We start from the raw sequence: 61,670 nt of genomic DNA, 5'->3' as shown, positions 1-61,670 counted from the left end.
CGGTGGCAGCACCTGCCGTGGTGACACCATCCACTTCCTTTGTTTATCTTGGGAGCCCTGGACGCGGGCGCCCGGGGAGGTGGGCTGACCCCGCCCCGCCTTCCCATTGGGCCTCGGTTTTGCTATTTGATCTTGTCCAGCTCCTGCCTTTAGGTGCGCGGCTGACCGCCCCAGCTCAAGCGCCGGGAAAGACGTGTGTTTACCGAGCGAAGCCATGTGCAAATACAAAGTCATTTTTAAGCTGCTTCACTGAATGGTAAAGGGAACAATGGCACCTTTGCAGTCTGTGCATTGAAGGCGAGGGGACAAAATAGAAACAGGGTTAGAGAATGAGCCCACACACTGGGAGGCGGTGATGTCACAGCGTGCTAGCGAACAGGAAATTGAAATGTTTAAAATATCGAAAATGCTCATTGCTGCCACTAGGTAATGGAGCATTTTCCTTCTTGTGTGTCACAGGAATATAACATTTTAGAAGATGTCTATGGGCAGAATTTAAGTTCGTTAGAAGGATGATAACAGGAAAAAAAATGATGGAGGAAGTGAGAAGATGGTTGTGTTTGTGTTTTAAAGACTGCTTGCTATTCCTTATCTGTTCCTCGGGTGGAAATGGCATTGAAAGAGACCACAGAGGAGTGGTATTATTCGGTGCCATATCTGAAACATTCCAAGCAGCCATAGATTATAAGGTTTTAAAATGTGACCCTATATTTACAGGTGAGAGAACAGATATTTGAGTTTGCATCATGGCATGCAAGCAAAGTGTTCATCATCATTAGACCTTTAAAGTTCACAGCTTTCATCTTGTCCCTGTATAACTTCCTTTGGATATGGGTGCAGTGACTGCAGCTTGCAGGCAGTAAAATGATCTCGCCGAGGTCACACTGCTCGTCAGCCCAGGAGTCAGTCTTACAATCGCTCTGGCACGGCCTGTGTTCATTCTGCGGAGCCATGTGGCATTTAGGTGTCTTTCCGGGTAAAGTAAGAAGTGGCAGCCCCACTTCAGAACCAAACTGTTTTAAAGACAAAAAAAGAAGGAACTATTGGTAGGAGATACAATGAGATCTTTTCATTTTTGCTGTCATCTACAGTCAAGATTAGTTATTATGTTGTATATCTGTTTTATAGGCAAAAGGAATATACTTTTTATTTCCAGAGAGGAAAAATTACTTTATTTTTAATATATTTTTATTGATTTCTGAGAGGAAGGGAGAGGGAGAGAGAGAAATCATTGATCGGCTATCTCCTGTTCAACCCACACGGGGGTTCGAGCCCACATCCTGGGCATGTGCCCTGACCTGGAATCATCCTGGTTCATAGGTTGCCGCTCAACCACTGATCCACACCGGCTGGGCTTACTTTACTTTGGAAAACAAAATGTAGTGCTGCTTCTGCTTGGAGATTAAAGACAACTGTACAGCAGATTGTGAGATGAAAGAGGCACTTTGGGCTGAAGTAGCACCCTGGCGTTTCTCTGGATGTGTCTGGTTTGGGGTTTCAGCACTGAGGTTTAGAAGGGTGACTGGTTCTGTAAAATGAACACTATGCTGGGAGTCAGGGCGTCCTGGCCTCGTAGCTCCCCGACCTCCAGCAAATCCAAATTGCTGATTTTTTCTGTACCTTATTTCTTCCTGAGAAGTTTAGACCTGGCGGGAATCCTTAGAGACCATCTACTCCATCCCTCTTAAATTTACAGATGAGTAAACTGAAACCCAGAAAGGTTAGTTGACTTTAGCATACTTACAGCTAATTTGGTGCTATCAGGAAAACCAGAGCTGGACAATAGTTAAAGCGGTAAAACCAGATTTTATTCAGCAAAGCTGTTGCAGGAGGGAAAAAGAGATCTCAGTATAGAACTAGGCTCGATTCTGAATACAACAGGGAAAAGTGGGAATTTATAGGCGAGGAGCAGAGTGGGGGTCGGTGGATGGGAATTGACTACATAGCGGTGAAGGGGGGTCTCTGGCTAAACCAAACAGGATTCTTGCTAAAATCAGACAGTGCAGAGACAAAATCAGTATGTCAGGTGTTTCAGAGCGTCTAAGTGTGTAAGATTTCCCTCGGGGTGTACTCACCAACTACGGTCTTCTCCATTTTAAGACGGTCCTTCCAGGTGCGGGACTGAGTGCGCGGTCATGGACCTGTGACTCTGACTTCAGATCCGGTTAGATAGCGGGAGGGCCTTCCCATGTTCCAGATGCTGCAGGTCATGCTCATCACCAGTTCTTTCCGTGCACTGAGATTATTCATAGCGAAAATTCCCAAACTGGGTGTCATTTCCCATTTTCAGATCCAAGGGAACCAAAGTAAAACCTTTGTGTAAAGAAATGGCTTGCAGCAGTCTGCAGGACTAATTAAGCACAATAACTTTCCATTACATCTCCGTAGGCCCTTCTGTTAAAAAGCTGCTCTAGAGTGACGGCCATGATGCAGGAGTGAGGTCCACTCACGTGGACCACAAGGTTAAAGCTCTCTTCCAATACAGCCGTGCTGAGGACCCCCAAGCGAGGCATGTAGACAGATGTCCTGTCATCTTGTCTCCAATTTTTTTCACCTTTGAGGCCTTCAGATATATTTTAATGAAATATGTTTTAATGAAAAATTCCTCCATTTAAATTAAAATGGACATCTAATAACTTTATTACTTGGCCATTTTTTTTCACGTTTATTGGGATAATGTGTGGGAGTGAATTCTTTCCGTAGATAACATTAATTTCTAGTGGTGATAATTCTAGTTGATGGCTATACTTCACATTTAGAACACTTTTTTAAGTGAGTGAAAGTACTACCCAGACATCTAAAATAGTTTTGAGATATTTATCTATTCCAATTCTTTTCCTGAAATTTTAAAAAAACTTAGTATTTAACAAAGGACCCTTCTTCCTTAAAAACTCATCTGAAATTAGTCTTTGACACAATATTATTTATGGGCTCCTCCTCTGTAGTAGTTTGCTTGTTATACATTGTGTGTTCCAGAGTTTTATTTGTCCTTTATTTGCTTTTTGGCACTAAATAATATAAACTATTTGTCAGATTAGTGTATTTTTTGGCAAAATAATATAATCAAATGTATATCAATTAAACCTTTTGGTTCTTTCATAGTTTGGAACTTTTTTTAAAACACTCAAATTAATAGGGAATAGCTATTTTCCAAAGTGATGTCTAAAAAGTTGGAATTATTACTTGATTTTTGACCACTGTTCTGATTTTGTTCTGTTCATGGTTTTGTATACATGGCTAGACGTTTTAATTCTTGAATGAACTGGTTTTATCAGATGGTACTTCTTCAAAAAGTAGAATTATGAAAATACTAGCACTCGTGTTTACACTATTTCCAACGGTGAGTAAAGCAAGTAGAATGAGGGAGAGAACAATATATTTTCCTGTTGGTCTGAGTGGTCCCATCCCCGGAACATCTCCTTGAGTAACAGGATGTTGTGTTGCAAATTCAGGGATGGGTTGTGGAGATTCGGGGGAGAGGGGGCGTGTTATGTTAGGGTGATATTGGCCAGCTCTGACCAATTCAGGTTTTGGTGACAGATGGCTGGCTGATGCATGGAGTTTTGGCACCTCCTGCTGATGGGTAGGGTGATATTGGCCAGCTCTGACCAGTTCAGGTTTTGGTGACAGATGGCTGGCTGACGTATGGAGTTTTGGCACCTGCTGTTGATGGAATCCTGTGGTGACAATGATGAAACACTAAGGAGTATCCTTCGTGATTCTTGTTGGAATAAGCAGGCCTTTGGAACAGGAAGAAGAAACTTTGGAGAGTTAGAGGTTAGGGAAGAATAAGTCCAGAGATGTTTTAGCTACTTGTGAAGACTTGTGAAACAATACTGCCTCGCCCGCCTCGTCCCCAGCACTTTTATTTCTTGAATTTTCATATTTTGGCGGAGGTTTCTTCCTGATGTTCACCATCCTTTTCATATGCTGCGATGATGAACGTGCCTGGCTTTGGAGGGCTGCGATATTAACATGTAGAGAGTGGAATAGTTGTCATTTAGGCCTTGGCATCGCAGCTAAGCAGCGTGGGTGTCAACCTGAATAATGGAAATTTAGAAATAGCAGGAGGATGCTTTTGTCCTCTTATAATCCTCCCCAGTGGCTGGAAAGTGCCTACATTTCTTTCTTTGGCTTAAGTCTTCATCTCTAGTGAGATGCTTATGCATCAGGGGTAATTCTTTCATATTATTGTGATTCAGACCCTTTGCTGAGCTCAGCCTTTGCTAGAAGATAAGGGAGGGCTGCAGAAGGCTGGTCTAGGGATGGGCACCACAAGAGGGAGACAGATGGACAGGGAAGGGAGTGGGGAGGATCCTCCATTCCTTCCTCCTGTTCTACCAAAGAACCTAAACATCTATTGACCCCAACACACCGATACAGCTCCTCTGCTGTTACAAAAATTGGTATTTTAAAACAATTTTTAAGTCATATTCCAGCTGTTTTTAAAAAGTAACATTTCTTATCGTAAGTAATATATATTCACTGTAAATAGAAAAGTGAGAAAATATAGAGAAGAAAAAAAGAAAACTAGCACTTAAAGTCCTGGAGAAATCTGCTCTTCACAACTTGGTGAATATCCTTCCCGCTTTGTTGGGTTTTGCTTCTGAGAGCACTTTGTTAAAGCGGGGACAGTGGGGCAAGGAAGGGCTGAGGGCAGAAGCAGCGACAGGAGAGAGTCTAGGCGGGGCTGCTCTGGCTCTAGCCATGGAATGGGCTGTCACTCACTGGAGAGTCAGAGAACAGGGGGCCTGGGACAGGCTCAGGGGCTTAACCTGGGACAAGCTGTCACTGCCCATTGCTCCCCTGTTTGCCAGTCTCGTGGGGTCCCTTAGAGTTTAGGAGATACACACCTGTGGGGAAAAAGAGGGGAGGGGTAAGGGTGGGTAAGCTCCCAGGAGGGGGGACACACGCCAGTTATTTTTTATGAATAGGCATAACTTTTTCCAAAAAATATTTTATACTATAATGAAGTTTTATGATTTGCCTTTTTATGTAACAATATACCATTAATATCTTTTCATATTAAGAAATACTGAATTATAACATTATAATACTTTTGTTTTTAAATATATTTTTATTGATTTTTTTTTTTTGAGAGAGAGAGAGAGAAGAAGGGAGAGAGATAGAAACATCAAGAGAAACATTGTTTGCCTTCCTCCTGCACGCCCCCTACAGGGGATTGAGTCCAGCCTGCAACCTGGGCATGTGCCCTAACTGGAATTGAACCAGTGACCCCAACTGAGCCACACTGGCCAGGCTGAATTATAACATTTTAAAATAGCTAACGAGTATTTTATTCTGCCCTCCTCTCCAAAACTCTCATTGGATTAACAAGAAGAATTAGAAGCTGAGAGAAAATGCTAATAAGCCTGGGGATGCCAGCACCTGGGGGCACATATTAAACACTTTGTTCTTGCCCTGGCTGGTTTGGCTCAGGGGATAGAGCGTCAACCTGTGGACTGAAGGGTCCCAGGTTCCATTCCAGTCGAGAACACATGCCTGGGTTGCTGGCTTGGTCCCCAGTGGAAGACGTGTAGGAGGCAGCCGATCAATGATTCTCTTTCATCATTGATGTTTCTATCTCTCTCTCCTTCTCCCTTCCTCTCTCTGAAATCAATACAAATATATATTTTAAAAAAACTTTGTTCTTTCTATAAGACACAGTGTTGAAGAGACTTCATTGAACTTTCATTGGTCAATTCTCAATCTTAAAAAATAATAATAAATCTGAAATGTTGCTTAACGCCTCCTCACGCCGCACCAATCCCCCATCAAAACCATAAACTTGAAGGTCTAAGTATTGGGAACAAAGGGGCCAATGGATGGGAAGCAAACCTAGATCTTGGCTCACTTCTCAGGCTTCTTTGTTGGACATCCTCCTCCACTCTGTTCAACAGGATGTTGGGTTTCCTCAGGGCTCCATGGGGGCAGTTACCACCTATCTGCTGACAGCTCCCAAATGTACATCTCAGCCCACTCACTACCACCACCGCCCTCCTATGCACATTAAGATGTGGCAGCCTGTTAAATCAGAAAGAGGGAGAGGCGTACAAGTCCTTTTACTCCTTGTTTCTTCCTTCCCTCCCCCTCCCGCTCTATCCCATAGGTCTGCTGATAATGTCACATGACATCAGCAAGTGTGGCTTGCCCTTACTCCTGTTCTTCAGCGTCTAAAAGCATTTCTGCCTTTCAAGATAAAATTCTCCCTTTGATCAACAACCTTTGGCTAACAACATTCCTCTCCATTTCAGGTGGAATTCTCTTACCCGCCCCTGATTCCAGGAGATGGACACGACAGCCCCACCATACCTGAGGAATGGAAGTACCTGCCCTTCCTGGCCTTACCAGATGGCGCACACAACTACCAGGAAGGTACGTGAACAGGCGGTGGGGCAGTTAGTGTCATTTTTTAATGTGACAAGACATCTTAGATGCTAAGTACTTTGTAAATGAAATGCCTTTGGCCCTAGCCGGTTGGGCTCAGTGGATAGAGCATCGACCCACGGACTGAAGGGTCTCGGGTTCCATTCCAGTCAAGGGCACGTACCTCCGCTGCAGGCTTGATCCCTGGTCTGCCCCAGTCACCCCTGTCAGGACACATTTGGGAGGCAACCAATCAGTGTGTCTATGTGTCTCTCTCACATTGATGTTTCTCTCTCTCTCCCCTCCCTTCCACTCTCTCTAAAAAGCAATGAAAAATATCCTCAGGCGAGGATTAACAAACAAATAAATACATGAATGAATGAGAGGACAGTTGATTGTGCTTAATTATAAAATGTTTAAAATCTGGTTGGAGCTGACTCATGCTCTAAATCAGCGGTTCTCAACCTGTGGGTCGCGACCCCTTTGGGGGTCAAACGACCCTTTCACAGGGGTCGCCTAAGACCATCGAAAAACACATATATAATTACATATTGTTTTTGTGATTAATCACTATGCTTTAATTATGTTCAATTTGTAACAATGAAAATACATCCTGCATATCAGATATTTACATTACGATTCATAACAGTAGCAAAATTACAGTTATGAAGTAGCAACGAAAATAATTTTATGGTTGGGGGTCACCACAACATGAGGAACTGTATTAAAGGGTCGCGGCATTAGGAAGGTTGAGAACCACTGCTCTAAAGGATCCAGAGGATCTCCAGCTGAGCGCCAGGCTTGCCTTGTAACGGTTGGTGAACCTTGGCTTCTCTTGCCAGGAACCTGGCCAAAGTAAGTGATTAGCTAGATTAGGATGTTCACTGCTGGTAGCACTTCCTGCATTTATACTTCAGACTCCTCTCAGGCAAACGTAAGGCCTCACCTGCACCAGCAGACTGCAAACTTACAAGGTCGTGCCCCAGGGCCCACCCGGAAACAGCCACACTGCTTCTCCACCCCGGGGCCACTGTCATCACAGCGCCCTGCCTGAGAGCCTGCCTGCATGTGCAGACCAGCAACACCCCAAAGAGCACTGCTGCAGGCTCAGCACTGCCTCCTGCCGCCCGTAATGAGTGCTTTGGCAGGCTTCGTGAAGAACGACATTTTATCATGTACGAGAAGCTCTACCAAAAGACTAGGTTGAACTTGGTTGGGTTACCTGCTTAATTTTCGATGAAATGGAGCAAATGTTACTATGCAGGTTAATAAACTTTAAATATCGTATTTTAACCTTGCAGATGTTTTTATCCCAATGTTTTGACTTATGAACACTTTTAAACATACAGAAAAGTTGAAAGACTAGTATAGTGAATATTCCACAGTGTTCTTTGTATTTGTGTTTGTGTACAGTTTTGCCTGTACTATTTGAAAGTCGGTTGTAAATATCATGACACCTTAGCTCTTATTACTTCAGCATGCATCTCCAAGAATAAGGTCATTCCCAGGATAATCAATATCAGTATCACAGCCACGAGATTTGTCAGGAAGTCCATAATGCCACCTAATACCCAGGCTGTGTTCAGATTTCCCCAGTCGTTCAGGAGCTTCTGGTCAAGAATCATGCATTGCTTTTAGTCTCTCAATTCTCCGTTTTGTTTTAATCTGGAAGAATCCTGTATAGATCCAAGTATTTTCTGAGATAAGTGATCGTCGTCCCAGTGAGACCTGTTCTGATTCAGCCTGCTGTGCTTTGGTGATGGGTGTGTCCTGTAAGGCCGTGAGAGGAGTTCTCACAGCCGGTGGTAGTGACGCTGGGAGGAAGTGCGCACGGGTTCGTTACAGTCTTGTTTGTAATGACTGCATTATAATAACTTCAGTGTCATTATTCACTCATAAGGGTAATCACTTTAGTATCTACTTTTTTCTGTGTATCTCTTAGATACTGTGTTTTTTCACTTGCCACCCAGAAATGGAAATGGAGCCACCGTATATGGTATCTCTTGCTATCGGCAGATTGAAGCCAAGGTACGACAGTTACAGTGAACAACAAAAAAAACCTTGAAAATTCTTTCTTAGCTATAGCCCACCTAAAATGTAAAATTTGGGGACATGCATATGTGGGATCTGTGATATTGTTTTTAAATTTTTATAAACAGTTTGTAGCTGTTTGCCCAGTAGTAACAATTTATTCACATAAATGTCTTTGTGAGTTGATATGGGTGAGTATAATTATATTTGTATCGTGTAATATTTTGCACATTGTTTTCAGATAGTGATACCAAACTTAGTCATTTGTCTGCAAAATACTGTATTTAAATTTCATGGTGTCCTTGAACTTCCTATTTCTCGTGTTTGGTGTATAACTTAGAAAAATGGAGTGGTAATGGGTGTCTTTTGTTTTTTGTAAGCAGCATTTTAGAAGTAGTAGAAAGTACTTAGAGTAGCTCCAAGCTACTTGCCCGTTATCTTAATTATCTATGGCTAAGATTGTGATCATTCTTAAACTACTTGCCAGCTTAATAGCTCTAATTAATAAATTCACATGCACCACGGTGGGCAGCTTCCCCTTTTATGGTTTGCTTCTGAGCAGCCTGGGGTTTTGCGGGAGGGATTCTGTATGGTAGCTTTGTGCATTTGATTTCTTCACAGACTGTTACCCTTACACGCTTTTCTATGAAATGAATTGAGCTACTGTCCTTTCTTGGGAGCCCGTTCCTTTACTCCCTTTTCTCCCCTACAGTTTCATCAGCAGTTCCCATGCTCTGCGTAACCTTGAGGTGGCAGTTCATACTGCCTGTCTCCCTCCCCCGGGTCTGACCCACTCCCGAGTATATTGGGGCTGCCCTTTCCTCCAAGTTTTTCTAGCCTCTTCTGATGACCAGACAGATAAGCCAGCTATCAGAGGGGCCCAGAGCCTAAGAGAAGGACTTGAATTCCCTTTGAAGGAGGTGGGATCTGATGAATGAACCCAAGCAAGGTAGAGAGGGAGAAACAGACTGAGGGAAGGCTCCACTCCCGGCTTCATGCGACCACTAGTCCTCAGCCAGTGGAAGGCAGGGAAGCTCCTTGGTCCTCAGGACAGATCCCGGGAGCTGCCAGGCAGTGCACAGGGAGGGAAGTCATTCTCACTTCCCTCACAGCCTCGCCTGCGGCCGATCTCATCAGGTTGTTTTCTGTGAGCGGAGAGCAGGAGAGAGCTCACACGGTCACCCTCGGGATCCTGGAGGCATGCGTCCCGGCTCAGAGCTGGCTGCAATACCAGCCTCCAGAACAGACTCCAGGTGCCGAGGACAGACATCTTCACAAAGCTGTTTTGTCGTCTCTTAAACTATCTCCTTCTCACCAGAAACAGTGGTTCCGAAAGGGCAGCCCATTTTACAACCAGAGCAAGGATGGTTGATTTGCATTGAGTGTGGCAACTTGCACATAAAGTATTCTCCGTCAGACTGTAAATCCCGTCATAATACAGACTGTCTCTCACTGTTCCCTTCGCCTGCCATATTCCAGCACGTAGTGCCCTGGCCGACGGACACTTATTCATCCAATAAATATTTTCTGAGTTTCTCAATAAATGCTTTTTGAATGTAATTAACCAAATGCAAGAAATGTTTCTTCTATCTACTTGCTATTTTTATGTTGAAGAATGATTATTTTTAAGTATTTCTGATAATGACTATTTGTAATAGGCGTTGAAAGTCCGGCATGCAGATGTCACCAGAGAGACCGTGCAGAAAAGCGTCTGTGTTCTAAGCAAGCTGGTAAGAGACCAGATCGCTCCCTGTTAACGTGTTTGTTAAACTCTCATGACAGATTCCCACTCGAGGATCAGCACTGTTAGTCTAAGGACAGATCCAGAAAATATATTCAGATTCTCCAGTGGCTCGATATTTAGGCTCTCGCAGCTCCTCTTTCTCTTTGCCCTTCAGCAGTTTCATGCTCATTTGCCCTCCACCCAAAAGGAGGCCAGAGAAGATCTCATAGATTGGTTGTGGGGAAGGAGGTGGCACTTGATCGAAATGTACATTTCATTTATACATTTTTGTTTTGTTCCCAAGACTTTGAATAAATAACATTTTACTAACATTCAAAGTACTATAATCATATTCAGATTTTATTGACGATACTAGAAGTGCATGACTCTTTTATGATGAAATTGTAGCCTTAACCTGCTCTTTAAAAACTGAAAATGTTTGAGGAAGGGAAGTACATAATGAAATGCACTATAACAGTGCTTTAAATTGCTTCTTCTGTGTACAAGTTGATCAGATGCAAGTGTATCATCATTTTAACTTTATTTTTTTAAAGGAATATATAACATTTACTTTTTTATATCTCTCTTCATTAAATCACGGAAAAAAGTGTGATGTTCCACTTTTATTACTAATGGGATAATAACACCTTTACCAATAACACCAGATACCTAAGCCTACATGTAATATATAATACCCAAACTTCCTTTGTGGGGAAAATCCAGATCTCTATCATGTTAATTACCTTAGATCTATATGATTACTGAATACTGACAGTCCTCGGGTTACATCGGACTAGACGTATGTCGTTTCGTTGTTGTGTCGCCATCTCCCATTTATTTATATAAAAAAAAATTCCGTCATTTCGACATATGTACATATGTGCTTTATGTTTTTTATTATTTATTTACCACAAGTAAAGGTCAGGAATTGTTATCTTTCTTTTAAATTTTTTTGCTGTTTCACTTCATTACTGCTGTGTATGTGCTCCATGTGAGTGACGTAGGTGCTTATGTAGGTGGGTTCCAACTTACGGTGAAAATTGCATTACGTTGCACCGTAGGAATAGATCTCTGACGTAATCCGAGGACCTATTGTATAGATGTTTCTGCCATTAACCTAAACCAAAGATGAGAATATTTTACTAGCTTAGTCACCAAATGTGTGTAGATTTTGTTCAATTATCTCTCCTGCAACTATCCAATTTCTTATATCCACAGACAATTTAAATGTAGTTTGTTTAATATAAGTTGAGTTTTGCAGGAGATAATTTATCTTGGTTTTTATTACTAAGTTTAAAAACAAAGAAAATATCTGAATAATAATAATAATTTAACACTTACTGGCCTTAACAATAAGATTTTGAAGATCAGAATATTTCTTCCTAGACAGTAATTTTAAGTATAGGGCAAGAATAGTCAAGGAAAGGAATGATTATAAATATCAGGAAAGTGGTAGATTGCTAACCTGATCCATGTACAGTTTCTAGAAGGGTGGCCTGAAATATAGACATCAGTGAAATCCTTTTTTTATATTGTGTCAGATGACCAACAAAAAGAAAGCATAGGAGTACTAGGTATTAAAGCAAATGCAAGGTGTTGAAAAGCTTACTCAGTAATCATTCTTCAAAGAACAGTTATAATGAAAATAAATGTCATTTATCTAGTGACTATGTATCAGGTATTAATTCTATATCAGACACTTTTTAGATATAATTGTCATTTTAGATATAATCCTTGTACCAACTGTGAGATATAAGTATTACTGTTCTCATTTTACAAATAACGATACATTTCAGAGAAAACTGTCTCTCGTAGACATATAACTACTAAGTGGTAAAATTGGGCTGAAAACCCGTCCTGTCTGTCTCTAGACAGGCATGGGGAGTGGGGAGAGCCAGCTCACACTGAGGTGGTCGGTGGCTCATGGTGCATGGTAGTCTATGGATTAAAATATGCTGACTTTATACGCAGATGGTAATGATGATTATAGTAGCAGGAATACTGGGAGTAGTGGGGGAACTGGTCCAGTATTACCTGTCTTAATTAATTAAAAAATATATGCAGCATTGGTCTCTGCATCCTAAAAAGGACACCGAAATCAGAAAACATCTAGAAAAGAACATTAAGAATAAAAGTATGGAAATGGTAAGAGAGGGTCTTAAATAGGAGAATTAAGAACTAAGGAATAACTTTGTCCAAGTATATAGAAAAGTATCATGAGAGAGGACACAGACTAGAGATAAGCCTCCACAGAGGACAGAAAACGGAAGTTTAATTGTGGATGTTCAACTAGCTGTAAGAACTGGCTGCTTCCAGGATGGTTAAATGTCTCCACAAGCCAGCAGAACCGTGTGCAGAACTAGACTATGATTCGAATCATGAGAATAATAGCTAACATCTACGTCCTCCTGGGTGCCCAATACTCTACTAAGTGCTTCCCCCTGGTTGTTTGATTCTGAAAGCAGCTCCTTAAGGTGTTGTCTTTTCAGATACCCTTGTTCGCAGCAACAAGCAGGTATGCAGGGGTGACGTGCCCAGTTGTGCGGCTGAGTGACGGGGAGACCCAGGAGGTTGGTGCCCACACTCAACCTCTGCCCTCTGAGTGGGTCCGGCACCTCAGCGCAGCCAGGCAGCCGGCAGGAGTGAGGTCAGGGCTCTCAGTGGTGAATAATAGGATCCTGACGTTGGGAGTTACTAACTTCCTTCTTCCTGTTCTCTTCAAGTTGAAAGGCTGTGGGGTGTTGGTTTTTAACTCTTATCATACTAATGGCAGTTTTCTTTGTTTTTTCTTTAAGCCTCTCTATGGCTTGCTCCAAGCAAAACTTCAGCTCATTACACATGCATATTTTGAAGAGAAGGATTTTTCCCAAATTTCCATTCTAAAGGTAAATTTGTACCCCTCTGCAGACCTGTTTGGCTGAAGACAGATGGATGAATCGAGTAAATCCTGTCAGTAATATTGTGAAAGATAATCACTTATTACCTTAAGAAAGACATTCTTCTTTGAAAATAACATTGAAGGGATAGGGATTGGCCCAAAATGTACAGTTCATACCTATTACATGCAACCAAACTGCCTTTTATTAGGAAATAATGCAAATGACTGCAACTGACATAAATGTTTTATTAATAAAAGCCCTTTTGCTATGGCATTGCTTCTCCAAATCTGCTTGTCTTATTAATACCCTGCTCAGGATGCTTATGTATCCGGCTTCTGGCTCCTAACCCCATTGCAAAACCCTGGAAAACTCCATGACTGTTTCATTGAAATGGAGAGCATGTTTTTCTCACGGCTGCCATGAATAGGCAGAACATGGGTCTCTCATGGATTCTCGTGAGACTAGGACAGTTAGGTATTTATCAGGGAAGTAGGGGCAATTTATCCAGGAGTCCTTAGCACCATGTGAATGAATCAAGGTCTAAAATGTAGAGGCAGGGATGGAAAGAGCAAGGCAAGTCTTCAGAGAGACCTTGATTGTTTCTAAATTTAGGGCCTGTCCCTAGCCAGTTTGGCTCTGTGGATAGAGCATCGGTCTGCGGACTGAAGGGCCCAGGTTCTATTGCAGTCAAGGGCATATTCCCGGTTGCAGGCTCGATCCTCAGTAGGGGGCATGCCGGAGGCAGCTGATCAATGATTCTCTGTCATCATTGATGTTTCTATCTCTCTCTCCCGCTCCCTTCCTCTCTAAAATCAATAAAAATATATTTAAAAATAAAAAGAAATACATTTAGGGCCTGGCAAAACAAACGGCCTCAACTAAAGAACCAGTTTCTTCCTGATCATCATAGTTCTAATTCAGTGCCCAAAATGTCTAAACGGAATCTGTGTTTTGTAGGAACTCTATGAACATATGAACAGCTCCTTGGGAGGAACGTCATTGGAGGGGTCCCAAGTGTATCTTGGTGAGTAGCTTTTGACAAGTGGGAAGAAATGTCCGCACTTCTTTTCGTTTGGCGCACCGAGTTAGTTGCATGTGAAACTTCATGATCAGAATTACATTTCTGTATGGATCTAAACTCTTCAACGTTTGATGCTGCTGCTTCCTTACACATCTTCTTAGCCAGTATTTATATTGGCAAAGGTTATAACCGGATTTTTTTTTTTTTTTTTTACTTTTTTAAAATTGTTGACACTATTTCAGCTGTCCCCATTTTCCCCACCTTTCCCCACCTCATCCACCCCACCCCCTTCCCTCTGGCCATCGCCACACTGTTGTCTGTGTCCAGGGGCTATGCATGTATGTTCTTTGGCTAATCCCTTCCCCTTCTTTCATCCAGTCCCTCATTCCCCCTCCCCTCTGACAGCTGTCAGTCTGTTCCAGGTATCCATGCCTCTGGATCTATTTTATTCATCAGTTTATTTTGTTCATTAGTATAACATACCTGTACCAATATTCGCAACTATTATTGTTTAAGGAAATTTCTGCTTTTCAGAATAACAATGGAAGTTTTTTTCTTTTCCTTACATTACTGCTGACCAGGTCAATTCCATGGTGTAACAGAGAGGGAGGGCAAGAGAGAGATCTGCTTAGCACTTTTCTATTTTAAGGTTTTCCAACTTGGGGGTTTGTGTAATTTGCACTATTTGACAACCCAGAATCTGCATTAGTGTCCATGGTACTCAGGGGGCACTCAGTAAATATCCTTTTCATGATTAAAACAAAAGTGATTTATGCCCACTCAGTTCCTACTTCAGCATGAAGTCGCCAAACAGGTAGTTCAGTTTTGTAATCCTGTGCTACAAAAGCTGGTTACAAAATTCCTATTCTGAGAACATATTTCTCTCTAAATTATTTTCTCTTGTCCTCTGACAAATGATCAGAGAAGACTGTGACTCAGAAATAATAGCCTATGGAGTGTAGTGAGCAAAAAAGCACGTTTAAATGATTGATTCCACCTTAGTACCAGCTTCATGCTCTCTAAGCTTGTGTCATTTGTAAGACGTTTGTTTATAGAATGGGAGAAAGTGTTAGAGCTACACTGTCCATAGCAGTGGCCACTAGTGACGTGACTATTTACATTTAACTTCTTTTTTTTTAAAATTGATTTGAGAGAGACAGCGAGAGAAACATTGATTTGTTGTTCCAATTATTTATGTATTCATTAGTTGGTTCTTGTATGTGCCCTGACTGGGGATCATACCTGAGCATCCGGCCAGGGCATGACGTGTTAGAGCTACACTGTCCATAGCAGTGGCCACTAGTGACGTGACTATTTACATTTAACTTCTTTTTTTTTAAAATTGATTTGAGAGAGACAGCGAGAGAAACATTGATTTGTTGTTCCAATTATTTATGTATTCATTGGTTGGTTCTTGTATGTGCCCTGACTGGGGATCATATCTGAGCATCCGGCCAGGGCATGACTAGTATTTACATTTATATTAGACTTAATACAAATTAAATAAAATTAAAAGGTTAGTTTGTCAGTCCCACTTGGCACATTTCAAGGGCTCCGTGGCCACTGGATTGGGCAACCCAGATTTAGGATACTGCCATCACTGCAGACAGTTCTGCCTTTTCATCATTGCAGTGCTGTGTTTGACTGTTAGTAATGTGATAAATTCTGAGTACATGTATACGTGATCAAATACTGTATAATATTTTAATACTTGCATATTCCTACTTTCTTTTTTCACCTGACTTTCCTTTGAGGAGAAAAAAAACTTTTTCAACAAACACAGCAGGGTGTAGTTACAGGTTCCTTTTCTGTTAACTTTGTAGGTCTGTCTCCTCGGGATCTTGTGCTTCATTTTCGACACAAGGTATGTATTTAACTTCTGTCCTAAAAGTGTGTTCATTTAACTGGGCAGATTCCATGTGCTACACGGTCAAATGCAGATTGTGGCATAACCACGTCTCAGCTCTTCTAAGACATCTCTCGTGATGACACAGAGCCAAAAGTGCTGGTAGTGCTTGTATGAGAGAAATTTCTAAATGTATACAAATACTGTCAGTGATATAGGATAGAGTACTTTTTACCATTGTCTTTGTAATTTCAGGTACCACGAAGTTAGAGTGGGAAGACACATGTTTTAATCTTGCAGAATATTTTATTTGTTGCCTTACGAGTGAAACATTTTCCAGTAGAATATCTATATGTATTACTTCTGATCTTAGTACTGAAACATGTGTTGACTAGGGCCTGCACACGTTGATTATTTAACAAGCATTTACTTAGTATCTGTTGGGTGAATGCTCTGGACATATTTATAATAATAAAAAGGTAATATGCTAATTAGACCGGATGTCTTCCGGACATCATTCCAGGTGTCCTTCCCGACGAAGCCGGGGTCCCGGGAGCCTGCTGGTGGCCAGAGGAGGGAAGCCTGGGTTGGGTCCCAGGTGCCATAGGGAAGCTGGTGCTGGCAGCCAGAGGAAAGGAAGGCCTACTCTTTTTTTTTTTGAAATATATTTTATTGACTTTTTACAGAGAGGAAGGGAGAGGAATAGAGAGTTAGAAACATCGATGAGAGAGAAACATCCATCAGCTGCCTCCTGCACACCCCCCACTGGGGATGTGCCCGCAACCAAGGTACATGCCCTTGACCGGAATCGAACCTGGGACCCTAAGAAGGCCTACTCTTGCACAAATTTTTGTGCATCGGGCCTCTAGTTCAGAAATAAATGAGTAGTTTCCACCCTTTTAGGAGCTTGCAATATTTCAAGCAAAAATGGCACAACTCCTTCAAAAACACAATTTGTTAGAGATTTAAGTGGTTTTCACACTTTTTAGAGGACACAGATAATATTTAATTTCTTAGTATAAATTCATGATTTTCAATGTAATTTTTAAAGCACTGTAATTATTTTAATATTATTAATTAAATGATATATGATATCTTTGCAGACAGGAAAAGGCAAATAAATAATAGGCTTGCATTCCTTATTTTAAAGCAGTATTTCTTTTTTTGTTTAGGTCTTAATTCTGTTTAAATTAATTCTTCTTGAAAAAAAGGTGAGATTTGGCGGGATGGAATATTTAACATTTATTGACATTTCTTAAATACTATCTACAATTAAAACTAATAATAAAGTATAAACTAATGTTTTTGCCTATCAAATTATGATGAGCTGAAGCCCACATTCTTTTTTATTTTATTTTATTTATTTATTCTCAACATCTTCATCAATACTTGTCATTTTCTGGGTTTTGATAGTAACCATCCTAGTAGGTGAGGCAGGATCTCCTGGTTTTGAGTTGCGTTCCCAAATGATTAGTGAGATGGAGCACCTGTTCAGGTGCTTGTCAGCCATTTGTATATTTTTCTTGGAGAAATGTCCGTTCAAGTCCATAGCCTCTTTTTTAATCAGGTTGTTTATTTTTTGTTGTCGAGTTACAGGTTTCAGACTTTTTTATTGCAACCCATAATAAAAAAAAATGTTTTTTACATGGCAACCTGGAGCACACATGGATATATGTATCTGAAACAAAAGTTTTGCAAAATAATAGCCTAGTTACATGCAATGGCATTTATGATAAGATAAACTTTATCTAATGTGGCAAATCACCCCTACATTCTTTATATCAATTTAATAGAATAAGGACATCCTTTTTAATGCAAGATTTACTTTCTTGCTTGCAAGCTACTCCTTAAAGAAGACCAGTGTGTAAGGAGAACACAATTGTGCGTGCTATGCTTTGTGAAATAGCACTTTAGTGTCACTAAATGATGTAACTGTTTAAAAAGAAAAAACTCACCTAAGCAAATCTTTACTTGTTTTTTTTTCAACTAATTTAATTATTACCAGTGTTTCAATGCAATAGCTAACTGAATCCTGTTTCAGATTTTTTTCTCAATTTTTATTCTAAAAAACGTCAAGCCTACAGAAAAGTTGATAGAATAATAATATAGTGAACACTTTTACACTCTTCATCTGTATCTACCAGTTGTTAACATTTTGTCACTTTTGCATTATTGCTTTATATATGTTCGTTTCCCCCCAAATCATAATAATTTTAAAGTCATTTGTAGATATCATGATACTTTATCCCTGAATACTTGAGGATATATCTCTTAAGATTTAAGGGTATATACCTACATAACCAAAATATCATTTTTAAGTTGAAGAAATTTAACACTAATACAATCAACGATACCTAATATCGAAGTCCTTTTTTAAATTTCCACATATGTCATAATAATGTCCTATAAACTGGTTTTTAAAAAAATATATTTTATTGATTTTTTTACAGAGAGAAAGGGAGAGGGATAGAGAGCCTTGACTGGAATCGAACCTGGGCCCCTTCAGTCCACAGACTGACGCTCTATCCACTAAGCCAAACTGGTCAGGGCTGGGGTTTTTTTTTTTAATCTGAGGACCAAAGTGGTGGTGTATCTTCAGGGTACCACTTCAAGGGGCCCATAACTGTACTATTTAAATCTTGATTGTTGAAAGTATTACATATGTTTCCTTTTTTTCCCCATTGACCCCTTCTAGCCCACCCCCGCTCCCACCCTAGGCCTTCACCACACTATTGTCTGTGTCCATGGGTTATGCATATGTGCATACAAGGCCTTTGGTTGATCTCTTCCCACCCACCTCCTGTACTATTATTGATGATGTGAAGTTTGATTGTTTGATTAAGGTGGTGGTTGCCAGATTTCTTCATAGTCAGGTACTTGGTTTTCCCTTTACAATTAATAGATTACCTATGGGATGATGAATTTGAATCTCTGTGAGTATCCTGTTGCCCAGCAACCCTTCACAATAGTTTTAACGTCCACTGGTAATCTTTACCTGGTGATTTTCTAATTCTGTCATTAATTAGCTGTTAATCTTCTGTAAAGAAGAGTTTTGTCCTCTCTTTCTCCCTCTTTTTTTTTTAAGTATCATTGTGGACTCTGATGTTCTAATTTCATTGTCATTGAATCCATTTCAGGTTCTCTTTTATATTTCTCCAGTGAATAAATTGGTGGGTGCCCTGATGACTGTGTTATCCCTTTTTCCAGGTAAGAGGGTAGCAGTATCTACTCTTTCTGTTGTTTGGCTTGTGCTGGAACTTTCAGTGGTAAAAGTGTTGAAGGATAAACTCATCAGGGTTAATATCACATTTTTGTTTTGGCAGTAGTTTTTTTTGTGTTGTCTGACATTTTCATTATTTTTCATTGGAATGTATGCAAGCATAGCTTTTAACATTTTTATAGGAGAGCTGACATTTTCATTATTTTTCATTGGAATGTATGCAAGCGTAACATTTTTATAGGAGAGTTCTGCTGCTTAGAATAGAATACACAACTCTTACTTTCTTCCTCCTCATTATAAACTGAGCTGTCCTCCCATCTTTTATGTTCTAGGCATGATCGAACATGGTCTCAGGGACTGTTCGCAGTACAAGCCTCGAAAGAGTATGTCTGAGGATGCTGGGCTTCAGGAAAACAACCCCCCTGCAGATGACTTTGTGTCTGTGTCTGCTCCTAACATTGCATATACCAACTCGGAAACTGTCAAGAAAATCCCGACAGGAAACCACGGTGGAGATGCTGCCATCACAACGGAAGAACCTTTGTTCCCAGTAGAAGACAGCAGCAAAGGGCAGGGACTCGGTGAGACCAGTCCGTATTTGAAACCTCCTTCTCGTCCATCTCCAGAGTCTTCAGAAAGTGACTGGGAGACCTTGGATCCTAGTGTCTTAGAGGAACCCACCTTGAAAGAAAGGGACCATGTGGGGTCAGAACAGACAAACTCATTTCCCAGGGAGTCGGTGCCCTCAGACAGTGCTCCAATTACTGTACAACCTCAAGCTAATATGGGCCAGGTGGTCCTGCTCCCAGGGCTAATTTCCGGTTTGGAAGAGGACCAGTATGGCATGCCCCTGGCCATCTTCACAAAGGTAACATGTAATGTCCTTAAAGACTGACAGCGTCCTTTCAGAATTTAGCTTTTCGTGTTGCACGCATTTTCAGATCTGAACATTTTCCTTGAAAACTAAAACACATACCAAATGTGTACTGTGGTGGCATCTGTGACTATAGTTGAAAGACTATAGGGAATTAATTCAGGCGGTTTTGACTGGAAAGAATTTGGAATCTTAGTAAATGTGAGGTCAGCCATCACTGAGTGGGGTCTGCTTTTAATCATTCAGGTTTATCTGTGAAAAAAAGGTGAATGGAGAAACTCTAGACAGTGTTTTTTAAAAATATTTTATTGATTTTTCAGAGAGGGAGAGAAATATCAATGATGAGAGAGAATCATTGATTGGCTGCCTCCTACACACCCCCTACTGGGGATTGAGCCTGCAACCCAGGCATGTGCCCTTGACCGGAATCCTTCAGTCTGCAGGCCGATGCTCTATCCACTGAGCTAAACCAGCTAGGGCTAGACAGTCTTGATTACACTTAATGAATATATATCAAATACTACAATTCCAAAAGCTGTAATCTTATAAGGAAAAACTGCATAGATGGCTAACTTAAACATTAGTACACCTCACAGATTTAGTGTTTTGGTTAACTTGCCCACAAAATTATGTTTTATCTTTTTATGAAAAACCATTCAAAATGTATTTGTAATTTTTTATTTATTATTTCTTTTTGCAGTTTTTTAAATAACTTAAACATGACATAGGGATTAATAAGAAAAAAACAAACCAACTTACAGGCACAGACAACAGTATGGCGATTACCAGAGGAAAAGGGGGTGGGGGGAAAGGGCTAGACAGTCTTGATTACACTTAATGAATATATATCAAATACTACAATTCCAAAAGCTGTAATCTTATAAGGAAAAACTGCATAGATGGCTAACTTAAACATTAGTACACCTCACAGATTTAGTGTTTTGGTTAACTTGCCCACAAAATTATGTTTTATCTTTTTATGAAAAACCATTCAAAATGTATTTGTAATTTTTTATTTATTATTTCTTTTTGCAGTTTTTTAAATAACTTAAACATGACATAGGGATTAATAAGAAAAAAACAAACCAACTTACAGGCACAGACAACAGTATGGCGATTACCAGAGGAAAAGGGGGTGGGGGGAAGTAGAAGAGAGTAAAAGGGGGATAAATGGTGATGGAAGGAGACTAGACTTTGAACACACAAGTCTGTAGATGATGTATTATATAGAGTTGTGCACTTGAAACCTTTGTCATTTTATTAACCAATGTCACCCAAATAAATCCAAAAAAGATTTTTTTAAGTAAAACTTTATATATATAAAAGCCTAAGTGACCGAACGACCGTTAGACTGTTAGCTATGACGCGCACTGACCACCAGGGGTCCTTCCCTCTGAGATTCATCAGTCTGTTCCATGTTTCCATGCCTGTGCCTTGAGTGTCTGCCCCCTGGTGGTCAGTGTGCATCATAGCTACCGGTTGAACTGTTGCTTAGGCTTTTATATACATAGACTAGAGGCCCAGTGCACTAATTCGTGCACTGCTGGGGTCCCTCAGCCTGACCTGTGGGGATCGGGCTGAAACCGGCAGTCCTACATCCCCCGAGGGGTCCTGGATTGCCAGGCAAAGGGACCCCATCAGTGCACAAATCCGTGCACTGGGCCTCTAATATAATAATAGTAATAATAATAAGACTTTCTACGCTCTTCCACATCAATTTTAGGATCAACTTAAGTTCCTCCTCATCCAGGTTGGCATTTTGATAGGGATTACCTTTATTTTTTATTTTATTTTTTAAATATATTTTATTGATTTTTTACAGAGAGGAAGGGAGAGGGATAAAGAGTTAGAAACATCGATGAGAGAGAAACATCGATCGACCTATGGGGATCGGGCCGAAACCAGCAGTCCAACATCCCCCGAGGGGTCCTGGATTGCCAGGCAGAGGGACCCCATCAGTGCACGAATCCGTGCACTGGGCCTCTAATATAATAATAGTAATAATAATAAGACTTTCTACGCTCTTCCACATCAATTTTAGGATCAACTTAAGTTCCCCCTCATCCAGGTTGGCATTTGGATAGGGATTACCTTTAAACCTCTATCCACTGAGCCAAACCGGTTAGGGCAATAGGGATTACCTTTAAATGCTAGATGAATCTTGGGGAGAACGGGCAGCCCTGCAATAAAGAGGCTCTTGGTTGGTGAATGTGCTTATCATCCCTGCCCAGAGGCCAGACGAGGGGTGGCGGTTGGCCCTGATCCGTTGTGGCCCTTTCCAGGCGCAGGAGGGAGGGAAGGCGCCCTGCGTTTCTGCTGCTCTTAGCAGATCAGCTCTCAGTGGTTCTACCAGGTCTGCCAAGCTCAGCGGTGTGTGTGGTGGGGGGCGGGGGTGAGGGTTTGACTTGTTTTTTAATTATGGTAAAAAACATGACATTTACCTCTCTACCATTTTTAGTGTGCGGTTCGGTAGTGTTAAGTTATATTCACACTGTTATGCTATAGATCTCCAGAGCTTTGTCATCTTGCAAAACTGAAAGTCTATGCCCACTAAGCACCAACTCCCCATTCTCTCCTCACCCCAGCCCCTGGCGACCCCCCTTCTTTCTGTTTCTATGAATTTGACTACTTTAAACACCTTATGAGTGGAATCATAGCGAATTTATCTTTTTGTGTCTGCCTCCTGTGAAGGCTGAGTCATATTGCATTGTAAGTGCACACCACGTTTTATTTATCCACCGTCCTTCGGTGGACATTTGGGTTGCTTTCATGCTGTGGCTTTGTGAATAATGCTGCTGTGAACATGGGTATGCAAGCAACTTTTCATTTTTCTTTTTACCATTACATATGGCAGCTCCAAATGGAAGCTAAAGTACCCTAGGAAAATGGAAAACGGGGGTGGGCTTGGGTATAGAGGCTGCTTTATGTGAAAGGACCCAAGTTCTTGCTGCCACTGTGTGTTAAAGGCTGTTAAGAGGTTTAGGCTCATTTGATCATCTTTTTTTTTTTTTTAAAGTAATGATAGCAAAATGTGAAAGCTATTTTGAACTAGTGTTTTAAATAATCTTATAAATCTGTAATACTTTTACATGGTTCAATATTCAGATGGTTCCACCGCATCTGCAATAAGTCTCCCTGTCATTCCATCGTCCCCTGCTACGCACCTGCCTTTCCACGGGCAGCCACAGCATCAGTGCCCTCTGTTTCCTTCCAGGGGTGTGTCATGCGTAAACAAATGCAGAGGTCTTTTTCCTTCCCTTTTTACACAAATAGGAGCAGACTATCCCTATTTTTATGCCCCTTATTTATTTATTTTTTTTACAAACTATTCATTGGAGATGAACTTCATCGCTCCTAATTGTTGCAGGGTGTGTTTCATGACACAGATGAATGTTTATTCAGTTCCCTGTTCATGAATAGTGAGGGTTCCAGTCTTTTGTTGTAATAAACAATGATGCAATAATGAACTTTTTTACAAATCTCACACATGAGCAGGTGTATCTAGAATAAATTACAAGAAGTGTAATGCTGGGTCAAAGAGTATGAATATGTATTTTTTGGTGGTGGAGGTTTTTTTTGTTCTTTTTTTTCTTGTTTACTTTGAATATGTATTTTTAAGGGATGTATTTTTTCCCATTCTTAAAAAGCTTTGAACTATGGATTTTTTAAAAACATACTTTTGAGTTTTCATGATTTTAGAGACTTAGCCAAGATTCCATTGTTGAGATAGACTTTTCTGTTCTTACAGCATAAATTATGAATGTAATACTATGAGCAATTAAATTCTCTTATTACTGTTTTGTGGTATAAATCTCTTGTAAGAATTGGCCGTTCTGAGGGTGCCTTTAGCAAGGATTCTCAGTGCTAGTTGGGGGAGTGAGTATTCTGTTTGAAAGTCCATTCACTACTATAATATTTATGTTTAGCAACAGGGAGCTGGGGGCGAGGGGAGTCTTGTTTTCAAATACCTGTCACACAAAGTGGAGCGTGAACCCCGAACCCTGGCCAGCTCTCTGGACTGTTTCTGCAGGAGGAGCAGGGGTCCTTTCAGCCTTCAGTCACGAGAGGGCGTGGGTACAAGCCCCGTGCTGAGTATCTCTAATGCATAGACGTGGGTTTCCTTTTGCTGCTCTTAGTTAGCATTTTATCAGGCAGAGGAAGAGATTGTCAAGACCAAGAATAAAACCAGGTTACTAGACCCATATTCCGACTTTTGGAAGTCTCCTCTCCATAACACCTGTGAGGTCCAAGGCGCACCCTAGCTGCGGTGCAGAACATGCAGCAGCAAAAGGCACAGAGAGCTCCTGCTCTCATCTTGTGATGTAAACAACACAGCATCCAGGGAACAGGTCTGTGTTTTTAGAAAAGTGATGAGAAGATTAAAAAGAATTAAATAAAACTGTCACAGAACTTGAGATTGAAAACAAGTCCAGGGTTTCCGCAAGCCCGCCTCCCTGGCTTCATCCACAAATCGTGCCACCTGTTGACAACCCAGCTCCGTGTAGAATCTTTCGGCAGAAATCCCATGTCCTCCTCCAGAGCGTCAGTCCAGTGTTAACACCCTCACTGCCCGGAGATACGCTGCTTTTTGCACACTTACCTGCCTGCTGTGGTTTGGCAATTCAACTGTAACTTTCAGGGCAGTGAAATTTTCAAATACAATTCCAATGGAAATTAATTAAATACTCAAGTACTGCCAAGTGTCATTTTGGCTTTCAGCATGTAGGAGCAAATATCTTGAAATATTTTTGCATAAATTTTAACGAGGGAAGACGCTAAAACAGGATGATGAGGGCTGTGTGCTTCTCATACTCATGCATCAGAGACTTTGTGCAGAGGCAGGGGTAAAATGGTACTAGACGAGCTAACAGCTTTCTGCTGAACAACAGACTTGTGAACGGGCTTCATATTTCAGTTCCTAAGTGAAAAAGTCCGGCTTGTTAGTTACTGTGGAGGCTTTTAAGTTGAACCGAGAACAAAGTGATCGAAGGGAGACAGCCTTCATGTCGGATGGCCTTGCCGAGGTCCACCGTCCGTGCAGTCACAGCCCGAGGGTGCCCGGGAACATGACTGCAGGGAGCCCAGGATGGGCAGCGTTCGGGGTGGCGAGGCGGTGGGAGAAAACCGGCAGCTTCTTTTCCTCCCCTCGGCTCCCTGGGCTGGCAGGGGAGGTGATGCTTCGGGGCTCTTCTGACGCTGTGTTACTCTTGTGATCCTCAGGGATACCTGTGTCTGCCTTACATGGCCTTGCAGCAGCACCACCTTCTCTCGGATGTCACCGTGCGGGGGTTTGTGGCTGGAGCTACTAACATCCTTTTCCGACAACAGAAGCACCTCAGTGACGCCATCGTGGAAGTAGGTGTCTGTCTGAGTGTCCTCAGCGCTGCTGGGCCCTGGGGATCCTTTCTGATTCGGAATGAGGAGGGCAGAGTCATAACTAATAACGGTGCTAGCTGCTCCCTGCGCCGGGCATTCTGAGCGCCTCAGGCATACTAACTGATCTAACTTGCATGACAACCCACGTGGTACATCCTGTTACTGTTATACCTGTGGGAGCAAAGGGTCAGAGAGATCAAACAGCAAGAATAGTGGGGGAGCCAGGACCCCAAACCCCGGCAGCCTGGTCCTACTACAGTCTTACAATTAAAATGTGCTTATTGTTTACATGATATGAATACTTCTAGCCTGTGTAATATGCTTCTGAGGTCAAGAGCAAGGAGCTAGAGATAACTGTTGGACATCTTATCAGTATAGAACAGTGTGGTTCTCAACCTTCCTAATGCCTCGACCCTTTAATACAGTTCCTCATGTTGTGGTGACTCCCAACCATAAAATTAATTTTCGTTGCTACTTCATAACTGTAATTTTGCTACTGTTATGAATCGTAATGTAAATATTTGATATGCAGGATGTATTTTCATTGTTACAAATTGAACATAATTAAAGCATAGTGATTAATCACAAAAGCAATATGTAATTATATATGTGTTTTCCGATGGTCTTAGGCGACCCCTGTGAAAGGGTCGTTTGACCCCCAAAGGGGTCGTGACCCACAGGTTGAGAACCAATGGTATAGAAGAAGTGAAATCATTTGTTCAAGTTTACAGTTGACGTAATTTAAATGGAGGAGAGGGGGAGATTAAGCCATCTTAAGGTTTTTAGAAAGTACCAAACATGCTTCCTGGGAAGATGTTTATAATATATAAACGAAGAACTGGAGTGCAAAGCTTTAGGTATTATGAGTTTGAGGAAGAAAAACATACACAGACCACCCAAAGGCGGAAGGGTACAGGTGGGAGCACCACGGAGCTGTTGAGGCAGCGTTAGTAACATTCAGTTCCTGAAGTTGGTTGATAAAAATATTCCAGAGTATCTGTGCACTCAAAGAAAAAAATTAGAAATTCTCCTTAATTGCACTCATTTCTGATTGTGCAAGAAAGGTGACTCACACTTCCCCAAATAGTACAATCAACATGAGTTCCTTTTATAATTCAAAATTAAATACTTATGCATATGTTTTCTGAAAATAGAAAACGAGTACTTTTTAAGTATAGAAAGAAAAATGCTTGTGTGAAAGCCCATCTCTTTCTTAGATTCACCTTTTGAGAATGCTGTTACTGGTATTTTTTATTGCCGGTTCCAACTTCCCAGGTGTTGTTTTTTTTTTTTTTTAACATACTTTTTATTGATTTCAGAGAGGAAGGGAGAGATAGAAACATCAGTGATGAGAGAGAATCACTGATCAGCTGCCTCCTGCACGCCCCACACTGGGGATCGAGCCTGCAACCCTGGCATGTGCCCGGACCAGGAATCCCACCGGGACCTCCGGGTGCAAAGGGCGATGCTCAACCACTGGGCCACCCCAGCCGGGCCAGTGGTCGCTTGGGAGCCGCGTGAGCGCCGCGCTGACTTGTGCCTGGTGCCCTGCAGGTGGAAGAGGCGCTGATCCAGGTCCAGGACCCCGAGCTGAGGAAGCTGCTCAGCCCCACCACGGCCGACCTCAGGTTCGCCGACTACCTGGTGAAGCACGTGACCGAGAACCGCGACGACGTCTTCCTGGACGGCACGGGCTGGGAGGGGGGCGACGAGTGGATCCGAGCACAGTTCGCGGTCTACATCCACGCGCTGCTGGCCGCCACGCTGCAGCTAGGTGAGGGCGCCGCCGCTTCCCCACTGTCACATCCTAACGTCTCAGTTCTGTGCGAAATACAATCTCATTGCAGCAAAGGGGCCGGGAAACACCGAATCACTCCTGTGTAAAACCGACCTCATGCCCCACAGGGAAGAGAAAAAGGTATAAGAAGCCCGAGCGAAGCCCGGGCAATGAGCTCTCTACCGTGGGCACCGGTAGATGGTCGGTAGATTTTGTTGTCATTGTTGTTCAGAGTGTTGAGCTTTTGTTTTGCCCCCCCCCCCCCCACCCCGCCCCCAATTATCTCTACCACTGCTTTTGTTTTTCATTGTGAAATACACATAATCTAATGTACTAGCTTAACCACGTCTGAGTGTGTTCTACAGTGGCACTGAGGACATTCACATCCTCACGTCAGCAAGTTTTTTACCAAAGCAGCCACCCACCAGCACCACCACCACCGCCGCCTAAGTTCGCTCCTCACAGAGTGTCTGTGGGGCTTACACCCAGGCTCCCGCGTGTCCTTCACTGGAAAGGAAGCTTCGGAGCAAGTTCTTACTTGTTAGCGGGATGTTCTTAAACATCCGCCTCTTCTACAAACACAGCAGCTGAGACGCCCAAATCCAGGCCTGTAACCCAGGATCATGCAGGAATCTAGTCAGAAAACCCCAGTCCCCCACCAGTCATTTACCTTTAAAAACATTTGCCCAGGGGGCTGTAAAAACTAACTGATAGGAGCCGGCTTCCTTTGGGGGGGGGGGCACATTTCATATGTGCAGGGATCTGTGTTGAGCTCTTTACACCTACCAACCCACGTCATCCTCACAGCAGGCCTGGGGGCACACACCTTGTCATCCTCACTTTACAGAAAGGTGATTTCAGCAGCTCGCTCACCCCTGGCAAGGGGCTGAGCGGGTATTTAAAGCCTCATCGCCCGGCTCAGCTCCGTGCTGCTAAAGGACATTCAGCCCAATGCCCTGTTTGGGGAATATGTTCTTAAAAGAACTTCCCGTGCTGCACATGGAACTGTGTGTACCTTTCTCTTCCTTCCCCAGCAACAAACATCACCTTTCACCTTCAAAGCAAGCAACTTGCAATTAAATATGAAGCAATGGCCATTGGAGTCTGTTCTCCAACCCTTTTCTATCCTTCCAAGTAGAAGAAATGCCTGCATTGAAACTCTCCCATGATACTGATAAAGCCTAAAAGTTTTAAACATTAAATACGAAAATTCCCTTGTTGTGTTAAGTATCTTGACAGCAAAATGCATGGAAACTCTGGAGTGAGTTTCACCAAATAGCAAGACAGAGTCCAAAGGAGAGAAAATAGTGGCTAAAAGAACCAATTTGTGCATTCATTGTAATTTTTTTCTTAGGAACAGTGACTTTGTGCCCAGATAAAAGATGCCCTACTTGCCTCCTCCCTATGTAAACATCAGAACATTGGCTCAGTGTCTGGCCTGCTGTTTGTTTAATAAATAACACTGCGTCTCCTGACCTTGGGAAGGAGAACGGGACCGATCTTGGCGTTGTAAGGAGCCTTGGACGGTCTCTGGGCCCGCCCCCTTCTTTTCCAGTTAGGGAAATGGCGTTCTCCATGGCTAAGTGACTTGCCAAAGACCACATAGCCTCTAACAGGACGTTTGGTGCTAGACCTGACTTCCTGACATCTGGTAGACTTCCCCAGAGAGCAGGGGGGCAGAGGGGGTGAAACTGGTCCTTTACCCTTTTTGGTTGTTCATCTTCATACCCCTGACCGGCTAGAGTGCAGCTCAGCTTTCACACATTCACTTGACAGATAATGAAAAGGTGCTCGCGGACTACGGGACGGCCTTCGTGATGGCGTGGAAGAACACTCACAACTACAGGGTCTGGAACAGCAACCGGCACCCAGCACTCGCGGAAATAAATCCGAAGTAAGCACATCCTCCAAGACTCATAGGTAGAGCACAAAACGATTCATTTATTGCCCAGTACAAAGGAACGTTATCCTACCCTGGCCAGTTTTGCTCATTGGTTACAGTGTTGGCCCAAGCACCGAAGGGTTCAATTTCTGGTCACAGGCATGTATCTTGGTTGCAGGCTCCATTCCTGGCCCCAGTCTGGGCACACGCAGGAGACAACCAATCAATGTGTCTTTCTCTCACATTGATGTTTCTCTCTGTCTCTCTCTCCCTCTCCTCCCTCCCTTTCCACACATTCCCCGACCGGGGGTGGGGGAGGGGGGGATCCTGCAAACCAGGTACCAACCCTTGACTAGAAATTGAACCCTGGACCCTTTGGTCCAAGGGCCGATGCTCCAACCACTGAGCCAAACCAGCCAGGGCTACCACCATGTTATTTGGGAGTGAGGGTTAACTTAGCCAGACTGGGGGTATGATGACGTCCGCGGTGCTAAAAGGACATTCCCTCTCACACAGAAAATCCAGATGTTTATGTCACAGGAACTTGAGGAGCAACTGCACGAATGAGGTGGTGGGGCAGGGTTGTGGGGAGCATGAATGTTAAACTTTATATCATTTATCAACAGAAGTGACCAGGTTCATGATTATAATAGAATCAGGGACATAGAAAGGGAATGGACTGACTATTCTTGGGGGGGAAAGGTGTGTGGGGGGTGCGGGAGATTGGACAACAATAATCGTGCACCTATGGATGAGGACACTGGGTGGGGAGTGAGGGAGGTGAGGGCGGAGGGTGGGGTGGGAACTGGGTGGAGGGGAGTTATGGCGGGAAAAAAGAGGAACCAATGTAATAATCTGAACAATAAAGATTTAATTAAAAAAAAAAAAGAAGTGACCAGGTTCAGCACCGATTTGGGTCAATGTAGTCATCATACTGAGCTAGAGCAGAAACCTATATTGCCTTTTGAATGTGATGAAAACAGAGAATTAAAAGGCAAAACCATGTTAATAGCATTAAATGGAAGCTCTAAGAGTTCAGTCTTCTCCCTCACTGACCACCAGGTCTGTATTCTAAAGAGTGAGGAAGAGAAACAGATGTGAGCTTGTCTGCCGGTGGGATTGCTGTGGCAGTGCTGGTAGGGTGGGGTCTCCTGTGGTCCTCAGCCAGCCTGCGGCCGGCCCTTCCCCTGGGGCACCCTTAACCTGTTCGAGTCTTTCGCCAGTCGCACATCTGCTCTAGTGGCCCTCAGCCTGCACCAGCACAGCAGGTTTTATCACAAGCCCATAGAGGCTTAGCTGGAATAGGTTTTTAAAGATTGTAAAACAGTCCTTTTTAAAATGTGTAAATAAATCGAGTTTATTTAGATTGAAGAGAAAGCAGAAGAAGGACCTGAAATACGCATGTAGGGAAATTATGCAGATATGACAGCAGAGTTTCAACATGTTCCCCAAATTCAACTGTAAGATCTGAGTTCTGTGAAAGCCTGTCTTCAACCCCCAGATCGGAGAAGGCAGTCCTCCGACTTCCCCTAATAAGCACCAGGCATGGTTCATCCTAAAACATTGCTTCCCAAGACTGTCCAGAATGATTAAGTCATCTCTCAGTGTTTTCAATCTGTGGTTCAGGAATCCAGAAAAAAAGAGAACTTACTAATATGCTTCATATGGACAATAAAGAAATTTGCCATTTGAAAAGCCAAAAGTGGCCTTTTGATGTTTATATAATTTGCTGTGGATTTCACTAGGGTCACTTTCTGTGTTAGACATTGACAGAGAGGCTCCTGAGTAGGAGATAAGAATTTGGATACTCATTGACGCCTTTTATAGCGATCTTTGGTTATGTTGCTTGATAATTTACATATACACTTTTTGCCTTTTGTATATTTTTAAGACCCGTATTTTGAGCTGCTTTTCTAACAGAAAGTACAGATTTTACTGGTCTGTCTACATCTTTGTCTGACCAATGGCACATGTTTATAAGATGGCCAGAATCAAGGTGCAGTCCATGGCCATGGCCTAAGTCACTGACTCCACCCTGACTGTCCCGGGCAGCTTTTTAAAAAAATATATCTATATATATAAAAGCCTAAGCCACCAAACAACCAATCGACCGGTCGCTATGACGCTCACTGACCACCAGGGGACAGACACTCAATGCACAGGGCATGGATTCATGTACCGGTGGGATCCCTAGGCCTGGCCTGTGCCCTCTCACAATCTGAGCCCCTCAGAGGATGTCAGAGAGCTGGTTTCAGCCCAATCCCCACAGGCCAGGCCAAGGGACCCCACTGGTGCATGAATCCGTACACCGGGCCTCTAGTGTATATATATTTATTGATTTTAGAGAGGAAGGAGAGAGGGGAGAGAGAGAGAAACATCAGTGATGAGAGAGAATCATTGATTGGCTGCCTCCTGCATGTCCCCTACTGGGGATCAATCCCGTAACCTGGGCATGTGCCCTTGACCGGAATCGAACCTGGGACCCTTCAGTCCGCAGGCCGATGCTCTATCCACCAAGCCAAACAGGCTAAGGCTGTTGGGAGCTTTTTAAAAAATGTTAATGCTTGGGCCCTACCCCAACCAAATAAATCAACATCATTAACACAACCCTCCCCCCCCCAGCCTAGAAAAAACACCGATTTCATGTGGGAGGAAATAAGCTCAGAGGGGCTCCCCTAACTGCAGGCGGGGAGCTGGGGTCCAAGCCCCATGGATGCTACGCTCAGAGGCCTCCCCTGCGAGGCTTACTGCTGCCCCCTGGGTAACTCTGCTTTGTGGCTCTCCTGGTGGGACACTCAGGGTCTGAACGGGAGCTTTGTTTTGCAGCCACCCTTTCCAAGGCCAGTACTCGGTGTCCGACATGAAGCTCCGATTCTCACAGTGAGTATTTCGAGAAAAATACCAGGACGGTTCTGACGTGAGTGAGTGCCATGTGTGTCGTGGCTAATTGGGAATTGTTTCTCTGCACTTGATAGACGTGGGCTTCAAATAGTAACCAAACACACGCCTAGCAGCCTGCCGCTCAGCAGTGTGTGCGTCTCAGAGCGAAAACACTGCTGTTTCCCGGAGACGGGTGTGAACGAAGCGCAGGATCTGCCGTTTTTATCCTGAAGTCACTGCGGCAAATCCTGTCGGGAGAGTTGGCCATGCATCTGCATGTTTTTTTAGTATTTTACTGAAAATTCACATGCTTCATTACATTAATTGATGGATAACAGATAATAATTTAGCTTCTTTTCTCAGTAATTCTCATTTGGGGGATGGTGATAGAGTGATGTGTGTGTGAGAGAGGGGGTTTACTTAAGTTGTATTTAACACTTCCTTCCTTCACTCAGTTCTGTTCAAAACAGTGAACGCGGCAAAAAAATTGGAAACGTCATGGTCACCACCAGCCGGAATGTTGTCCAGACAGGAAAAGCTGTTGGTAAGGCACACCTTGGCCAGGAACAGACTGGAATGATAACTCATCTCCTCTGTGCTCTCATATGTTGTTGATAAAGATGTAAACTTGTAGAGGTCTGTGTATCACATAATAATACAAATAATTCCCATATTCAAATACAGGGGTTCGTTTGTTGTTGGTTTTTTTAATTTTTGTCTTATTTGTTTAAAAACATGTCCTGGCACCAGATAACATCAGAGTTAAGCACATTTTGCCACATCTGATGGGAGTGACAGGTTTTCTGATGAGTTCACTGTTCTGCTACCAGGATTCAAGCTTCGGTGGAGTTTTCCCCCAGATCTGCCCATCGTCCTTTATAAATAGTAGAGAGGGGCCATCACTATAGACCTTACAAAAATTAAAGGACTTTTGTGAATAACTTTATGCCAATTTTTTGACAACTTAGATGAAATAATACAAATTCTTTTGAAAGACTCAATTGAAATAGTCTTATCGATCAGTGACTCAATAAGAAATAGAAAACCTGGCCCTACCCAGTTTGGCTAGTGGATAGAGAGCATCAGCCTGGGGACTGAAGGGTCCCGGGTTCGATTCCAATCAAGGGCACATGCCCTGGTTGCGGGCTCCATCCATGATTCTCTCTCATCATTGATATTTCTCTCTCTCTCCCTCTCCCTTCTTCTCTGATATTAATAAAAATATATTTTTAAAAAATCTGAATAGCTCTATTACCTATTAAATAAATGGAATTAAATATTAAAAACCTTGCTGCAAGGTTTTTAATTTAATTCAGGCCCAGATGGCTTTACCTACAAGTCTTCTCAAACATTTGAGGAATTATATTGACTTTAAACAAACTCTTTCGAAAAGTGGTGGCTGAGGCAATACTCCCTGACTCGGTCAGTGCGGCCAGCACCCCTGCTACCAAAGCCAGACGAGGGCTGTGCTGAACACACGCTTCTGCTCCCAGCACTTTTTACGTAAAAGTTTTGAAGATTGTTTCATGTCCATTCTAAAGAAGTTTCTTGTCCCTTCTTTTCTGTATTTCTACCTTTTTATTTTTTTATAATTTCAAACTTAAGGAAGTGGTAAAACACTGTACAAGGAGCTCCTAATGATCTCAGATTCACCAATTATTTACATTTGCTGTGTCACATCCATATGTAAAAATAGGGTCCGTCTCCTTACTTAGCTCCTGAGAGAGGTTGACTAACCCTCATTGAACACAGTTCAGGAGCCTCAGACCTGGGTGATCCCTGTGCAGGGTCCTCGTAGCTCTAACGTCTGAACACCTACTCGTCTTAGAAGACAAACACGGAGCCCTGGCCGGTCTGGCTCAGTTGGTTGAGTGTTGCACATGCCCGGGTTGTGGGCTCAGTCCCCAGTAGGGGGTGTGCAGGAAGCAGCCGATAATGGTTCTCTCTCACTGATGTTTCTCTCTCTCTCTCAAATCAATAAAAACATATTTAAAAAAAAAAAATAAAAGAAGACAAACATGGAGCACAAAGCCCTCTCACTAGGTTCATTTTGTTACAAGGGAACGGAATTAGATATATTAGCATTTTCTTCCGTACAACATTATGCATTTGACTTATTTTTCATTCTCATTTTTTAGTAGAAAAATTCTACTTCAGCGTAGGTTTATGAGTCAGTTGTCAATTTTTAGTGATGCTGCAGCTGATGTGTAAATTCTAAGGTCAGTTCTCCTCGTCCGCTCCCCCATCTCCAAGAATAGTGGGAGTATGTGCTGCAACTTAATAATTTCACTTGAGCGTCAACTTCTGAGATAATGTTCTTTAAAACTAAACAGGCCTGAGGCAGCCTGGGCTCTGGCTGTTGTCATTGAATGCAATGTCTTTTTTGATGACAAGCAAACTTCCTACAGCGGCCCCCGCTCTTCCTGTGTATGTGGTTATCAGTGATCAGCTTGGATTTGGGGGACAGAGAGCAGGTGGGGCTATTTCAGCTCTCAGTGTGGTCCTGACGCACAACCAATGCTGAGAATCACCGGCCAAGCACAGCGGGTTCTAAGGAGAGAGTTTGCTGGGTGCCTTCGCAATGCTTAGAAGCTGGTAGGCTCTTCCACCCAGAAATTGTCCTGTCTCCTATTTGACAAGCGTGGAAAGGGATTGTTTGTTTGTTTTTTTAAATATATTTTATTTTTCACAGAGAGGAAGGGAGAGGGATAGAGAGTTAGAAACATCGATGAGAGAGAAACATCGATCAGTTGCCTTCTGCACCCCCACCCCACTGGGGATGTGCCTGCAACCAAGGTACATGCCCTTAGCGGGAATCGATCCTGGGACCTTTCAGTCCGCAGGCCGACGCTCTATCCACTGAGCCAAAGCGGTTAGGGCGAAAGGGATTGTTTTGAAACTAGAAATTTAAATGGCATTTTAGTAATCATTAACATATTGATGCGTTACGTAAATAACATTTATTCATCAGCATTGGCCCTTCTTTCACTGCCTCTTAACAAAAGTGAAGGCGTTTTTCCTTTTGTTTCTCCCTCCTTTCCTTCCAGGCCAGTCCGTGGGAGGAGCTCTTTCCAGCGCAAAGACAGTCATGTCCTCCTGGCTTTCCACCTTCACCAGTTCCACCCCCCAGAGCCTCCCGGAGCCGCCCGGCGGGAAGCCCTGAGCAGGCCCAGAGGTGGCTGGGTTTAAAGAGTCCCCAGGCTGTCCTCCATCAGCCACAGGTCCACAGCCGGGGACCGACATGTCGAACTGTTTACATGGATGGTCGGACGGTCGCCCTCTGTCTGAATGAATGTCACAGGATGCTGAAAGGATTCAGTCACAACCACAGCAGGGATGGCTCTCCAGGTTGGGGTTTGAATCGACTACTTTTATTTCAGTCTGAGCCTGATCAAAACACGCCGTGTCCCTTCCAATGGTATTCCCAGTTCTGACCACGCACACTTGTTTACTTTAGGAAAGTTTTTACGTATGTAAATTTTGTTCTGTTTCGATATTTGAATAGTTGGATGATCATTGTAATTTATTAGTGTTAAAATTGTTGTAATAGTATTTTAATTTCTCTAAAGTTGGCCCTAAAATATGCTTATAAAGTTAAGGGCCCGTACTACCCAGCCCTTGGTTATTATTTTTGCTGAGTTCTCTGATGATTTTTTTTTTTTTTGGTTGGTTGGTTTTCTACCTACAAATTATCAATTGGCTTCCTCCCGGAAACGTGACAGTCACAGGCGTGGGTTCTGAGGATGCTTGTTTGCTTCCCGTGTAATGTGTTCTTTCCCGGCCCTGACCCTGGCTCTGAGGCCCACGGATGTCACTGTGCTTCTCTGCCTCTTCCGATCGTCCAAGCAGTTGTGCAGAGAAACAGCGGAGTGACGGGTCCCGCGGTGTCGGAGCAGTTGAACACGAATCTGTATTTAGGGCAAGACTCTAGAACACCTAGGTATTCCTTCTGTCGACTCTAGTCACGTTGTAACCTCTTACAAGCATTTTTAATCCAAGGTTTGTGCCTTCTATTTCTCCTTTCGAACAGTTTTCCATGGGGTGTTTACAGACCTGATGTTTTTCCTTAGTCTTATTCTTCGTAAGCTTTTCCAGGCACTTGGCTTTCCTACTTCCCCGGTGGAAAATCCTGTAATCAATCCCATCTAAAAGAATTTTTAAAAGGAAAGCAGGATGATCTGTAAATAGTAAATAGAAATCTCATCTTAGCTCACATTTAGGAAAGCACGAAGCAGGACCAGAAAGCCACAGCCGTGACATCAGTCCTGCTTCGTAGAGGACTCCTGGTTTCATGTCAGACGTGCACGTGTGTGCTGTGTGCCGCAGAGCTTCACACACCTGGACCTCATGTCTGCCGTGCTCAGCTCTCGTTTGCTTTCCGCGGGGACATGGGATGGGTGTTCTCAGGAAGTACGTACAGGGGACAGACCGCTTTCTCAATAACAAAGGGTACTTGGAAAATACATAGTGAGCATAATCTACATGTGATATAAAGAATATTGGGAAAGGCAGCGACCTAATTAAGGATGGCACTCAGTTATGTTTGACTTACCCCTTAGGAAATGTTTATGTCATGTAAGTCCTTGTAGGGCATGTGAAATAGTCATAGGACATAATCGGGATGTTCCTAAATTTTCCAGTTTGTGGTTCAACACAAGTTCAGCAAATCTAAAAACATACTTCCATTTGACGTGGGGTGATGAACACACAGTGCAACATACAGGTGATGTATTATAGAATTGTACACTTGAAACCTATAGAATTTTATTAACCAATGTCACCCCAATAAATGCAATAAAAAATTAAAGTGTTTCATTAAAAAAAAATTCAGTGATGATAAATTAAAGGGCTTATTGTGAAAACTCCATTAATTCCACTTCTGCCAGGAAAGTTTACCTTCTCAGGAAATAGTACTTGAAGAGAAGTAAAACCAACAAACCCTTCAAAGGTACTTTAATCAGCGTTGCGCTGAGACTACGAAGAATCCCTCCTCACACCGCATCTCGTTTCACGAGGCCGCGTCATTGGTTGGAGAGACAGGGTATTGTGCAGGCTTGTTCCCTCTCAGGGAGGAGCCGGGCCGCCGCAGACTCATCCTCACTTTGTATGGTTTGTGTGATTGGGGTCAATTCCCATCTCTCACCCTTCAAAGGCAGCCAATCACCTTTGGACTCGCACTGAAATACAGACAGTTACATGAAATCTAACTTTGCTCTCGTACCACGTGTTCCCCGTTTAACATCCACCTTCAGTGAACTTTCTATTAATGTTTCCAGTGAAGAGTTCAAAGTGGTCCTTTAACTAGCTTTCAGCATTTCAACATGAGATGAATATTGCAGAAGATAGAACTGTTGTCGTAGAAATGGTCAAAAGACCATACTCTTTCCTTCAGGTTGTGGGGGGCGTGGGGTTTTCAGGGAGCAGAGGCTGTACGTTGTGGGCAGGGGCCCCGGGACAGCCAGCAGGGCTGACGGCAGGAAGCCTGGCCACTCGTCCGGCGCTTGGGGCTTGGGTTGCAGGCTCCAGCCCAGAAGCGGTAACCTCCCTTCAGGCACGGGCTCTGTGAGCCGTAGGAGCCGACACCGGGCCATCTTTCGGACATGTCGCTGGGAAGGGTGTGTGTGTGGGTTGGCCGTGCTTGCTCTAGCCCTTTTGTGTCTTAAGAACCGAGTATTTGTAAGGAGGCCTCGGTCAGCCAGGCCTTTGCCAGGTGTGCCATTACACAGGCTGCATCTGGTGGTGGCCTCACTGTTTGTTTAGGTGACTTCAAAGTGATGTTCGGGAAAAGTCCCTGGCATACTTTGATTCCTACGAGGCACTGTAATGACAGTGACGTAGGCAAGGAAAATAAGAGTTAAAGCGACTGTGTCTTGGACTAGGTGAACAGGGAAAATTGCACGTAAGGCTTAGAGTTACTTGGCATTTGCATTTGGTTCTTATAACCGGTATGAATTGTCTGTTTCCAAATCCATTAGTGATCTATCAGCCCCCAAGCCTTAAAACAATCCCCATCTCCTTTTTTGCTATAAGAAACATGGCAGCTGTCCAGCTGGTGTGGCTCATTGGTTGAGCGTAGACCTGTAAACCTGGAGGTCACGGTTGGATTCCCATCAGGGCACGTGCCCAGGTTGCCAGCTAGATCCCCAGTAGGGGGCGTGCAAGAGGCAGCCAGTCAGTGAGTCTCTCATCACTGATGTTTCTCTCCCTTCCTCTCTGAAATCAGGTAAAATGTATTTTAAAAACGAAACATGGCAGCAATATCTGTGGGCAGCAAACCAGACTGTGTGGCGTGATTTCCACAACCTTACCTTGCTTCCCGAGTTCTATATTAAGCATTGAACTTTTTTTGGAGAATAATTTAGTTTGGAAAGGCAAGGAGAAAAGCAAATTAGGAAGAGAGAGGAGAAGTGAGAAGTCTTGCAAGGCTGAGGAGCAAGGTACTAAAAAATCTGAATGGAAGTATTTTGAGAGCAGTGTTTCCTACGCTAAAGGTTATAAGAATTCTTTTACAGAGAAGTTAACATCTGAATCTGCTGGTGACAAGTTTAAAGGGAAGCTGTAACGTTGTCTTCCTGGCAGGCAGGTTTTGTGTTTTGTGTTTTGTGGAAGTTACAGCCAGTGGTCCTGCTCCATCCCGGCCGGGTGATGCGTTGGGGGGCCTCAGCTCTGTACGAGGCCAGGCCAACGGACGGATCCCCAACCTCATGTATCGCTTCCGCAGTTTGGGAAAGTAGCCTGTGCAGACGGTAGCGGCTAAATGGTGCCTGTCATTTTAGGGGGGATTTGGTCGGGACTTAGAATGGCATCCACATTCGAACGTTTGCATGCCCTGCTGCTTTGGCCTTTCCCCCAGTTCTGTGGCAGCCTTTCCGCGTGACAGAGACGCAAGCCTGGTTTCTAGAAGGTGATGGTCACGCCCTGCAGTGCAAGGTGCCACTAGCAGGTTTCTCATTGCAAGTCTTTGAACTTCACGAACATTGCGATGGTCTTTTCATCATTTCCAACATTCCATACATAGTTGTCCAGGACAAGGAAAAGGAATGTCGATTTTTGTTCTTTCCATGTAAATAACTTTGTGCAGGTGACTTCCTGCTTTCATATGGAGAAGAAACGAGGTCCCTTGTATTGTAACTCCAAAATTAAAAGATTGTGCACGTATAAGGGGTTGAATATATTTTGTAAAACTAATGCATTTGTATTTCTGTGCTGTTCTAAAGTTTACCTTTTTATTATATTAATTAAAGATATAGAAACTATATATTTAAATCATGTAAATGGGACACAATTTAGGGGATTTTCCAATCTTATTTTTCATCAGCTTCTCACACACACGGTATGCTGCTCAAACTTTGTGTGTGTGTGTGTGTGTGTGTGTGTGTGCGCGCGTGCGCGCGCACGCGCGCGCGCGCAACATGAACATTTGAACATTTCAGTCAGGTACTGAGCCAGAGAAGGTAATTGAAGTTTTTAGAAAGCTTCTGTGCTTAGAACATACTTTGTTTGCTTGAAACATGAATGACTTATAGCTGGAAAAATAGGATCAAGACTTACCTGTTTCAGGGCACTCGGTCATGGGCTCCTACATGTAGGAAGCTTTTGATTAACAAGTTGGTAAGGGGTCAGGTGCTCACAAAAATAGTTTCAAGATTTGAGAGTCCAGGCTTCCCACAAACCCTTTCTAGGGAAGTTTAGCTTAGGAATCTTAGAAAGTTTTCCAAGGAGGTTTAGCTGTGGCACGTGTTTGATCCAAAAGGTAGTTTCTCTCTTCGCTCTAGTAAGATTTATCATTTGTAGCAGTTCTTTGTTTCTATTGTCATTTATTTAAAAAAGAAATGTTAAAATTATAAATTGCATCTAATCATACTGAATTGTAAAACTCCTACTGTATCTTTATTTTAAAGAAAAATGAGAATAAAATTATCCAATTTGTCCTGCATACAGTCGTACTTGACCTGTCTTTCGAGAAGTCCCCTTCCCGTGGGTGGTGGGGGCGGCTCTGGCCTGCTTCCCCATTGGACAGCAGCGCCAGCTTCCGAAGGAAGCAGCATACGGAATGGCCCAGAGGACTCGAGGCTGATCCCAACCCTCTGTGCACATTTCTCAGGTATACACATGGGAATATGTACATCTTAGATCTTTTTAGTTCATGCCAACTTGCTGTTCAAAGTGGTGCTACCATTGTGCCCTCCCACCAGCATGGCATCAGAAAGCCATTGCTCCACATGGTCTCCAATGCTTTGGTATCACCAGGAATTTAAATTTGGGTGCGGGTGAAGTAGTATCTCATTGTGAGTTTCAATTTGTATCTCCTGGAGAGCGGTCACCAACTGGTGGTCCGTGAGGTCCAAAAGGTCGGCGACCACTGTCCTGGAGTACTAACGAGGTTGAGTACTTTGTTTATTTACTGACCATTTTATGAAATGCCTATTGAAGTCTTTTACCTATTTTTCTATTGGGTTAATTGTTTCTTATTTGCTTCAGTTTTTATTTTATGAGTATGTATATATTTTTTTTCTGGATACTATTTCTTTGTTAATTATGTATGTTCTAAATATCTCACTCTGTGACATCTTCATTCTTGATGGTGTCTTTTGATGAGTAGAGTTCTGGATGTAGTCAAAGTTATCTTTCTTCTTATGGTGAGAAGGAACCCTTCTCTACCTCATGGTCATGAGAATATTCTCTATAATCTTCTGGAAGTTTCTCAGTTGGCCCTTCACATTTAGGATTTTATCCACCTGGAATTTGTTTTTTAGAATGGTGTAGAATAGGGGTCAAGTTTCTACTGCCCGCCCATCTTCCATCCCTGCTCCACAATATGGCTAGAAAGTTTGGGCACTTCCTACAAAGACATTTTAATACCAAAATATGGGAAGAGCATAGGGTCAGGGTAAAGGAGGATCCTTTTAATCAAACAATGAACTGATTTGTACCAGTTTTATTTTTCTCATTTTGTTTCAGGGCCTGTGCAAAGCGTTGCCTCAGCACCAGTTCATGGAGATGGACGAAGGAACCTTGTGTTTTTTACTCTGAAGGGCTGACATTCCCCAAGTCTAAAAATCACCCAAATGCCCACTGTCCTAGACCTGTCCCAGGCAGCCACAAACCCTGAGGACTTTAACATCGTGCCACAGGCTCACGCTGGCCTCACACATCCAGGATTTTCACATCTTTGGCTACTTCCCCTGCGAGGTCACTCTTAAGATGAACCCAAGTCCCTCATACTGCATTTTAAGTCCTTCCTCTCCCAGTCAGGTTCTTGGTGCCTACTATGTACACGCATAGTAGGCACCCCACACACAGTTCCTGGTGCTTGCTATTCAGCAGGAGGAGACAGACAGTTACCACAGCAGGTGAACAGGGCCAGGTCAAGGGTAAGCCAGGGTGTGTTCAACCACATCATGGTCAACTTCTTGACAGAGATGAGTAGATGACTCTTTCCTGGGAGTCTACGCTGAGACCAGAGTCTAGGCCAGCCGTGGGCAAACTACGGCCCGCGGGCCGGATCCGGCCCGTTTGAAATGAATAAAACTAAAAAAAAAAAGACCGTACCCTTTTATGTAATGATGTTTACTTTGAATTTATATTAGTTCCCACAAACACTCCATCCATGCTTTTGTTCCGGCCCTCCGGTCCAGTTTAAGAACCCATTGTGACCCTCGAGTCAAAAAGTTTGCCCACCCCTGGTCTAGGCGATAGTTTCGGGGTACAGGGGGGTGAGGAAGAGTTTGTAAGATAGGAAGGCCTTTCGGACCTAGGAGAGCAGCTAGGCAGGGACTTGGGAGCAGCGGGTGTTCTGTGATGTGCCCGGAATGTAAATGGCAAGGAAGGATGGGCAAGACATGAGGCTGGAAAATAAGGCCACGTCAGGATGGGGGTCCCTGCCGGCCTGGCCAGGGGTCGTGGACTTGATTTAAAAGGCCAGAGAAGCCTTTGGAGGGCTTCCCGCAGGTAAGTGGCCGTCTGGGTGCTGCGTTTTAGGAAGTTCATTCTGGGTTGGGCATCACTGTGTCTGCGTGGCCCTAAGCTGTAAATTCAGTGATGTCTCCAAACCCAACAAGCCGCCCCTTCCCCTTCCTCCAGGGCCGTCACAGTCGCATTGGTCTCCAACGAAACTCGGCCCTCAGTCCAAAACCAGCTATCATGAGAATGTGTTTTCCTTGGCTTTCGCCAGAAGTTAGGTTAGGGGGCTGGTCAATGAGAAGCAACTGTGATGCGATTGTGGGCGATGCCGGAAGCGGCCTGGGCTGGAGGACACTTGATCATCTAATTTACTCTTCCTGGCAAAGTGGAGACCCAGAAGACCGTGCCACCCGGGCTGTGTTGATTTGCTTAAACTTGGGTAAAACTCACTTTTTCTTCATGTAGTTTACAAGCAGGAAGGCCGTAGCTGTATATTTGAGAAGTCCACTGGCAGCTGACATCTGGGTTTTCATTTATATTTCACCTAATCCATGGGATTTAAAAAAATTTTTCTGATAAACTTTACCCGAGGAGCCCGGTGTCATCGGCTCTGGGGAATGGCGAGGTCCAAGTAGGCCAGTGGAGAATTTGAACAGTAGCCTTTCCGGCTGCCCCTCCGGGCTGTGCCCTAGAAAACAGTCACTCGGCAGCACTTCCTAGAAACCGCGGAGACAGGAGTGACACTGTCCCATCCTCGGTGGCAGCGATCCTGAATCGCCTCTTTGTGCAAGACCATCCCATGGACACCGAGCCCACAGTAGGTCATTCACTGCCCCGAACGCCCTCCAAGTGGAAATTCCCAGGTAAAGTCTTAACAGGTGAAGATAAAGGAGTATTTTTTGTTGTTGTTGTTAATCTTCTCCCAAGGATATTTTCCAATTGATTTTTAGAGAGAAGGGAGGGGGAGAGACAGAGAGAGAGAAACATCATTGTGAGATACACATCGATTGGTTGCATCCCACATGTGCTTGGAACAAGGCCGGGGATCAAGCCTCCAACCAAGGTACGTGCCCTTGACCGGAATTAAAGGGGAGAAAAGGGAAGTTTTATGTAACTGGGAGACAAAGGGTCACAACCCACAGGCGGAACAAAGGAGAGTGAAGAGAATGGTGTGAGTTCCTGGGGGTCAGAGTGGGGGCACGAGACATGAATGGCAGACTAGGATATAAAAAGGAAGTGTAGCTTATTCTGCATACTCAAACTGGCGTTGCATCTGACACATGCTTAACTCTGAATACGCACTTGCTATTACCATTATTTTTCATTCTTTATATTAACAACGGAATCAAACGAATTTCTAGCAGATGTGTAGGCTATGGAGGATCACAATACAATGAACACTTCCCACCCTACTCAGGACGGTGCCTCATCCTCTGAGTTAGGAAAGGGACAGGAAGAGGAGACGAGACACGCAGAGAGCACACATCGGACTCCTCCTCGGGCTCCTAGTCCACTCACCACCTCAGTTCCCCTCGTTTACTAGGACATTTCTGTGTCCGGAGAACCCCAAAAGGTGAAGGCAGAATGTAGTCCTAGACCTTGGGCAGGTCAAATAAAAGAACTCTGAGCCAGTGTTCTGAATTAAATAAGGAAGGCAGATTAGAGGTTTCCAAAGGCCCTCTTTGATGGGAAACTGCTCAAATCAAATCCTGTCCCAGATGAGTAAGTCGTCTCTGATGGAAGAGAAACCGCCTTCCCCCCACCTGACCACTGATGGCTCCGTCCTCGTTTAGACCTCTGGGACAGGCTCACCTGCACTGTATCAGCTCCCACACTCTGACGGGAGCTCTTCCTGGAGTGTTTGAATGTTGAGACTGAATTAAATAAGGAAGGCAGATTAGAGGTTTCCAAAGGCCCTCTTTGATGGGAAACTGCTCAAATCAAATCCTGTCCCAGATGAGTAAGTCGTCTCTGATGGAAGAGAAACCGCCTTCCCCCCACCTGACCATGGATGGCTCCTTCCTTGTTGAGACCTCTGGGATAGGCTCACCTGCACTGTATCAGCTCCCACTCTGACGGGAGCTCTTTCTGGAGTGTTTGAATGTTGAACTAACACTTGTTTCACTGCTTCAAGAGAGAGATGCATTTCTAAGAAGCATGGTCAATAAAGCAGGAGAGGACATTTTTATGGCCCTTAATCGTAATCAGGAGAGCTTCCTGATTCCATCCAAAAGGAGGAAAAGCTCTGTGCATGGAGTTCTCTGTCATGGCATTTTTATTATACTAAATACTGAAAAACTGCGGCCAACCAACAGACAAGGGCTAGTCCTGAGACTTGGGCGCAACACTAGTAAGTATGATGCTCACTGCAATGTTAGGCAGATACTGTAACAATCACTGAGAAAACGGGGTCCATGTTGGAAGAGGGAAACGAAGCACATCTACAAAGGAGTCCACCTTGCCTCCCCTGCGTTTCTTCCTCCTCCTTCCTCTTCAATGAGTTGGTTTGTGAGGCTAATGACACTGTGGTGATTTCCTTCTGCTTCTATTACTGTGATGGGGAGGGGACGAAAAACACTAGTAAGTATGATGCTCACTGCAATGTTAGGCAGATACTGTAACAATCACTGAGAAAACGGGGGCCATGTTGGAAGAGGGAAACGAAGCACATCTACAAAGGAGTCCACCTTGCCCCTCTGCATTTCTTCCTCCTCCTTCCTCTTTTAGTGTCTCCCACTTTGCTCTGAGGACATGGAACAATGAGTTGGTTTGTGAGGCTAATGACACTGTGGTGATTTCCTTCTGCTTCTATTACTGTGATGGGGAGGGGACGAAATCAAAGCACCAACCAAGAGAGGCAAGACATTGCATGTGAGTAAGAGCCTCTTGGGCCTGGAGCTGGGCCGGTGCCTTTTTCTCCCCGTGGGCTTTGACTATATTCCCATCACCACCCTGTGTGCTGGGGTAACAGTGTGGCTTTGAGCTGTGAGGTCAGGGAGGCTGGCACCCGGCAGGTAACTGACTAATCCTGTGACATGAACAAAACCAACCTTCCTAACGCAAGCCTCCGTGCCTGTGGCTTTCCAAGGAGCACGGCGAGAATGACGTAGTCCCACAGCGAAAGAAAGCAGTGCTTTCAACTATTTGTTTTACAAAGTGCGAGGTGACGCTGTAAAAGGATATTTAGTACCAGAAAAAGTAGGCCAAGGGTAAGAAAAACTCCCCATGCCCAGGAGAGTTCAGCTGACCATATTAAGTCCGATCCAGAATAAACAGTTCTCATGTGGAAATCGGGCAGTTTCAGAAAGTGCTGTCCAAGGGCAGAATGGCCCATGATGCTCACCCGCATCATTATGTAACCCGCTAGGAGAGGGGAGTGCCACCCCACCGGTGCGTAGGGAAAAGCAAATGTGAGAAAACAGCAGTTCTCAGGCCTCCAAGAGGACTTTGTTCCTGAAGAAAACCAGGCTCATGTGCCCTTTCCCATGAACTTGGCCAGCCTCAATCAGTTCTCCCTGCACCCCCAGCATCCAAGGCCTAAAACAGGGTTTCTATTATCAAATCCCTCCAATAGAAATAACTTTCAAATAGTTGTGTGAGGGAGCATTGCACTTGAAGGAATTCGTTTGAAATGAAACTAGCTTAGTTAGCCGTTACAAACAGGTCAAGACCATTCCATACTCATCTAAGATTCAGGTTTTGCCTGAATATAAACTAAGACAAAGGAATTTAGAATATTGCCAAGAGTGGCAGAAGTACTAAGATAACAAATCTAAGATGGATGGTTAAATGGGGGGGGGGGGGGGAGAAGGTGACTAATGAAACTTCTGATGAGAATAAAGAATGTTAGATTGGGTTTGACTTTTTATCACCAACCATGCTACAGTACAGGGGGGTGCAGCCCTACATAAGTCCTTACTCTCAAACACATCGATCACTTTGTAGAAAAGCACTCAGGCCAGTCAGAATACTCAATAAATGGTTGGTCAATTAACCACCCAGGTACAAGGTTCTAGGGATGTGAGAAGGGACTCTTCAGCACAGGGTGGTTATCAGGGAAGCTTCATTTAAAAACTACCTTAATGGGGGGAAAGTAAAGGGGGAGAAATTAAGACTACCTTACACAGATCTTGGGTAGTACAGATAGTCCCAGGCATGTTTAGAATGTGGAAAGACCATTCTGAGTAGAGCAAGAAGCAAAGGCGGGAAAGTATAGCAAAAACCTAATTCAAGGTAAGGTTTATGGGTAAACAATGTAAGACTATGCTGTAAAGGTAACTTAAAGTCAAATCTTGAGGGCTTTAAATGTGTTAAAAGAATTTGAACTTCACTCTCCACCATGTGAGGACACGATGAGAAGGTGGCCATCTGCAAGCCAGGAAGGGTTCACCAGAAACCAATCCTTTCGGACTTTGGTTTGGAACTTGTAGCTCCCATAAGTTTCTGGAGGCTGGGGAGTCCGAGATCAAGATGCTGGCAGCTCTGCTTCCTGGCGAGATGAAGCATCCAGAGAAAGAACACCATGTGAACATGCAGATGGCCTTCTACAAGCCAGGAGAGGGGCCTGGAACAGCTGCTTCTCTCACAGCCCTGAGGAAACCAATCCTGCCAGCACCTCGATTTCGGATTTCTAGCCTCCAGAGCTGCTTGTAATACTTTCTCACATGAAACACAGATGGCATTTGTCCATGGAAGGATGCTGTTATGATCCAAGGATTCTTCCATCAAATGAGTTTGCTGGAAACTTACTCCCAATGTTTCTCTCATTTCCTTTTCCCTTTACAATTTTTAGGGCAAAGGTCCCATTTTTCTACCAATTTCCCTGCTTCTTTTTATGGTGTCTACAGGAAATGTGAAAAGTCATTAGGATCAAAGAAGTACATCTCTTACTTTTCACCCTATATAATAAAAGCCTAATATGCAAATTGTCCCCTCAACCGGGAATTCAACCAGTTTGACCAGGGAGTGGGGCTGGCAGCAGGCGGCTAGGGGAAGGGGAGGCGCCTCTGGCGGGCAGCCACTAGGGACCCTATCCATGCACGATTTTTGTGCACTGGGCCTCTAGTTCTTTTATGAATCAGTGGGTTATAGTGCTAGTCTAGACCGAAGCCACCACAATTTCTGATAATCTATGATGAAATTCTGCAGAATAATTTGCCTCAAATAGTAAGTAAATGTGTTTACTTATTAAATGGAACTTTCAACATTAAAATCAGTTTTACACATAGATATCTAAAAAAAGACTGTTGCTTTGTGTTTATCAATGGGTTGAAATTTCTTAAATACAATGTTTTAAAAAATGAAAAAAGCACAAGAAATTGGACTTCATTCAGTAGAGGGAGGCAGTTCAAGTCTGGAAACATGACCAAGGACGTGTTCTAGGAAGACTGATAACCTAGAATCAAATCCTTATACAGGCACACCTTGTTTTATCGCGTTTCACAGGTTGCAATTTTACAAATTGAAGGTAAGCCCTCCGCCAGCAAAAGGCTTTATTGTGGTGGTCTGGAACTGGGCCTGCAGAATCTCCGAGGCATGCCTGAATTTAAAGCCGTTCTCATAGATACTGTGGCTAGGTCCACCCCCCAGACTGGAGTTCATTTTGTTAGGGATGAGGCTCAGGCACCACCCCCAGGTTTAAAAGCACCTCAGATGATCCTAACATGCAACTAGGGTTGAAAGGCATTGCTTTTTATCTGTAGTTTACGTTGATACAGTAAGGCTCCTATCACAATTTTTTATATATACTCAAAATTCTGAAGAAACCACATTAACAAGGTAAAATGACCCAGTAAAATTAAAACTAAAAGCACACCATTAAACCATTCCCATCACAAAAGAAAAACAAATATTGAATATGTACAACTTATTTAATAAATTAATGTCATTCGAAATACAGTGCCAGAACATTATGCAGTTGAACATGCTAGTAATGTTTGTCGTGAAGCACCTGTGCTCATGTTAGATGGGCAGCGCCGCTACTGCTAGTGGTTCCTGGATGAATGCCAGAGCAGCACTTGTTACCTGCTTGTCCGCACAGCCAGTGCAGAGAATTCCTGAACAGTTCACCCTTCTAATCCTACCCACACACAACAGGTTAAAAAAACACACCCTGACGGCTAACGGGTATCTACACAATCACTCTACAGTAATGCTTGTTATTAAATTAAGATGTAATGACCTGGCTGACCCACTCTAAATCTTTAAGATGGAGAAATACAACAGCAGCAGGTAGTTATACGCATGAGCCAATGTTAATGTAATACAGAAAGTGGAGGCATTTACTGATGAATGCTCCACCCAGACCCGCACAATGAGGGACTAGCAAATTTCATTGCAAGCCCAGCAACTTAAGTCTATACCTGGTAAATGACCAGCTGATTGGAAGACCTGTATTCTAGAGACAAGTATAAGTTAGTGGAAAGAGAAAGAGAGTACATGCACCTAATAGTATAGTTAGACTGGTCCTGCAGTCCTAGCTCTCCCTGTGTAATACCATAAAATGGAAGATCTTCCTCAACTATAGTACAGGATTGAGACATTTCTATTCCAACATGGACGTTAGTGTTAGTGCAGCCGAACTAATTACACCGAAAAACTGTATTCCAGGACTTCAGAACAGAAGCACAGGAACGAAATACATATGCTAAAATAACCTCAGCACAATTTGTGATATACCACACTAGGAACAGGAAACTAGTTTAATAAGTGAACTTTTTGAACTGTACATACACAGGGCTAACAATGTTAGATAATCCAGATTCTATGCTCTCATGATACACATAAAATTATTACAATTATTGGATAATCAATTTCATATTATGGAAGCATATCTTTCTGCAAGACTCACTGATATATATTATACTGATGCAAATATTAAGTAGGGCATAAAAATAAAATTTATCAAAGATAGATTTTTATGTACTCATATTAGTCCTTTCATAGCCTCTCTTATTTAGCAAAGAAAATGACAAAGCACATAAATCAGGCGTGCACCTCCTGAACTCCCAACTACACAGGTGGTAGTGCAACCATTACTCAATCCAGTTCAAACTCCTCTGTCCCATCCGGTAGAAAAAGATAGGTTGGTGGTTTCCACGGAGATTCTTCCAGGCAGGATGGATAAAGTTTCCCCACAGTGCATCGGAAGTCTCTCCCTAGGTCCCACAGTACACGTTCAGATATATGCTGCCGCAGAGACCACCGGTCGAGTTCCAGATCATACTGGTAAGTGACATATTTAGCTCTTTCATTTAAGTGAGTTTCTCGCATAAACACACACAGAGAATTTGAGATCACAACAGCTCGAACGCAGGGATCTGAGTACCTCTTAGCAGGGATGTTGGCTGCCATTTTCCATTCATTTTTATTCACATCATAAATTTCCACAGTTACCGAAGACCCATCTACAGTGCTGGAAGGGAATCTTAAACCAGAATTGGTAGCAATGTGTAACCCTCCAATATAGAAAATTTTATCACCAAAAGCTGCAGCTGAAGCAAAAGACCTGCTAGTCTGTCTCATGGCCATTTCTACCCACGAGTCAGACCTTGGAAAGTAACAGTACATGAGGTTCAGCGTCATCACGTAGATACAGTCATGAACCACAACTGCTGCGCTCCACTGCCAAGCACAAGGCAAAGGGCTCACCATTGTCCACTCATCCTTCTCAGTGTCATATCTTTCTACGGTCCTCCGATTAAGTTCTCCACCTACACTATCTCCTCCAATTGCATAAATATAGCCTTCACAGCAAACCAAGGATGGCTTTACTCGGACAAAAAGCATCGGCGTCTTTGGAAACCAGGTATTTTGCTGTGCATCAAACCAATAAAAGCAATTCACAGTTCTGAAGGCAGTCTGAAGTTTGCTTGTCTTACTATGATTTGTTTTTGTGTTTTTCAAAGGAATCTGACCACCTGCTATATAGATGTCATTATCAGGAGTTACAACGGTCCCAACTTTATGCAAATCAGCTGGTGGGCTGCAGAGCTTGTAAACTTTTTCTGCTTGGGGACTGTAACAGACAGAAGAGTAAAGACTACAAGAATTTTCTGAAGAGGCTTCAATGAAAATCATCATCTCCTCTTTAGTCATCCCAAGTCTTGGTTTGAAAAACTTGGGCATGGATTTATACAGACCTTGAACCACTACAGACTTATCATTGGGTGGCAGACCTTGAAACCAAGCTCGCTGTGTTACTTCTGAAAGTGCATCGATTCTGATTTGGCTAAGAACTGAAGACAAATACTGGGATCGTGCTTCTGTGTTGTACTCTAGCCACAGCATAGCAGCTTCACGAACTGTCTCCTCCTTTTCTACATTTAAGTTGTCACTACTGAGAATGTCTATCAGGAGGTCATGGGACAGTTGCATGAACGCTTCCTGGTGACACACAACAGTGAACTTGTGCTCCACCATTCTTTTAGCACTTTGTTTCAATTCCTCACAACTGAACAGATCAGCAAAGCTCAACAATCGCACACAATTCTCTGCATTTATTTTTTTAATTAAATATTCCCGACAACGTTGCAACACATCTTCTACCTAAAAGAAAAGAAAAAAAGTTGATAAAGGCAGAACAGACACATTTTATTTTGTGTAGATACTGGTATATTAATCAGATCCCTATACTGTAGTTTTTATTTTTAGATACTTATTTTGGGCTAAGAGATGTTTTCTGTAATAATAAAATTAGAAGACTGTACATATAGCTTTGCATTTTTCCCACCTGTCCAGTGGCCTACTTAACTGCCCTCATTTAGGAGCCAGTAGTATGACATTAAACAGGCTCTTAAAAAACGAAAGGGAAACGTTAGGAAATTCACGTATAAGTTAAAAATGTGTAATTGAGAGAACCAAATGAAAACGATGGAAGTAAATCATAGTACAGAAAATGAACATTGTTGAGAAGCTGGAATCTGGTTTTATCAATATGGACAAGATAGTCAAATAAAACCAGTAAACCATGTATAATGACTAAAAATAGTTATATATGCCTTTCTTATCTAGAGAGCTAAGACAACCAAAGGAATAACAAATACATTTCTGTATAGTTATAAATTATCTTTATTTATTTACTTCCTTATTTTTATAGAGCATGGGAGAAAGGGAAGGGAGGGGGAGAGAGAGATAGAAACATTGATGTGAGAGAGACACATATATTCGTTGCCTCAGGACCAAACCTGCAACCAAAGTCCATGCTCTTGACCGGGGAATTAAACCCTTCAGTGCAGGGGCTGACACTCTCATCACTGAACCAAACCGGCCAGGGCTAAATTATCTACATTTAGATGACCTAACCTAGCCACTCTAAGTTTTCTAGGTTTGTTTTTTCTTAAGAAGGAAAAGTAGATCTCAGATGAATCAGAAGTGTTAACCTACTATACTTATTCAACATCACAGAGGTTAAAAAGTAAAGAAAAAACCACAGTGGTTAACTAAAAGCAATTTATGGAGAAAAGTTGGGTTGCTTGGATTCAAAAGTTGCACCCTATTAGTCAAGTAGCTACTTCTCTAAGTCTCAAATGTATAAAATGGGGAAATCTTTACAAATAATTATTGTAAGCATTAGATAGAACCTATATAGAGCATATAGTACAGTACCTGGCACATAAACATTAACCACAAAGCCCTGGCTTGGCAGCTCAACTGGTTAGAGCATCATTCCGATATGCCAAGGTTGCGGGTTCGATCCCGTATTAGGGTACATACAAGAAGCATCCAATGAATGCACAAATAAATGGAACAAAATCGATGTTTCTCTTAAAACAAAAAAAATATTTTTAAAAAAGAAACCAGTTAATGTAAACAGAAGAAACTGCTTACCTGCAGGAAGCAAGCTGTTTCATAAAGCTGTTCTACAGTGCTGTCATTTATTGCCAAATTACCCGTGTACGCGTAAGTAATTATTATCTGTAAGGTGGCTGCATCCACATTCCTCAGGTGTACATGTGTCTGTTTGCTTTCACTTAGCCCACTCATGAACATGGCCCTACAGCAGAGAGAAAAAACAAACCTTTGCTTTTAGTGTAAAACAAATGTAGAGCTAAAAAGAGAAGCTAGACAACATGGGATGTTTATTTAGCAGTGGTTCTCAACCTTCTGGCCCTTTAAATATAGTTCCTCATGTTGTGACCCAACCATAAAATTATTTTCGTTGCTACTTCATAACTGTAATGTTGCTACTGTTATGAATCATAATGTAAATATCTGATATGCAGGATGGTCTTAGGCGACCCCTGTGAAAGGGTCATTCGACCGCCAAAGAGGTCGCGACCCACAGGTTGAGAACCGCCGATTTAGGGCATTTGCTAATGAACAACTTCTTGGGAAAACTTTTGAGTGAAACAACACGAAAGTACAATCCAGTGCCAAAGTTATACAAACTTCTATTCTACCACGCCATTCTGACTGACAACGCCAATATTCATTTACAGGCAAACCTTGTTTTATTTCACCTTGGCATACCATACCACTCTTTGCAGATATTGTTGTTTGTTTTTTTTTTACAAATTGAAGGTAAGACCCAGCAAAAAGATTACAATTCACTGAAGGCTCACCTAACAGTATTTTTCAGAAAGGTTATTTTTTAATTAAAATATGTACTTTTTTTTTTAGACATAATGCTTTTGCATACTACTACACTACAGTATAAAGTTTTATGTGCACTGGGAAACCAAAAAATCATGTGACTCGCTTTATTATGATATTTGCTTTGTTGTGGTGGTCTGGAACTGAATCCACAGTATCTCCGAGGTCTGTCATGGAACACTACTGGGCAATAAAAAGGAACTAAGTATTGATATGTATCATAACACAGGTGAACCTCAAAAACATTATACTCAGCGAAAGTACCCAGATACAAAAGCCACATGGTATATGAGTCCATATATATGAAATGTCCAAATACGTAGACAGACAAAAAGGAGACTAGTAAACAAAAAGTTAAGAATCTATCATTTTAAAATTTAAATAATGCTTAAAGAATTCCTAATAAAAGCTATGATTCTGCATTTGAAATGACAAACTAATCAAGGTTAAAGTACTTACCTGAAGTAAGAGCTACATGTGGCAAGAACCATCTTATGACAAGGGAACTCAGTGCCCTCAACAATTAACACTATGTCAGTAAACAACTGCTGTTCATAAAATAGTTTTAACTGTTCCAACAAGGACACTGCATACTCAGTATTGACCTGCCTCTCGTCTTGAGTGGACATGACTGTATTCCATTAATATCTCCCGGAGCAAATTAGAAAAGTCAGTCTTACTGATGGAAGGTCAAGTGAATGTTTCAGAAATAAAGAAAGGAGAAATCCCGCCTGCTGTGATCTGCAGCATTCAGAACCAAGACTGACACTGTCACTAATGAACAGTTTCTTGTTAGAGACGGAAAGCCACTCCTAGGTCATCCTGTGTTAACTAGGCTCTTCAGAGTTTGTCAACACAGTCTGCAGACATCGGTCTCAGCTTGGCAATGGTTGTGCAGGCTGAGTGTGAAAGACAGAGGCAGGCTTCGTGGCAACATCCTCTATTCTGTGGATCTTCTGGAGTAACTAAAAAGAAAAAAAGTTCAGTTACAGTATTTAGGCCAGTACACTTTATATTACCATAAAAATGAAACATGAGGAAAGGAATGTTTTTTAAAAGTCTATCACATTTAAAATTAAAAATAGACTGAAGAAAATTAACATCTGTAATTTTACCTTCAATACAAAATATAAACATTCTAGAAAACAAGAGGCAATAATAAGTATACATTTTTAAAGTTTTTAAAAAAGAATTTGGGGGAAAAAAAAGAATTTGAATCACAAAGCCAGATCTTCTAGTTATTTGTTTAGTGGCAATACATGACCATAACTTAAGAGAAAAAAATACCCTTTTTCTCAGAGATTCTCATTTTGGGGATATACTTTAAATACATTCATAAAAACTTTGTATTTAATTTACATTATTAAACTATATGATAGACTCAACTTATTTGCAAGACATAAACTACACATTTTTTAAGCCTGCAGTTCAATTCTACAAGGGAAGTTTATGTAATATTAATCTTCATACAGTGCTTCCTTCCTATAAATCTTTTTTAAATTAATTAATTTTATTCCTTCAATTTTTTATAAGAGCACACAATTTTACTGGGGGGAAAACCAAAAACACAAAACAAGATAAAATAGATGTTTTCTTAAACGGAAGACTCCATATTATATAAGTAAATTAATGTGTAAATTTAATACAAATCCTATCTAAATCCTATTTGCGGAGGATTCATCTGGAAGAATGCACAAGAAAGGAGGGCAATTTTGTCCTCATGACTTATTTCAAATTAGGAAGAGTGGCTTATTTCAACAATGTTGGAATCAATGGCTATCCACAAAAACCCACATTTTAACCACATTGTACACCATTTATAAAAAGAAAGCTCCCACTGAATTAAAGTTTAACTTTAATTAGACTGGATAGACCAGACGTCTTCTGGACATCCTTCCTGACTAAGCCGGGGCCCGGCCTGGGGGAAGCCGCCCACATCCTGGGTGCCTGCGGCCAGGCTGGGGGGAGGGAAGCCGCCTGTGGTCCCGGGTGCCTGCGGGATCAGGCCTAAACTGGCAGTCGGACATTCCCTGAGGGGTGCCGGATTGCAAGAGGGTGCAGGCCGGGCTGAGGAGACCACCCCCATGCATGAATTTCATGCACCGGGCCTCTAGTATAATAAAAGCCCAACATGCTAAGTGTCCGACTGCATTCAACCGTTCGACCAGTCACTATGACATGCACTGACCACCAGGGGACAGACGCTCTGACCGGTAGGTTAGCTTGCTGCTGGGGTCCGGCTGATCGGGACTGGGCTAGACCCGCCCTGGAGCCAACCTCCTGCGGTCCTTCCCCAGCCTCTAAAATATTTCTTCTAATTAATTTCCTTTCAACGTGCACGAATCTGTGCCCTGGGCCTCTTTCTTGAAATAATATTTATTACTGCAGTATTACAAAGAAATTACAAATAAGGAAAAGAGAGGAAACCCATACAGAAAGCTAGTAATAGCTAATTTAGAACTAACTAGATGACTCTTAGTTCCCATAATCAGAAAGTGGCTGACACAAAACCTAAAATATGAGCATGATTGGATCCACTAACACTCATGAAATACCATTCATATGTCAAAGAGATCACATTGTACTTCCTGCCCAACTATACTATTACAGAAACTGCTAACTTGGTGTAAACTGTCCAATTCCCAGCCAAGTTAACTATGGAAGTAACTGAAACAGATGCAAAGGTAGAATGTGACTTTGGGTCAGTTAAGTAATGACTTTGCTATTCCAGATCTGGGAGTTGCACTATAAATCTAAGTTCTACTATTTACTACAACCTCTAAGGCCAATAAAACCTAAAATCACTGGCTATTTTCACATATTAATACAGCAAAGCCTAGTGTTAGTGAGGATGTGGAAAATGAGCTTTCTTATAGAGGACTAAGTTGGTACATACCTACAAGGCCTTATTCAAAACTCTTGGGGATAGATATGCTCTGGAATTTAGAATTTTCAGATTTTATAGAGTAATGTGGTGCATGTATCATGTATTACAAGGCTCTCTCAAAGAGTATGGGCAGCACCCCATAATCAAACATTACTATCCTTACTGCAGGAAACAGGAACAGTGTGAAAAATAATACTATATATAGCCTCATGTTACTTCAGGTCAGGTTTCATAGGCAAAGCTTTATTAAAACTTGGTTTTAAGAGCTTTCTGAATTTCGGAATTGCAAGTGAAGTATTACATAAGTATAATATTTGGCATTATAAATGCTTAATACTCAATTCTATCTCTAGGAATTTATCTTACAGAAATGCATGCATTAATAAACTGAAAGTTCTAACACTAGCTGCAGGGCCCAAAATCATCCCCATCCACATTTAAACCAGGTGGTAGGAACTGGCCGCCAAGGCCAGGATGGATTTGGATTGTACTGCTAGCCCCCGGAATTCCTTGCAGGCTAGCTATACAGGCTCACTCCGGTAATTTCTTTAACCTCCTGCTATGACCTGATTTTTTTTGCAGTGACTTTTTTGGGCCGCACTTAATTTATGTTTAGATTTTTTTTTAATTACATATGAAACTATTAAAATAATTGAAGACTGCTTTTAGAGCATCAGTTAGCCAACTTTATGTAATCCTCATTATCACTGATTTATACACCCCTACTTCCGTAATTTAGGGTAAATTTCATCCTAAGATAATTTTTATTCAGGATACCTTAATATTAAAATAGACAGAAAAAAGCAAATCATTTAGATATCACATTAGGTAAATAAAGGTTTACTTAATGTGGTATCTAAATGACTTACTGGGAACATAGACTTCAAAATGTATTAACTAAAAAATGTGAAAAGTTAAGTTTAAGGTGACCAACCAACAGCCTTCAAATGCCTGTAACATGAACATTTTCTATAACAAGATTCCTTCTTTCCTAAAAAACAACAGAAATTGATAGCCTAAATCAGTGGTTCTCAACCTGTGGGTCGCGACCCCTTTGGGAGTCGAACGACCCTTTCACAGGGGTCGCCTAAGACCATCGGAAAACACATATATAACTACATATTGTTTTTGTGATTAATCACTATGCTTTAACTATGTTCAATTTGTAACAATGAAATTGGGGGTCACCGCAACATGAGGAACTGTATTAAAGGGTCGAGGCATTAGGAAGGTTGAGAACCACTGGCCTAAATGCTCTAAAACATTTCACAGTTTGTACTATATTACTTAACTATTAATGATCTGACACATTATACAAATTTTCCTTTTAATAAATATACTGTCATATCACTGAATTATATTAAAATTCGCTTCAAAATAAGTGCTACATCCTATTATCTGTAGACGTTAGCATCCTCAAAGTAATTTTCAGGTATCAAGGAAATTGTTTACTTAATCTTCTATTATAAATTAATGGCTACTGAAATCTAACTTTATAAATGTTTATTGAGTTCTCTAGTAAGTGTTGGTCATTGAACTATAAGTAATCAGGCTGAGTGGCCAACCACTACAGTGCCAACACACCAAGTGCATTTATTCTTAGTATAGACTACAGCCAAAACCATGACTGTCCCTTAAAAACAGGGTGTTTTAAAACAAAACTAGACAAACTAAATAGCCAAAAGAAGTGAATAGGTAAATAATAAGCAAGCCAAGTTGGGTATAAGAAACATTTATCTTGAAATCTAGCTGTTTTGATCTTTCATTTCCAAACTTTTGACAGAGATAAGAAAGTTTATTCTTTACCATAAGACAAATTGTATGAGCAAAGGAGGTAGCTGGCACCTGGCCCCACTGCTAACAGTGGTTCACACTGCAGAGGAAGGAAAAATTTATTGAACACCTACTGAATTTATTAATATATGCAAATGATTATCTAATTTAAAAAAAAACTTTCAAAAGGAGTACTATTCTGTTCTCATTACAAAGACAAAATATTTTAGGCTTTGTAAGCCACAAAGTATCTGTCCCAAATACTTAACTCTGTTGTTATAGCCTGCAAAAAGCAACAGACAATATTTAAACAAATGGACATGATTATTTCACTAAAACTTTATCTATAGGCTGCAGGCCACATATACCAATCTCTGCTGTCAGACTGTTTCTTGATTAAATATTAAAAATCAGTGACAAGAGTTATCTGGCTATCCTGTCCATTCCTTAGGTTTGTTCCTATTGTCTGAACTGCCCCCTCAAATGGTGTGATACATGCTCATACATATTATATTAAATACATCCTTGTATTTTTATTTTCATTTTCAGCATTGCCAAGGTACTATGGGAAATTAAAGTAACAAAAAGTAGAAAAAATAAAATTACTTAAAAGCAAAAAAAATTGTTTTTCTTATAATGTTTTCCCTTCAGATTGCAAAAACAAGGAAAAAGCACAAAACTTAAGTGCCTCAAAGTTGAATATAATTCTTTATCTAACCTGTATATAGTTCACTTTTCTTTTCAACTGAAATATTTTAACATCTCACACCTAATCACACAACTGCTTTCCCCACCTACTATATGTTAAATACTTTTTGTATTTAGTATGAACAAGATATCAAGACATTCCTCTCCAAAATAAAGGTTTTAAAAAAGGGACATTCCTCTCCACGAGAATCTGTTGAAAAAACCCACAATGAGAAAAAAAACGATTGTAGTGAGAAACACTTAAATTACTTTTCATTTTTATCAACTACAATATCTGCAAATGTATGTAATGTTTACATACATTTGAAAGAGAAGATGTATACAAGACAATGCTTGCATTAAGACAGTAGATACTTGGATTAATTAAATGAAAGAAGGGGCAGAGATTGGGAAATCACTGTTGCAGGCTACAATTCCTGATTATTAGGAAAGTCTTACATTTAGAGCAGCTCATTAGAACATATTTCATAGTGAAAAATGTCAACTAGACTAAGAATAAGAAATAGGAGTCATACAAACATAACATAATGAAATTCAGGAACTAATAAAGTATAATGTACTTTGACATAAAATTTAGGTTCTAATATACTTTGTCTAAGCTTCCAAGGTTCTAATGAGTGAATTCCACTACACAAAATAATTTCAAACCAAACATTCTCTTATTAAATGATCATTAGGATTAAATCAGTCAGCAATCCATAGTAATATATATAATTCTACTTAAAAACCTGAAACACCTCTTAGGGAAAATTACTGCAGCTGGTTTTTCTCCCTTAAATAATCAATGAGACTGATCAGCAGTTAACTGAGCTGTGTATGTTAAAAGAAAGGAAGGATAAAAAAATGAGAAGGGTGCAAACAAGGACTGCACAGAAATAACAGGGCAGGGACAACACAGTGATAGAGAGAAGGGCCCACAATGGGCTACAGGTCATCACCTGTACAGAAGCACCTCCAAGTTGTGTATTACTAACCCAGGTGGTGCTGCATCTTCCATTGCTACCACTGTCAACCCAGAAGACTGAAAACTTCTATTGGAAAGAACCCAAGGCTTTCTGGATGTTAAATATTGCCAAAAAATTAAGAGCAAAAACTGTGAAGCCAAATTACGTGTTGAAAGCCCAATTGGCAACTTAATGGTTGTGTGACCTTTTTAAAGTTATTTACTTTCTGTGATGTAAAATGAGGGATAAAAATAAGCTCTTCTCAATGAATTAAGGATTAAATGAGTTTTATAAAGAGGCTGGAGGAGTGACTGACACACAGCACTACTATATAAATATATACAATTGTGTTTGTTTGTTTTTTATGCATCATTGATGAAGCTTTTTGTAGCCTTTTCCCAACTCCTGAATCTCCACACCAGTACCAGGTCTAGGGGTCCCAATTACAGGGTCTCAGCACTTAAACACAGTTCTCATTTCACCCTGGGTGAACGGTATTTTAGATAAGAGAAGTTCGTTCAAAGTTTTTAGGGAGTATTTTTGATGGTACAAATGAAACAAACTAATTCAACAAAGACTAATCCTGAGAAGGCTGGTGCCAGTACAGAAAAAGGAAATGAGGGCCAGGGAGGCACCAGTCATAAAACAAGCCTTTCTTCACTTCAATGAGGAGACAGGCCTCTCTTGAGGGAGAACAAAAGACTGGTGCCAGAAATAGTTTGCTTTCAAGTTATCAAAACAACCCTCACAGTTGAGAATGCTCGGAAGACTTAGTCTTTGAATTGTCAACCACTACACAAACAGAGTTTTTGGAGCTGTGACAAACACCAATTAAGAAACAAACACTTACCAAGTTTGATAAACTTCAGTACAGTGTCCCCTACTCTAATCAAATTCAGAGCTTAGGTCTATTCCCATGTTCCTCCTTTCCAACCACACTGGAAAGACTACATGGCTCCATCAAGTAAACTATGCTCAGAACTCCTAAGTAAATTCAGGTCACAAGTTGAATAAATTATACTTTTAAAAAATTAAATAAGAACATAAAGGAGGCGCCATCTATGACAGAATAATTATGGGTGGTAGGTCTTTTTATTTTTGATATTACTTTTTTCCTCTCAGTTCTGCATGGTGACTAAAGAAAGCTTTAGCTAAATTTCGGTAAAGCCAAACTGACCCTAACTTTTTCACTGGGATTTCATTTTCCACCAAATCAATGATCTTTTCAATCACAATAGCAGAAGAAAGTATTTCCCAGCTATACAAACATACTCATGAGGTCATTAGGGGCATAGCCACTTAATGATTACAACTGATGTTTCTCAATTTCTTTAAAAAATAAAGGACAAACTGAGGAATAGAATGTTCTGCCTACCATGGAAGCTACTGCATGCAACCACGTGTCAGAGGTGTGGGAGTAGAGAAAGGGAAAAAAATTTACAGCACCTCTCATAAAATGATTATATTTTCTCCAAATCTCTTATAATAATCCCTTCTTCCAACACCAAAGGAATCTAGGTACTGCAAATACCTGGCAAGGGAACCAGGAGTAACCTTCATATACTTTTAAAAGTTATTTGAAATCAATCTATCACTTCAAATATTGAGTTATTCAAATATTAGTTGCTCTATTCAAATGCCACAAAACTGAAAATGATAAGACAGAGATATAATAAAGGACTCTGGCATTTTCATTCATGTACTTTATGACAGCAGGATCAATCTTTTTTTCCTGGTCTTAGCAATGTGGGCAAGGAGAAAAACAACTCTTTTCTAAATGTGTGAAATAAAGCTGCATTCCAGTTTCCAGGAACTGACCATCCACCATAAACACATGCATTGTTCAATGTTTGGATGGTATGAAACACCTCATTATTTCCATTAACCGAGAGAAAGAAAACCTATGGAAGAGTGTAGACTTAAGTCCTATGACACCTCTATTCCCACCTGTAAATAACAAACGCTCACATTTTGTGCTAATGCTTCCGATGAGAGCAAAAGGGTAGAAGAGTTACAGCATGCACAACTCTTCCTACAGAACTGTGCGGAGGAAACAGCAGCGTGTGTGCAAGCGTGGACTCTGACGCATGCCCCACAGCGCGGCCCGAGTCCTGGCGAGTTTACCGACCAGCGTACTGAACAGCGACCACCTCTGGAGGACCTCAGGGCCCCACCGAAAAGGCCTTCAAAAAGCACCAGACCAACAAAAGGTCAAAGTGAAGAAGCCAGCTTCACACTAGGTAGCAAGCGGATGGAAAGAAAAACTAAATTCCACATCATCGAGACTGGACAAGGATGGCCCGGTTTTACTTTTCAGTGGACTTTTTAGGCCATAGACAAAGTCCTGAAACAACGTCAGGGGGAAAAAAAAAGCCCTTACGAAAGGTTACCTAAAACACGATCACCACTCAGAGGCAAGACACACACAAACCGGCACCCTGCTAATTAGGAGGAAAGGTCCTTCTGGTGAGACCCCGCTGCCGATGGGGTTGTTTCCGGATGCCAGGGCGCTCGGGAGCCAGACAGACAGACAGACAGAGTCCTCCTATACGGGCAGCACGTGACCCGCCCTGCAGCCTGCGCTCCTCCGCGGCCCAGTGATGCAGCCACTTCCCACCCGCAGACCCTGCACGCGCCGCGTTTCCCTCCGGGTTGTTGTTGTTCTTCCACTCGGAGGGGCCACCGCGGCGGCGGACAATTCTAGAGACCTGCGCCCACGGGGCGTACATTCCTCCCCTTGGGCCAGCTATAGAGACCCCTTGGACTGCTCAGCCAGCAAATACAAAGGAACGAACTCAAAACAACTACTCATCCACGAGTGGATCGCCTTCCACTCCACGGTTTCTCAATCCAGCGCGAGAGGGCGGTCGGTGGTCGAGTTCCAATGAGTTACCCATTTCGGTCTAAAGTAAACACGTACACGACTCCCCGTCTCAAAGGGCAGCGCCTGCTTTCTCCCTGAACAATCGCTAGCGGCTCACAAGGGG

At 42.2% G+C, this 61,670-nt stretch overlaps 2 protein-coding genes across 2 annotated transcripts; one reads left to right on the top strand and one right to left on the bottom strand.

Annotated features, from left to right (window-relative positions):
* Positions 1 to 6,242: 6,242 nt before the first annotated feature.
* On the top strand, positions 6,243 to 35,508 carry AVL9 (AVL9 homolog (S. cerevisiase); the record flags this gene model as incomplete). The annotated part of the gene is made up of 15 exons (XM_014541105.1): positions 6,243 to 6,375; positions 8,309 to 8,394; positions 10,056 to 10,127; positions 12,916 to 13,005; positions 13,957 to 14,023; positions 15,844 to 15,884; positions 17,039 to 17,077; positions 19,004 to 19,073; positions 19,419 to 19,954; positions 25,181 to 25,315; positions 26,891 to 27,110; positions 28,890 to 29,007; positions 31,822 to 31,875; positions 32,331 to 32,419; positions 34,923 to 35,508. Coding segments are annotated over 15 exons (1,866 nt in total), but the record flags the coding sequence as incomplete, so codon positions are not given.
* Positions 35,509 to 47,629: 12,121 nt separating this feature from the next.
* On the bottom strand, positions 47,630 to 61,649 carry KBTBD2 (kelch repeat and BTB (POZ) domain containing 2). The gene is made up of 4 exons (XM_014541104.1): positions 61,604 to 61,649; positions 52,831 to 53,336; positions 51,607 to 51,772; positions 47,630 to 50,325 (listed from the first exon to the last, which is right to left on the bottom strand). Exons 2-4 carry the CDS (start codon positions 52,998 to 53,000, stop codon positions 48,817 to 48,819), a joined length of 1,845 nt encoding a protein of 614 aa, XP_014396590.1. The 5' UTR covers positions 53,001 to 53,336; positions 61,604 to 61,649; the 3' UTR covers positions 47,630 to 48,816.
* Positions 61,650 to 61,670: the final 21 nt, after the last annotated feature.

Source organism: Myotis brandtii, unplaced genomic scaffold (assembly GCF_000412655.1).
Source record: "Myotis brandtii unplaced genomic scaffold, ASM41265v1 scaffold260, whole genome shotgun sequence".
NCBI lineage: Eukaryota > Metazoa > Chordata > Mammalia > Chiroptera > Vespertilionidae > Myotis > Myotis brandtii.
This window is presented reverse-complemented; position numbering and strand designations above follow the sequence as displayed.

Excerpts from the sequence above, each read along its gene's own strand:
- KBTBD2 (XM_014541104.1), bottom strand. The coding sequence starts at position 53,000 with ATGTCCACTCAAGACGAGAGGCAGGTCAATACTGAGTATGCAGTGTCC. Across the intron at positions 51,773-52,830 it reads ACATGTAGCTCTTACTTCAG|GGCCATGTTCATGAGTGGGC; the intron begins GTAAGTACTTTA and ends TCTCTGCTGTAG. Across the intron at positions 50,326-51,606 it reads AAACAGCTTGCTTCCTGCAG|GTAGAAGATGTGTTGCAACG; the intron begins GTAAGCAGTTTC and ends CTTTTCTTTTAG.